The 72,089-nt window shown below is 34.1% G+C and overlaps 3 protein-coding genes and 1 long non-coding RNA gene across 4 annotated transcripts; 2 read left to right on the forward strand and 2 right to left on the reverse strand.

Annotated features, from left to right (window-relative positions):
- Positions 1-3,708: 3,708 nt before the first annotated feature.
- On the reverse strand, positions 3,709-5,831 carry LOC139852761 (metal tolerance protein 10-like). Its single transcript, XM_071842090.1, has 5 exons — positions 5,769-5,831; positions 5,380-5,625; positions 5,141-5,221; positions 4,219-4,449; positions 3,709-4,053 (listed from the first exon to the last, which is right to left on the reverse strand). Exons 1-5 carry the CDS (start codon positions 5,814-5,816, stop codon positions 3,709-3,711), a joined length of 951 nt encoding a protein of 316 aa, XP_071698191.1. The 5' UTR covers positions 5,817-5,831.
- A 19,495-nt stretch (positions 5,832-25,326) lies between these two features.
- Positions 25,327-29,084, forward strand: LOC139853080 (uncharacterized). The gene is made up of 11 exons (XM_071842444.1): positions 25,327-25,640; positions 26,141-26,202; positions 26,365-26,504; positions 26,629-26,687; positions 26,893-26,916; positions 27,152-27,234; positions 27,325-27,389; positions 27,590-27,639; positions 27,953-28,054; positions 28,155-28,214; positions 28,642-29,084. The coding sequence occupies exons 1-11, from the start codon at positions 25,638-25,640 to the stop codon at positions 28,762-28,764; spliced, it is 771 nt and encodes a 256-aa protein (XP_071698545.1). The 5' UTR covers positions 25,327-25,637; the 3' UTR covers positions 28,765-29,084.
- A 371-nt stretch (positions 29,085-29,455) lies between these two features.
- LOC139852515 (uncharacterized) lies at positions 29,456-30,184 on the forward strand. The gene is made up of 2 exons (XR_011761101.1): positions 29,456-29,784; positions 29,849-30,184. It is a non-coding gene; the product is annotated as an uncharacterized lncRNA (long non-coding RNA).
- Positions 30,185-31,066: 882 nt separating this feature from the next.
- LOC139852514 (glyceraldehyde-3-phosphate dehydrogenase GAPCP2, chloroplastic-like) lies at positions 31,067-35,706 on the reverse strand. Its single transcript, XM_071841815.1, has 13 exons — positions 35,292-35,706; positions 35,139-35,212; positions 35,007-35,045; positions 34,789-34,889; positions 33,138-33,250; positions 32,956-33,055; positions 32,710-32,856; positions 32,545-32,605; positions 32,334-32,431; positions 32,108-32,250; positions 31,921-32,004; positions 31,739-31,828; positions 31,067-31,304 (listed from the first exon to the last, which is right to left on the reverse strand). Exons 1-13 carry the CDS (start codon positions 35,450-35,452, stop codon positions 31,250-31,252), a joined length of 1,266 nt encoding a protein of 421 aa, XP_071697916.1. The 5' UTR covers positions 35,453-35,706; the 3' UTR covers positions 31,067-31,249.
- Positions 35,707-72,089: the final 36,383 nt, after the last annotated feature.

Consider the following 72,089-nt stretch of genomic DNA (forward strand, 5'->3'; position numbering starts at 1 on the left):
GTACTCATAAATGATTAATTAATTTAGTGGATGTGAGGAAGTGTGTGATGAGTACGTCATGGTTGTTAGCAGTTAGTCTTTTGTTAGTGATGTGAAGAAGATGCTGATGTGACGCCGCTTTGACAGTCCGTGATACCATGACATAACGTAATGGTTAAGAGTGGTATAAAAGAAAAGTAAAATAAAAACAAATAATGAGGTGTTTTATCCGAATTAAATTAATATATATTAAATTTGGTTAAAAGTTCCTTGAAATAATATAATAAAACTAAAGTACTATTGTATTTGAAGAAACTAAAATAATATAGTATTAGTTGAGAAGCATACGAGTGTTTATGGTATACTACTATATGGTATTTTTCCTGATGACTTTTTAGATAGATATGGTATATGGTATATTGAACAAATAATATGATAAACATTAGTGATGAGTGACTAGAGATATATAATCTCTTTCATTAATGAAATATACTTCTTTGCTGTTAAAAAAAAAATAATCTCTTTCATTAAAATCATGATGCCTTTTACTTCTTCCACGTACTTAGAGTGTGTTTTATAAAATTAGTTAGTAAACTATCAGTTGGTAGTTGGTATTTAGTAGTGGATAATAGTTAGATGATACGGAGTAGATGTTAGATTATAATTTTATACATGTATGTAGGTGTTTGACAAAGTAGTTGAAATTATAAAAAAAATAATAACTATAAACTTTTTCTCAAATATTATTTCTAGTAACTTTTAATTTATAGTTTTTTCTATTCATTTAAAAGCTTCAAGATTTTTTAACCAAAGGAAGTTTATTATTTAAAATGAATTTTTTTCTAAAAGCTAGAAGTTGGTGATCTAAAGTAAATTAGTTATGTATATTTTTTTAGTAATATAGATTATTATTAGCATAAGGATTAGTTATGCATTTTTTTATTCTTTGTATTGATTATAAGGTACGATTTGTGGTCTGTGGAATACGGCATGAATGCATGATAGGAATGTCTAAAATATATTTATGCTTGGGTGATAAATTTGTTTAGGCCACCCGATATGTACGCCACCCACCATCCGCCACCAGCCGCCACCCTCTCACCACCGCTGCTAGCATTTCGCCACAGGTGCCGCCAGTTGCTCCTGCAACGGGAGTAACGGGTGTAAGAGTGGGGCCCATGTCCAATTTTTGAATTTGTATTCGGCCGTTGGCTTTTTTTTTTTTCTTCTCTTTTTCCTTTTTCCAACCCAATTTCTATATAAATACCCCACTACTTAACCAAAAACGTACATCATTTTCAAATTTTAACTCTTTCAAAATTCACTCTCAATTTTTATACACAAAAATGGTTTCCACAAACAATGTTACGTTCGAGATTCACGGAGGCGGGTTGTTTTCCACTGACATGGACCGCTACGACGGTGGGGGTGTCGATTATGTAGATGTGCCGGTTACCGGCCTTCTAGTTGGAGAATTGTTCGATTACTTAAGGCGAAACGCTCATTGCGATGAGATTTCGCATTTTGCATACTGGAATAGCGAAAACAACGTCTTCGAGTGGCTCGAGGATAACGATAAATGGGTGTGGCTACTCGGAACCGCAATAATGAAATCCGCAAATGTCGTGTTATATATGAAACATATTTGAGACGAGCTTCCTCACGAAACCGATGGTAGTGCGGATGATTATTATACCGATTAATCGGTATTTTGTTTATGTAGTAGTGTTTTTTTATGTATTCGTGTTTTTTTTACTCCTTTTTTTTTTTTTTTTTTGTATTCGTGCTTTTTTTTTTTTTTTTTTTTTTTGTACTCGTGCCTTTTTATTTTACTAGTAGTTTAATTTTAATTTTATTATAATCGTATTTTTATTATTTAATGTAATTGCCTTTTTTATTAATTTTATTTGTATTTTATTTTGTTTATAAATGTTATTTATAGTTAAGTTTGAAATAATAATAAAAAATGGGTAAAGTGGGGTGGTGAAATTTATGATAGTGAGTATTTAGTGAAAGGAATGTGAAAGAAATGTTAAATGGTTTGTGCTGATGTGGCAGAGAAAATGTTAGTGAAAGAGCTGAACGATAGCAAGTGGCCTTACAGCTTATATGAAGCTAGTGATCTAAAGTTGACTATTTGAGTATGATGAAATTAAAACACGCAAAATAAGATTAATTTATAAATATTAATAGCTATTTTTAGGGATAATCATTTTCTAGTTAAAACATTCCCTTGCTTTGAACTTTTTGGGTGATATTAAGTGGTTTTTAACATTGCCACCCTACAACCAAATGGTTCTTTCATTTTTCTCTTTTTGGTTTCTTTAATCCGTTTGGCATTTTATGTGATTAATGTTTTTATGGATAAATATGTACCTGTGAAATTGATTCTCATGGACCCATCTCCTTTTGATTTTTTCCACTCAATCAAAAGATATAGTATTATTGAATTTTTACAGACAGGAGGATGTTGAATTTCAGTGAATGCAGAAGCCCTGCAAAAAGAGCAGAGAATGCAAGTTTCCCAAGCCCGTCTTTGTATCTGTTGAAGAGTTTTAGATGATCTATGCTTGTGTAGCTTCACCATTATATTATGTTTTAGTATATGTATAGTTGTTACAACGTCTCCTATACGTTACTGTATCATTGCATTATTTCTTAATGTTCTTCACTTCAACTAGAATTTGTTACACAATTTAGGTTGTGTGGATAAAAATCTCAAGTTGGTTTGTTTATTAATTTTAGCTACAAGGGAATGATTCATGATATTTAGTGGTTCAAATTAGTTGAATGATGCTCAAAGTTAATTATAATACCTACTATCAGGTGATTAACTATATTTTTTTGTTTGGTGGTTATTTTCATATATTGAACATTGCGCCATTCCAGCCACTGCTTGGGGTTTACCTCCGCTCCCCAAGTGAGCAAAATGGATAAAATTCACGGGAAAGAAGAGATACAAAAAGTGAAGATTCCGCTGAGACTCTAGTTAGGAGTTCATTAGAGAGATGCTGAGGTAGGGAATTTTATGATGCAAAAAATTGTTCTTCAATGATATGTTTAATAATCTTCAATGCGGAGGTAGGGAATGTTAGTTCCCCGGACCTACATGGTACATCCTAACTTGTGTAGTTTAAAAGATTTAACTTCTAAAAATGTTAAGCTAATGATTTAACATCTAACCAATGATTTCGTTGTCTTCTCAGGCGGGTCAGATATGTGAATTGCGTGAAATACATACGATACAACAATCGTCAGTGCCATTGTTGGCAATTCATGATTATCTCAACAAGATTAATCCAATTAGTTATTTTCTGTTTCGAACCTGCAAGGTTGCGAGTATTAAACTAGTAATTTAATCAAAACAAGTTCTATAATCTATCTCCAAATAACATCATGATTGGTGTACTCTTTCAAGTTCAACTTCTATTAATACCATATTTTAAGTGACCAGACATAAGATAAAAACAATAACCTGATAACTCAGTTATATTGCGAACATCTGAAAATGAATACTTGTCATCTATGAGTATCGTCAAATCTTTATTCGTTTACCAGTTTTACTAGCAAGTTGTACAAGTCAATTAGTTAATCCGTATTATTACCCAACTAAATCTATGTTTACAATCTTAAGAATGCAATTACTATTATTAGTAACTTTAGAACCAGTACAAGTTCAATCAACATCTCGTTACAAAATCTAATTAAGTGAAGAACAAACATCTAGTTTCAAACCTTTCCTTTGTGCTCAGGTGCATGGGTGAACTCAAAATCAACATGAACAAACGCTCGTTCAACTTCCGCTAATTGCTCTAGTTTTATTTGCAATAGTTCACCAATATTATGTGCCTCGCTTAGAATCATATCTTTGGGCAATACTATATCTACTTCTACAAAGTAATGTGTCCCGATTGTATACGCTCTAACTGTATCAATGTGTTTTATTTCTTCATGATGATTCCATACCAAATATGTCAATTTCGCCAGGAATTCAGGTGGAGCAGTTCTCCCAATTAACGACCATACATTCTCTAAAACCGTCCTTGCCCATGTATTTATAGTATAGAATGCTATCTACAAGTGATAAAAATATTACCAAATTTAGTAATCTTGTGTGCAACTAACATCATTGATGATCTATACACCACTAATTTTGTATGCATTAAGACATTGTACTTTACTACATTTTAATGCATATATGATGTGTATGGTTGTATACAGAGGTGGTTGTATACTTACAATTATAGCTCCAACGGGATCAATCCACCATTTGTAACGTATGGCTAAGACGGTAGCGACTAACCCAACTGAATTTGTGATGACGTCGAAGAAATGATCTTGAGCGTACGCTCTCACTATTTCATTTTCAAATCTTCGACAATAAACCATGAGAATAAACTTGACTACTGTCACAAACACCATGATACCAATCACCCACATTTCATTGTCATGATCCTTGTTTGGGTGAGTCTGCAATTAACACAATTTTAGTTCATTAAATTTCTCACTTTTCGTTATATCATACACATTTTTCAGATAACTGGCAAACGGGTCAGGTTGGGCGGGTTTGAGTAATGGGTAACAACGGTTTTGGGTCGAGGTGGGTCATGGGTCAAACGGGTAAAAAATTTAAACGTGTCAGGTTATGTCGATTTGGGTAACAGGTTGAAACAAGTAATGAGTCAAATACGTCCGAACAGGTCACATACTTTTACATATATTTTTTTACATTTATTATATTGTTTTAGTTATTATTATTTATTATTAATACTTATACCTATTATAGAAATATAAGAAAATATTAATATACATAATAATTAATATAACCATTAATGCTATTATAAATGATTGACGGATGAATCACGTTATGCTCGACCCATTTGACTCATTCACAAGGCCCATTAAACCTGTCTCAATTTATTAAACTTTAGGATTTGATACCCATTCAATCCGTTCTTTTATATTTTGTATAAAACCCAATAGGTTGAAGATAAACTCATTAAACCTTTTCTTAAGTTTTGATTTATATTGCCAGGCCTGATTTTTTTCAAGACCCAATTGACCCGGAAGCTTGACTCATTTGACCCAAATTTGAGAGTATGGGTCTTAATTGCCATAATTTTTTTTGTCGTAGCTAAAAAGTTATAAGGAGTATACATACCCCTGCAAGAAGCTCTCTCACAGACTCTAGCAATATCTGAAAACCAAGTGTTGCCATTACTGATGCGAAAACAATGATCCCCTACATCAACGATAACGAATTTTTATCAACTTTATTTGAGTAGTTTCAACTAAATAACTTAAGATTGATCACTTCAAACTTTCAAGACCTTATGCGATTCTTGAAATTGCTCATGAACTATAAAAACTATGAAAGTTCAAGGGTATATGGTTGCTTACAACAGGTTGCATCCTATTCTTTCCGATCGGATAATGATATTGATTTGGATTTCTCATGACATTTGAAGTAAACCATAGAATAAAGCCAGATAACAAGTCCAAAAATGAATCTAAAGTTGATGCAATAACTGCTAACGATCTACTCTCATAGGACGCGTAAACTTTGGCGATGAACAGAACCAAGTTAGCTACGTTGGATACATAGATCGCCATTCTCTCACTGCGAGCAAGATTCTTCATTTCATCCTGTAAATTGTAACACAATTGTGGTCATAAAATACTTATATCACAGATCATAGATGTATCACAATATGCCAAGTTTTTGGTATTGATTCTTTAGTTTGAAAGAAGTTTTGAAACTATGGCTGAAGTAACCATCAAGGACCAACCTCAGTTAGGACTCCAGGTAAAAAATCTGATTTGCTCATTGTTTCCATCTCATTGAACCCTTCATATAGCTCTTCTTGTTTCTTGTAATAAGCTTCAACTTTTATTTGTTTTTCTAAGAGTATATATACATCAAAACAAGTATTATTTGCAGAACATATATAAACGAGTTTTGGGCTGTTACGGATACCTATATATAAACGAGTAAACGGGATTTTTTCTTTAAGGAGTGGCCGATTGAATTTACTATGCGGTCTAACCAGAATAGTATACCCATTTGTCTACATAAAACCAAAGGGCTTATAGTCTGACCGTATTCAACCAAATAGTTTGAGGGTTCAACCCTCTTGTGAGCATATTTGTGAACTAATTCGTGTTGAATGTCTGAGTTGTCGTTCTAAAAAATAAAATAAAAAGTGAAAAATTGTCTGCATAAAATTTAAGCATGTGCCATCATGTATACTTGTGAGTAGTTTTCTGTTAAAATAACTTTGCCCTTGGGAATTATATTTTCTTTTACAAAATTGATTGCATTAAAACGAAACTCTCTACCAAGGAGTTATAAGAGAAAATTACGAAGACTTATAAAATCAATAATTTACGACCTTTATGTTTTAACAAAGAAAATGATAACATACAAAAAAAAGTTACGTAAGGACATATAATAATGGATGCAATTACTTGGAGTAGGGAGAAGCAAACGTCGAAGAGTGGAAGATTCACGATCGCCCAAAGAAGAAGAAGATTGTGGTAATCGAAAATGACTGATATCAAGTCTCCACGATGAAGAATCGTTTGCATTATAGGCAGAATGAGAACATTTATCAGTACCTCCATCAGCGAAATGCTCCTCGAAATGCTCCTCCATCTATCAAGAGCAGATAAAGTTCAAAACTTAGCGTTCCCTAAGCTCGAAATATATATATTTTTTAAAGGATGTGATGTTACATGGATATGCGCATATATATAGTGATTATTGTTTGAAGTTACAACTCAGCAGCATCAACATATACAACAGGAACAACTAATGGCGATTTAATTTAGAGAGAATATATGATACACTTGATTTTTTTTTTTTTTTTTTTTTTTTTTTTTTTTTTTTTTTTTTTTTTTTTTTTGAAAGGCAAGCCCCCCAAAGTGTAGCAAGTGAGGATTGAACTTGGGTCCCTTTGGAACTTTCCAAGCATCCTACCACCAAGCCAACCCCTTGGGGTTATATGATACACTTGATTGAATTAGTAAACTTCATTGCAGTTGCTGTTATTGATATTCGTTTGATATATATAAGATAAAAATGGAGATACAAGTGAACAAGGCTAGTCTAGGGAATTGTGATGAAAGTTTGGACCCACCATGCCATTTCAATAATAGACACACTATGTACCCTTTCGATCAAATATACTAGCACCTTTGTCATCATATGTGTTTTATTAGTAAGAATGTTTTATCCACGTCGTAATTCATACTCGGTAACGACTTGAATAATGTGTCTGCGATTCGGTCACGTACTGTCTACATTTCTTAGTCACGATTTGATTTTCTTGGCTACGACTGTGACGACCCGGAAATTTTCGATCAAATTTAAACTTAATCTTATTATGATTCGACACTATAAGCAAAGTCTGTAAAGGTGAGTCTCAAAATTTTTAAAATACTTCATATATAAAATTACCCTGTGACTATTTCCGACAATTCACGAACAATGATGTGTAATTAAATATGTAAATATATATATATATATATATATATATATATATATATATATATATATATATATATATATATATATATATATATATATATATATATATATATATATATATATATATAAATATAAGTTTATATATATAAATTTTGAATTAATAAAATACACTTTAATCTATTGGAATTAAAAATGTAAATAAATAAGTTATAATTAAAATGCATATCTATATGATATCAATGTATAATTATTATTATATTATATGTATGAATAATAAATATTCGATATATGATATTATATATTACATAATTAATAATAGGTAATATTAATATGATCAGTTTGATTACAAGTTAAAAATATAATACTAACATTGTTAGTACCTTCATTAACATTATTAATATTAACAATAATATTAACATTAAAATCAGTATTAGATATATTATTGAAAGTAAATACACTTAAGTTGTTTATATTATCATGAATCATGAATAATATTAATATTATTATCATTAGTATTGTTATTATTAATATTATTGTTATTATTAATATTAGCATTATTATAATTAGTATTATTGTTCTTAATAATATTATTGTTAAACATTATTATAATTATAATTTGTAATAATATAATTAGTACTATTATATTATTATAAATTTGTATTACTATCATTAAGTGTATTATTATCATATTTATATTTATATTATTAATAAAGTTAATTACAATCTACAAATATAAATACTACTATAAAAACATATTTGTATGAATATTGATATATGTAAATCTAATTATATATATACAGATAAATACATATATCTACTGATATATTAGGAATCAGAATCCACGAATTTTCCATATGAGTTCATACAAAATCTGTTTCAGGTCCCAATCAAACTTTATTTATTTTTTCTATTTTTCTTCCTGAGCGAATAATCCTTGTACTTCTTGTCTGTAGATTGTTAAACGTCGATCTCTTTGTCAATACCAAACAAAAATTTATCACATCATACTACTGCAATTCAAATAGAGGAAGAGAAAAATCAACAGACAGATACAAATTTAGATATCTATCAATATCTGTAAAGCGTATGATTCCGTTTAGGGTCACCATCTACTTCATTATTTTCTTGTTTGTTACTCCTGGCTCGAATACTTCTGTCGAAAATCATCACCACCTTTCTCCTTATTTATCGATATGCATATATGTTACATGACAGAGCGAGAGAGAGAGAGAGGGAGAGATCACCACCTTTCGTTCTTTGAAAACTCACCACCAAAACCACCAATACAACACTAACATCTTTCTTGATCATCTTCACGACACCACCTTGAAATCCATCTTCGATCACCATCACCAAACCATGTATACAAGTTACCTCATTCGAACCATAACTCAAAACCTATCTACCACTACACAATTGCTACTCCACCTAGTTATGTTGCTCGGTTTTCCAGCCAAAATAGCATACCTACTACAGCCGTTTTCTGTTTCAAAACCATAGTTAAACCGCCACTCAAACCTATGTAAAACTGCTACACCTCGCCTCTTCATTTTTTTTCTCTGTTCACGCCACCACCACAACACTATCGCTATATAATCACCATTTCTCTTTTGGTCCAAGAGCTTCACCGCCACCAATACAAACCACCTTTGATTATCGCCAGAAACTGTTGTACGTTTCTGTTTCTATCAAACCAACTTTAATGAACCATTGAAAAACAAACTGTAAGCTATTATACATATATGCAAGTGTGATTATGGGTCCAAGTGGCCTTTGCTTACATTATTATATATAGATTGAGTGGGTAGCATATTGACCTCATCCCAAATAATTAAAGATCCCACACCCATTACACCACACAAAATTATCGATACAATGTTCCTTTTTGGTTTAATAATGGAGGGTGACATAATGATAATTAAGTAATTACTTTCCCGCTTCTCACTTCTAATTGCCGTTAAAGGTTTTACCAAACCTTCCACTTACAACACCTTTACTACAATTACATGCTTAATTACTACCAAACTGCATCACCTTGGAGTTTCATCTACTATTCGATCACGATCACTACTACCTTTCTGTTTGATATTACCTCCTTCGGTTTTTCATCGCGACTATTCGAAAACTGCACCCTTGTTTCTGTTTTTCTGTGATCCGTAAACAACCAACACCCCAATTATTATTTTGGGTTTGTCAACTTGCAAAAGTGAGCAAGGGTGAATCAATTAATTATCAAATTGGTAGGGTCCTTGTAGTTCCTAGTGTCGACAAAGACAGAATTAAAAGAGATTACTTCCATAATTTTTTTTTTGATTCGGAAGATTTAACACTTTATATAATTACTAGATCAAGAAAGGGGCATGAGTTGTTTATTGGGTTAAAATAAACAAACTAGTGATAATGGTAAAACATGATGATGGTGTTATATATATATATATATATATATATATATATATATATATATATATATATATATATATATATATATAATATATATATCATGATGTATTAAGTTATACATGATGCATGATAAAGATAACGATGGAATGATGATGATGTCGTGTATGTGTGATGACGATGGAGGATACATGATAATGTATGATGATAGATGGATTGATAGATGGAACGATGATGAAGATGTTGATGATCATGTACGCGGGAATGATAGAAAATGATTTGATGATTATATTATGATTTAGGTTTATGATTCGGGTTATGAATATGATGATGATACAGAGTATGATGCAGCGAGAATGAAAATGATGTATGATGAGAAAAGGATTTTAGTGATGTTAGTAAAGAAGATGAAAACATAAAACTTGTTAAAAAAAATTAACATCTTAATTAGATTAGAAAAGAAACATTGGAGCAATGGTCAAAGGTGTTTGTGCTTATTCAGAAGGTCACAGGTTCGAGCCTGGGGAGCTGCAAATTTTTATTTTTTTTAGATAATGAAGCAGAAGGATACAGTCAGACAGGGATTAAAAGAATTTAATCCGAGAAACAAATTAGAAGGGAGCAGATGGTGGTATGACAATTCTTTTTAGAAACCTTATTTTTGAGGTAGAATTATTATTTTTATTATTATTATTATTATTATTATTATTATTGTTGTTGTTGTTGTTATAAGTATTAAGTATTATTATTTTTATTATTATCATTAACACATTATTATTAATAATATTATTATCATTATTATAATTATTAACGTTATTATTATTATTATGATTACCAACAAAAAAATAAAATAAAGATACAAATAATATCATGAAAATGATTAGGTTACAATGAATTATTATTAATATCATTATTTTAGTATTATTATAATTTTAACAAACAAATAATATTTATATAAAAATATTTCTTTACATGTATCATAATTATATTAATATTAGATATTGTTTTAAAATGAAATGTTATTATTATAAAATATTAATTAAATTACATATGATAGATAAACATATGTTAATATAATCATATATATAAATATAAATTAGTTATCTAAAGTATATAAAATAGTTAAAACTAATTTATTTATTAATATCATATATATATTATTAAGTATATTAATATATATATATATATATATATATATATATATATATATATATATATATATATATATATATATATTAAGTATATTAATTCTATATATATATATATATATATATATATATATATATATATATAGAATTAAGAAAGTATATATATATATATATATATATATATATATATATATATATATACTTTCTTAATTCTTATTATAAGTCTTAATATATACACAAATGATATAGGTTCGTGAATCCGAGGCCAACCCTATACTTATTCAATGTCGTCCTATGTATTTTTACTACAAAATACAGTATGGTGAGTTTCATTTGCCTTTTTACCCTTTATATTTTTGGGCTGAGAATACATGCGCAATTTTTATAAATGTTTTACGAAATAGACACAAGTAATTGAAACTACATTATATGGGTGAATGATCGAAGCCGAATATGCCCCTTTTGCTTGGTAACCTAAGAATTAGTAAACCGATCTGCTAATTGACGCGAATCCTAAAGATAGATCTATTGGGCCTAACGAACCCCATCCAAAGTACCGGATGCTTTAGTACTTCGATGTTGTTTTTATCATGTCCGAAGGATTTCCCGGAATGATAGGGGATATTCATATATGCATCTTGTTAATGTCGGTTACCGGGTGTTCACCATATGAATGATTTTTGTCTCTATGCATGGGACGTATATTTATGAGAACTGGAAATGAAATTCTTGTGGTCTATTAAAATGATGAAAATGATCGATTATGATAAACTAATGAACTCACCAACCTTTTGGTTGACACTTTAAAGCATGTTTATTCTCAGGTATTAAAGAAATCTTCCGCTGTGCATTAGCTCATTTTAAGGATATTATTTGGAGTCATTCATGGCATATTTCGAAAGACGTTGCATTTGAATCGTTGAGTTCATTAAGATTATTACTAAGTCAATTATAGTTGGATGTATTATGAAATGGTATGCATACTGTCAACTTTCGATGAAAAGAAAGTTTGTCTTTTAAAAACGAATGCAAAGTTTGTAAAATGTATCATATAGAGGTCAAATACCTCGCGATGTAATCAACTATTGTGAATCGTTTATAATCGATATGGACTTCGTCCGGATGGATTAGGACGGGTCTCCACAACGACCAATCTATGACCGAAATTTCTAAGTCACAACTTGATTTTCTCTGCTATGATCTAGTCATGATCGAGATTACTTAAACAATGTATAAATTAGGTATTGGTGTATCGGTGAGATTTCCCATAAAGGAGGTCAGGGTTCGATCTCCTTGAGCAACAAGATATTTCCCTTGAGGTTACCCGCTCATTTCACGTGCCTCGGAGGTTGTGGACGTCTTGCGTTCGAGCCTCGCATGAGGGAGTTTTACCACACGCGATGACTGTATGGATTCGCTGTAGGGGTTAATCTTCTCTTAATGGACGGTAAGACTGTAATGTTCGTCTATGAAAATGATCGGGTGCGTGTGTTTCGACATCACGTTCGAACCCTATCAGTGATTCATAACTGTCGTTAAAAAAAAAAAAAAAAAAAAAAAAAAACTAAAGGTGTTTTGACATTACCAAAAAGTCAAAATTCACCTGAACAATTTATACATTGATTATTCAATAAATCAATCACGAAGTTGGTGTAGTGTTTAGCATATCTTAAAACAAGATCTTATCTACAAATATTTCTACTAACGTATCTTGAGGTGACCAATGAAAAGGTCAAAATCAGCAACGCGATCATCTCTTGAGGTGACCAATGAAAAGGTCAAAATCAGCAACGCGATAATCTGATTAAAGAGTGTACACCTAAATAAAAATATATTTGTCCTTCACCAAATAATTCTAACATAAAAAAACTTCATCTCTTACAAAAATAATCACCTCTTATTATTTTAACCTTACATTTTATTGCTCATAAGTTTGTGTGCAACTAACAGCATAAACTAAATAGCATATGCCCAAAATAAATTTAGTATGTTTTAGAAAAATTGGTTCTTTTGATATTAAAAGTATATTATATGTATGTTTTATAAAGTTCATTCTTTTGATAATAAAAATATGCATGTAAAATGATATATCCTGGGAAGGTAGCTAGAGAGATTGAGTTGATGTTTAGCAAGTATTCTTCCAACATTGTTTATTAAAGTCCTCTTTATAGGCACTCATCATGCTTTTTCTTGTCCGATACTTTTATATATGTTTGTTTATTAAATTTATAATCTTATTGCTAACACCAATAATTTAAGAGTAAGAATCTACAAAGCAGGCCAACCAAAAACAAAAAGAAAAAATAAACACCAAGGTAAAACTTAGCAAGTTAGCATTGACTTAGCCCATAAACACCCTAAATTAGCGAAGCAAAAGACCCTTAACATCTTGTTTATTCTTAGCCCATTAGTCTAGACATCTTTTGAGATACCCGAGATCGAACTGACCTAAGTTTAAGGTTACCACCTAGGCCTTAGAAACAACTGATAACTTTGCACCACAAAGACCCTTTTCCCACAATTCAATTTTGACAAAATTCCACAATCTTGTACACCTACTCGCTCCCTGTCACAGTTTTCTATTTTTCAAACTTGGCTCTGCACTGCCAGATTTTCCCATTTTCCGAACACCGGGCATCTCGCCGTTCGTTGGAAAACTCTTGGTTTTTCGGTCTCTTTCGTTTCCTTTTCTTCTACCTGCTCTCCCAGCCGTTCTTTCCTTTTTTTTCCTACATGGCTTCGATTTCGAGTTCCGGCCAGTTTTCTAGCCACCAATGCCCATACTTAGGCGATGAGTACAGTGGTGGCACACCTGTACTAAGAGTTTTCGATGGTGGCTGCCCTCGTTTAGTTTGTTGGTGTCTTTACATGCTCTCGTAACCCGGTTTAAGGTCGTCAAAAATTTTTTATGTTTCGCCAACATTGTTTGTTAATGTCACCGGTGGTTTCATGCAACCTTTCCTTGCGCTTTGACATGGTTTATATCGTTATTTTCGGTTGATGTTATCTCTCCCATGTTTTATGTTATTCCTTGGCCGCAGGGGCTGATCAACTAAGGGTCAACTAGGGGCAGTTGACCCCAATGAAAAAATTATATTTAGTGCATCTAGTTACTTTCGAACCTTATAAATTAAGCCCATGAAAAAATACGCCCCCAGTGGACTAAGTAAAGGCAGCAACTTTCTAAGTTTGATAGTTCCATGTGTCTTTATATAGAGATGAAATTGTAGGACAAATGTGTGTATGTATCGATGTGGGACTAGTTCCATCTATATTTGTTTATATATATAAATTAAATAGTGGGAAGAATATGTGTATGAATCGGTGTGGGAGTTAATCTAACTTCAGTGATGTATTATTTATGCTCTTTATTTTTTTTTCTTTTTGAAGTCCAATAAGTAAATGAATTTATTAATTATTAATTTGATTTCAAGCAATCATACCCACACCCACTTTATTGAATTATCAATGAATGAGTAGTCTTTGAACAACTTAAAACGAAAATTGGCATATAATATGGTGCTAAGAGTAATTACGATCTCTTAGTATAGTAATTAGATGTAAATTTTAAAATCAAAGAACAATTTTCTCGATTAATATCTCAACATTTCTTCTATGTAAAATTTAATAATGGATGTCATTTTTTATGGATTCGAGATAACCCAACCCTGTTTTTCATACATAACCGGACCCGTTTCAGTTTTAGCGAATTAATGCCCCCAGTAAAAATATTTTCTGGATCCGCCAGTGCTTGGCCGTGATATGTTATTTCGACGGCCGTTCACCTCGGTCTTAATGTTGTCCTTTGGTTGAGATGGACTATTTGGCCCCCGAATTGTTGCTCATCTTGATTATGGTTTCTTGTTTTTTGGCTCCGACTGTACAAGTTGAAAGTCTTCACATTATTAAGGGTGACTTCTGGTGGTCATGTTGATCATATCGACTTTAAAAGGTCCTTTTCTAGATGTGTTTGGGATTCTGTTTCTCAATTGGTTCACGGTCTAGATAGCCATGATTGGGTGATAGTGGCGAGTGAAATTGCTGGTTCTCCTACGAAAACTGCTAATTCCCTTGTGCAGAAGCTATTGTTCGCAGTGTCGGTGTACTTTATCTGGCATGAAAGAAACTCAAGATTATTTAAGCGAAAAAGACGATCTACTGAGGAGTTGTTTGCTGTGATTTATTCAGCTGTCATATTGAGGCTCTGGTCTGTTCGTTTTAAGGATTCTCATAAGGTTAAACAACTTAAGATCGCTTGGAAGATAGAGTAATGTCTCGGTTTTTTGTTTCTCCTATGGCTTGTGTGATGACCCGAAAAATTTCGACTAATTTAAACCAATTCTCTTTATGATTTAATATTATGTAAATATACATATATGTATGTATATATATATATATATATATATATATATATATATATATATATATATATATATATATATTATAAGATGTACAAGTAAAAACGACTTTCCTACAGTAAAACATTAATTGCTACAGTAAAAATGACTTTCCTACAGTAAAACATTAACTGCTACAGTAAAAATGACTTTGCTACAGTAAAACACTATTTGCTACAGTAAAACCGTATTTTGCTACAGTGCTACAGTGAAAACGACTTTGCTACAGTGATTTGCTACAGTAAAACACTATTTGCTACAGTAACACTATTTGCTACAGTAAAACACTATTTGCTACAGTAAAACACTATTTGCTACAGTAAAATACTATTTGATGTCGACGAACTAGCAAACAGAAACAGAAAAGGCGGCCATGCGATCGCATGGCAAAAACACTGAAAACTCATGCGATCGCATGAGCTACAGTAAATCGAAAAGTAATATAAATACGCAGTTTGTTCGACGATGTTTTTCATATTTAACTTAATATTTATATTTATATTATAATTATAATTTTAAATTTAAGTTTAATAATAATAAGGTATATACGAGGGTGTTTTAATTCGGGTTTCAAACCGCTTTAAGCTAAGGAAATATTAGGTATTATTCGGGGTATTATTCTTGAATCCAAGGCCAACCATACAGTCATCTACCATCATTACGTCTACGCAATTTGCCTACAATATTGAATCGCAATATTGAACTGTGAGTTATAGTCTCCCTTTTTAAATACTTTAAATATTTTTGGGCTGAGAATACATGCAATTTATTTTAAACGCAATAAGACACAAGTACATACAAAATTCTACACTGAGTTAAACCGAAAATCCCTTAGCTTTGGTAACTAGTAGCTGCCAGTACATAGGATATGGACTGGTGGGCGCGAATAATTGTATATGGATCCATAGGGCTTGACATCCCCGTCCGAGCTAGAGCGCTAGCCTTTTAACGGACGTATGTTATTTGAGTTTAAGACACGTTGGTTTGCGCGTATTAAAACGAATGGGGTAATTATCACTATAGCGTTAAGTTTAGTTACCAGGGTGCTCTGTTACGTAGAATCTATTGATAAACTTTTGATGAAATCTTGTGGTCTATCTTTATATATGTTTATGACTCGAGCAATTAAACCTATAACTCACCAACATTCGTGTTGACTTTTTAGCATGTTTTATTCTCAGGTCCTTAGAATGCTTCCGCTGTGATGTGCTTGTTGCCTGCATGGAGTCTCTCATGCTTTGTACAAAGTTTATTGCATTCAAAATAAAACTGCGTTGTGTAATAAATAATTGGACTGTGATGTCAACCCGTAAATTAAAGACTTATGTATTTCGGGGTTTTGCTTATACCTAAGCACTTGCCCACATGTTTATAACTTTCTATGTTTAGAAAGTCACTTATTTTAATGAATGCAATATTTTATCAAAACGTATCATATAGAGGTCAAAACCTCACTGTGGAATCAATGATTAACGTGCCGCGTCAATAGCGATTTTGACGGGTCGTTACAGTTGGTATCCGAGCTTGAGGTCATAGGGAACCAGAAATTACATTAGTGTGTTTAACTGGTAATTGTTAGGATGCATTAGTGAGTCTGGACTATGACCATATCTGTTGTTACTGATTTTTGCTTATTATTTGGTCAAAAACATTATATGTGATATATTTATATGCTAACGTAATTGTTGTTTCAATTATGTGATAGATGACTTCCTCTAATCCTATCATTTTGTACGACTCGGAATCGGACACTGAATCTATTCTATCCACAACTGAAAAGGGCGTTCCAGTACCTATTAAAGAAGAAATTGTGTTAGCCGGGGAATCTCAACTCCCGGTAAACCCAGAGGAGGTTCCAGCTCCACCCAGCTTTAGTTTTCCGGAGCCACAGTATCGTTGGCATGGACCCATGATCCCTGGAGTAAAAGAGGATCGTCCATTTTTAAACAAATATGGACATTGGTCCAGATATACCACCGACGGGCGGGTTGTGCCAATTACGCCTGGCAGATTTCGGTTCATGACCACCGGTACATATTCTTGCAGTTCGTCGTCATATTCTCCTACACATGACTCAGATAGTTCGTCATCAGACGAGATCAGTAAGGAGGAGGATTTCGCTAATGAAATAAAAGAGATCACTAAGGAGAAATTCCAACTTGCTATGGATAATAAAAACAACCACAATAATAAAATGTCCTTAATTATTAAAAAGGAACATGACCATTCGATCCGTAACCACCCTTATTGTATTAAACCCACTGAGGTAACGGGTACCTCAAAACCCCAACTAAAAATAAAATACACTGCCAGAATGTCTGTCGGACCATGTGCACACAAACAATTGGCAGAGAGAACCAAATGGGAAGAAGTTTCTGATAGTTCTGAATAAACGACCTCGCAACCATAAATCTTCCATGCGCTATTTTATTGCTTATGTGTGCTACTCTATCTTGTTATGTAAAATAAGCATATGTAAAATATCAGTATTGTATGGTATTGTATTATTTTGGTTTATTAATAATAAATGCATGGAATGATTATTTGTATTATTACTACTTCTTATTATTATTATTACATAATAATGTAGTAACTCGCTATAATTTTCATAGTGGAATATTATTAGGATTTTAGTAGTTGATTCCTTGTACTAGCTATTATGTATGAACTTAACGGGTAGGTAATACCCTAGAAATAATTATAAAATGCTAATAAGAAGAAAAGGCTTTTATAATAATCGGTTCATATTATTAATATGCTACGATTAACTATTGACAACTCATTTTACCTATAATATTCTATATGATTAAATTATATCTGTTGTGTTTATTGAAGAAACATGTCTCAAATGACGGATGCTGAGTTTGAGCAACTAGTCGAGAAACGTGTGAATGAAAGAATTGCTGCAGCCGAGGCAGCAAAAGCAACAGGCGAAGCAGCAGCCAAAGCAGCAGCCGTAAACACAAACTCACGAAACGGATGCTCATACAAAACTTTTCAAGGATGCAAACCACAGACGTTTAGTGGAACCGAGGGACCAGTCGGTCTAACCCGATGGTTTGAAAAGATGGAGTCCGTTTTCAAAATCAGTAATTGTGCGAACGGAGACAAGTCAAAGTATGCTTCGTGTACGTTGCAAGACGGTGCACTTACTTGGTGGAACAATTATGCTAAAGCAGAAGGAATAGATACGGCATATGATATCTCTTGGGAAGAACTGAAAAAGATGCTAATCGAGGAGTACTGTCCTCGAAACGAGATCAGAAAAATGGAATCTGAGTTACGTAATCTGAAGGTTATCGGCGCGAATCTCAATAACTATGAAAAGCGTTTCATGGAACTAGCCTTGTTGTGTCCCGAATTAGTGCCAAACGAGAAACGAAAGATAGAAATGTATATTGACGGTTTATCGATCAATATCAAAGGAAATGTTACATCGTCCAAACCGAATACGATGCAGGAAGCCATGACAATGGCACACCAACTCATGGACCAGATCACAGAGAGTTCGATTAAGGCACCAATTACCGAAGTCAAGACAACTGAAGGAAAGAGGAAATGGGAAGACTATAAGGGCAAAAGTACTCACCTGAAGAAACAAGAAACTTTTAAAGGTAACCAAGATGGGGCAACTGCAAGTCCAAACTATAAGGGACCTCATCCGTTCTGCAAAAGGTGTTACACACATCATGCAGGCTATTGCCAAGTGGTCTGTGATAAGTGCAACAAGAAAGGACATGTGGCGAAAGATTGTTATGCCACCGTTTCTGAAGTAAAGACAAAATTGACCGATGTCAAGAAATGTTTTGGATGCGGGAAGTCTGGTCACTTTATAAATCAATGCCCTGATAAGGAGAAGAACAAAGAACCCGCACGTGGGAGGGCATTTAATGTTAGTGCCAGTAAAGCACGTGAGGATCCTAATCTTGTCACGGGTACGTTTACCGTTAATAATCAACTAGCTTCTATTATGTTTGATACGGGTGCTGATAGAAGTTATATGTGTAAAGACTTTAGTTTTAAACTAAAATGTGCATCATTACCTCTAGACGATAAATATACTATTGAATTAGCTAATGGTAAACTGATAAAAGCCGATAAAATTTGTCATGGTTGCGAAATGAATCTCGCTGGTGAAACCTTCAAAATTGATTTGATACCCGTAGAATTAGGAAGTTTTGATGTAATCGTTGGCATGGACTGGATGTCCAAAACAAGAGCGGAAGTTGTTTGCGCTGAGAAAGCAATCCGCATCCCTCGTAAGGATGAAACGTCATTAATGATTTATGGGGAGAAGAACAACTCAAAACTGAACTTTATCAGCTGCATGAAGGCCCAGAAACTTATAAGAAAAGGTTGTTATGCTATTCTGGCACACGTAAAGAAGATCGATACTGAAGAAAGAAGCATTGATGACATGCCAGTTGTAAGAGAATATCCCGGAGTATTTCCAAAAGAATTACCGGGGCTACCTCCACTCAGATGTGTAGAATTCCAGATTGATCTCATACCAGGAGCTGCACCTGTAGCCCGATCTCCATATACACTTGCACCTTCAGAAATGCAAGAATTACAAGACCAGTTGCAAGAATTATCGGACCGTGGATTTATTCGTCCTAGTTTTTCACCTTGGGGTGCTCCTATTCTGTTCGTCAAGAAGAAGGATGGATCTATGAGAATGTGCATAGATTACCGAGAATTAAACAAATTAACGATCAAGAATCGGTACCCATTACCGAGGATTGATGATTTGTTTGATCAATTGCAAGGATCAAGTGTTTATTCCAAGATTGATCTACGCTCCGGATATCATCAGCTGAGAGTGAAGGAAGAAGATGTTCCTAAAACCGCGTTCAGAACCCGTTACGGTCACTATGAATTTCTAGTCATGCCTTTTGGATTGACTAATGCTCCAGCAGTATTCATGGATCTAATGAATCGCATCTGTAGACCGTATTTAGACAAATTTGTCATTGTTTTTATCGACGACATATTGATTTACTCGAAGAACAAGGAAGAACATGAGCAACACTTAAGACTGGTACTAGAGATACTCAAGAAAGAAGAATTGTACGCAAAATTTTCGAAGTGTGATTTCTGGTTACAAGAAGTACAATTTTTGGGACATGTTGTCAGTAAACATGGAATTAAAGTTGACCCTGCCAAGATCGAAGCCATTAGTAAATGGGAAACACCGAAGACTCCAACACAAATCCGCCAATTCTTAGGTCTTGCTGGTTACTACCGAAGATTCATTCAAAATTTCTCTAGAATCGCCAAACCCTTAACTTCATTGACTCAAAAGGGAAAGAAGTATGATTGGTCCACAGAACAGGAATCCTCATTCCAGTTGTTAAAGAAGAAGTTAACGTCTGCACCCATTTTGTCATTACCAGAAGGAAATGATGATTTCGTGATCTATTGTGACGCTTCGCGCCAAGGTTTAGGATGTGTATTAATGCAACGCACAAAAGTTATCGCATATGCCTCACGACAACTAAAAATTCATGAAAAGAACTATACAACACACGATTTGGAACTTGGAGCTGTAGTTTTTGCACTCAAAATATGGAGACACTATCTATATGGCACCAAGTGTACAGTGTACACTGACCATAAGAGTCTTCAGCATATTTTTGATCAAAAACAACTCAATATGAGACAACGTCGCTGGGTAGAGTTGTTAAACGATTACGATTGTGAAATCCGTTACCACCCCGGAAAGGCTAATGTTGTAGCTGATGCCCTAAGTCGAAAAGAAAGAGTAAAACCTCTTAGGGTCCGAGCTTTGAATATTACAATTCGTACCGATCTCACAAAGCAAATTCAAGCAGCACAGTTAGAAGCTTTAAAAGAAGAAAATGAAAAAGGCGAAATGAGCAGAGGGTTAGAAAAACAGCTTGAGGTAAAAGCCGATGGAACCCTGTATTTTGCTGATAGGATATGGGTACCAAAATATGGTAATCTAAGGCAACTAGTACTAGATGAAGCACACAAAACGAGGTACTCAATTCACCCAGGAAACGGGAAAATGTACCACGATCTCAAGAAGTTTTATTGGTGGCCTAATATGAAGACAGAAATTGCTACTTATGTAAGCAAATGTTTGACGTGTGCAAAGGTCAAAGCTGAGCACCAAAAGCCGTCAGGATTACTGCAACAACCAGAAATTCCGCAGTGGAAATGGGAAAGAATAACCATGGATTTCATTACGAAATTGCCAAGGACTGCAAGTAGTCATGATACTATTTGGGTGATAGTCGATCGTCTAACTAAATCAGCTCACTTTCTACCAATAAAGGAGACAGACAGTATAGAGAAATTAGCACGCCTATATTTGAAGGAAGTAGTTTCCAGGCATGGTGTACCCATCTCTATCATATCTGATCGCGACACCCGATTCACATCACGTTTCTGGCAGTCATTACAAAAAGCATTGGGAACTCGATTAGATATGAGCACCGCTTATCACCCACAGACAGATGGTCAAAGTGAAAGAACAATACAAACATTGGAAGACATGTTACGGGCATGCGTGATTGACTTTGGAACCAGTTGGGATCGACACTTACCGTTGGCAGAATTTTCATACAATAACAGCTATCATACGAGCATCAACGCAGCGCCATTTGAAGCACTTTACGGTAGAAAGTGCAGATCTCCTATATGTTGGAGTGAAGTAGGAGAAAGACAACTTACTGGACCAGAAATTATTCACGAAACCACCGAAAAGATCATTCAAATACAACAGCGATTGAAAACGGCCATGAGTCGCCAAAAGAGTTATGCTGATGTAAGAAGAAAACCGCTAGAATTTCAAGTGGGCGACAAAGTCATGTTGAAAGTGTCACCCTGGAAAGGCGTTGTACGATTCGGTAAACGAGGAAAGCTAAGTCCTAGGTACGTAGGACCCTTTGAAATCACCGAAAGAATTGGAACAGTTGCTTATCGATTAAAGCTACCGCAAGAACTTAGTAGTGTTCACAACACATTTCACGTGTCAAATTTGAAGAAATGTTTAGCTGAAGAGGATGTCGTAATTCCTCTTGACGAAATACGAATCAATGATAAACTCCATTTTATCGAAGAACCTGTTGAAATCATGGACCGTGAGGTCAAACAATTAAAACAAAGCAAAATACCGATAGTTAGAGTTCGTTGGAACGCAAGACGAGGACCCGAGTTTACTTGGGAACGTGAAGATCAAATGAAGCAAAAGTATCCACATTTGTTCACTGATATCGCTCATGAAACAGGTACTACTCAAAATTTCGGGACGAAATTTTCTTTAACGGGGAGGTACTGTGATGACCCGAAAAATTTCGACTAATTTAAACCAATTCTCTTTATGATTTAATATTATGTAAATATACATATATGTATGTATATATATATATATATATATATATATATATATATATATATATATATATATATATATATATATTATAAGATGTACAAGTAAAAACGACTTTCCTACAGTAAAACATTAATTGCTACAGTAAAAATGACTTTCCTACAGTAAAACATTAACTGCTACAGTAAAAATGACTTTGCTACAGTAAAACACTATTTGCTACAGTAAAACCGTATTTTGCTACAGTGCTACAGTGAAAACGACTTTGCTACAGTGATTTGCTACAGTAAAACACTATTTGCTACAGTAACACTATTTGCTACAGTAAAACACTATTTGCTACAGTAAAACATTATTTGCTACAGTAAAATACTATTTGATGTCGACGAACTAGCAAACAGAAACAGAAAAGGCGGCCATGCGATCGCATGGCAAAAACACTGAAAACTCATGCGATCGCATGAGCTACAGTAAATCGAAAAGTAATATAAATACGCAGTTTGTTCGACGATGTTTTTCATATTTAACTTAATATTTATATTTATATTATAATTATAATTTTAAATTTAAGTTTAATAATAATAAGGTATATACGAGGGTGTTTTAATTCGGGTTTCAAACCGCTTTAAGCTAAGGAAATATTAGGTATTATTCGGGGTATTATTCTTGAATCCAAGGCCAACCATACAGTCATCTACCATCATTACGTCTACGCAATTTGCCTACAATATTGAATCGCAATATTGAACTGTGAGTTATAGTCTCCCTTTTTAAATACTTTAAATATTTTTGGGCTGAGAATACATGCAATTTATTTTAAACGCAATAAGACACAAGTACATACAAAATTCTACACTGAGTTAAACCGAAAATCCCTTAGCTTTGGTAACTAGTAGCTGCCAGTACATAGGATATGGACTGGTGGGCGCGAATAATTGTATATGGATCCATAGGGCTTGACATCCCCGTCCGAGCTAGAGCGCTAGCCTTTTAACGGACGTATGTTATTTGAGTTTAAGACACGTTGGTTTGCGCGTATTAAAACGAATGGGGTAATTATCACTATAGCGTTAAGTTTAGTTACCAGGGTGCTCTGTTACGTAGAATCTATTGATAAACTTTTGATGAAATCTTGTGGTCTATCTTTATATATGTTTATGACTCGAGCAATTAAACCTATAACTCACCAACATTCGTGTTGACTTTTTAGCATGTTTTATTCTCAGGTCCTTAGAATGCTTCCGCTGTGATGTGCTTGTTGCCTGCATGGAGTCTCTCATGCTTTGTACAAAGTTTATTGCATTCAAAATAAAACTGCGTTGTGTAATAAATAATTGGACTGTGATGTCAACCCGTAAATTAAAGACTTATGTATTTCGGGGTTTTGCTTATACCTAAGCACTTGCCCACATGTTTATAACTTTCTATGTTTAGAAAGTCACTTATTTTAATGAATGCAATATTTTATCAAAACGTATCATATAGAGGTCAAAACCTCACTGTGGAATCAATGATTAACGTGCCGCGTCAATAGCGATTTTGACGGGTCGTTACAGCTTGTTTGTTTGCCTCTGCGTAGGCTGTTTTTTTTTTTTTTTTGCTTGGCGTTTGGGCTTTTCATTCGCAGTTGTTCATAATTGCGTTGTATCATTTTCTTTTATTATTTTTAATAAAAGTTCATCGGAGTAATCCTTTCCAAAAAAAAAAAAATGACAATTATTGAAATGTGCAATAATTATATAAACGTTGATAGCATCTTTAAAGATTGTCGTTACAAAAATTTATCATTTACTAGTAAATCTTTATGTACGTCATCTTATACGAAAATACTACAAAAATACATACAACTCAAGTTACAATTACAAATTAGATAGATTTTACAAATTTACAAATATGATATAATAAATAATAAAATAAATTAATTTATTTATCCTATATACTGATTATAGTCCAAAATATGATCGTTTTTGCCATACCAAGTTTATCAAACCACAACCAACACCAACTTGCAAAACTTGCCCCTAAACTATGGTACAATCTATAACTTCTTCGGGGTATAACACGTAAATTATTATTTTATTAAAAAACTTTACTCAAATTTCACCCAAATTTTTAACGGGTCGTATTTTTTCACTCACCGCGAGTTAAATTTTTTCGACACCACCGTTCAACTCGAAATAATTTTACAAATACAACGCAACTAACTATATGCGAAACAGACGCATTTTAAAAAATGCTTAACATTTCAGGCTATCTTTCATATATATATATATATATATATATATATATATATATATATATACACACACACACAAATAATAAACAACCCAAACTAGTTACATTATATCGATGATTTCGTTCCCCTTTTAACGCGGTTTTTCTAGCACCATGCGTATCCAAACATATACCCACATCAACGCGTTTTAAACTCTGTAAATACATAACACTACGTTAAATATGAATATGTAACTCGAAAGGAACCGTCATTGCGGGCCCTATTTTACTAGTATAAATACAAAATGCAAATTAGTAGCAGAAGAAGATAAAAACACAAAACCCCGCTAAAGCAAACAAGTGTCTACGATGAATGAAAACATATGTATGTGAATATCCGGGTTTAGAAGGCATTCGGATCCAAACACCCGCTATCTGTAATCACTTCAAGCAGTGGATGCTTCTTGGGTAGCAGAAAACTTTCATAATTCAAATTAAGGGGAAAATTGGGGTTTCTACCAGCGGGAACCAATCGAGAATTGAGCCAATCGGAAGACCTAGGTTACGAAACCCTAGATTCGGTATATCTATTTCAGTGTATCAGCAGCCTTCTGTAGCTAGCTATTAATAACTAGGGTTTAACCAGCAATTTCAATATGGTAATTTATCGTCTACATATCTAGCATTCAGTTCATACCTTATAATTCTCTACTTGTGTTCGCTTTTTCTTGTTTTTAATTCGATGGCGTAAAGTTGTTCTTCACGATCGATAAATTGATTGTAATTGCAGTTTATGTATGTGTTTTTAGCTTAAATTGGTTTAGATTTAGATAAAGCCTTTAAAAAAAGAACTGGTTTAGATAAAGAGTTAACCTAATTAGGTTAGTTTTCAAGTGTAGAAGTAATTTGTCTGTTATCGAAGTTTATGCATAATGATGATTATGATGATGGAACAAGGTGAGTGTGTTTTAGCATTAGTAAATGGTCAAATGTTCTAATGTAAAATGAGTAAACGGGTAAGGTTTCTCACGTTCAGGCTACTCGGGAATGGGGAGTATTTTACTTGCTTGTGCTAATGTGTAGTTACTTAAGTGGGAAGCCACTTGTGCATATTTTTATAGATACAACGAATTCATTTTATGTTCACTGTTATTGACAGAACAAACTGGGAAGAGGAAACCGTGACAAGATTCAGCAGTTTATGACCATTACTGGAGCAAGGTCATCCACCCTTCTTATTTATCTGTTAACTTTGTTAAAAGCCTAGTAATGATACTTTTATCTGTTCAAAAGCTTGTTATCTTTCATTTGAGAATCTTGATTGCGTTTACAGTTTTTGTTGACTGATTAATTGTAGCTTGTACTTGTTTCATATGAACACAGTGAAAAGGTTGCTCTCCAAACACTGAAGACTAGCGATTGGCATCTTGATGGGGCGTTTGATATCTTCTATAGCCAGCCTGTTCCTAAATCATCATATACGGACACAAAACATATAGAGAAACTCTACAATAAATACAAAGGTAAGATTACTCATTATTATTGTTTTGTTAAGACATTGCTTATCTATGCATTTTGCATTAAATCGTTTTCATTTACAGAACTATATTATTAATGATTATTGAATCTGATTGTGTTGTCTTATAGATCCTTATGCTGATATGATTATGGCTGATGGTATTAGTAATCTCTGCAATGACCTTCAGGTAACTGAAGCACACATATGCTCAAACAAATAATCATTAAGGTTACTTGGGTTTTCTTATTTAATGTATAAACTACTCAGAATCTACACTGAGAACACATTATTTTCTGGTTGGAGATTATGACCATTAAGAAAATAAGGTTTTTGTTGATGTTTGATTGATGACGGAGTCTTTTGTATACTAATACCTGTTCTCTTTCTTGCAGGTGGATCCACAAGATATTGTTATGGTATGTCAAGATGTATATTTACATATTAAGTTTGGTTTTTTTATATTTTAAGTACATCGAAGGTCCAACTTCAAGTTTATTAAGCATTCCATAGATAAAACTAATATTTTGTTTTTGAAAAGAAAAATTATCTTCAAGTCTTCAAGGAATATTATAGTAAAGTTCTACACAGATGAAATCTATTAGCGGGCCTACAGGGTAAGTTTTGTGACAAATTTTGCTAATGCTGTTTCAGTTGGTTGTTTCATGGCACATGAAAGCTGCTACCATGTGTGAATTTTCAAAGCAGGAATTTGTTGGTGGCTTGCAGTCTCTTGGGTAAAGACAATTATTTACACCTTTTTTATGGTAAATATAAACTGATAAATTCTGAAATTTGAAATTTTTTTTAATCACTTTTCGTTACAGGGTAGATTCGCTGGAGAAATTTCGCGAAAAGATACCATTAATGCGGTCTGAGCTGAAAGATGATCGTAAGTATTAAGTATTATACCTTAGCATTTGCTATCATAATTTAAAAACTAGCTTAACTATAGTTGTTACTCTAAAGGTCATCTTTTTATTTGATGCATCTAGTATTCTAGTCCATGAACTTGAACCATTTTGATTCTATGAAAGAGCTGATACTGATTTACTGAAATTGGTTTTGTTGTATTTTATCTTATTTAATCAGAGAAGTTTAAGGAGATTTACATTTTTGCATTTGGCTGGGCAAAAGAAAAGGTACTTATGTGGCACAATTTTTTCTATTTACTTCATTTTCACAGTTGTCGTTACCTGCATCATTATTCATTACTATACTACTTTATTAGGTTTTAATGACAGTTAGTATGGTTAGTCTTATATAGTTATATTTTGTCAAAGCTACAGATGCTTGAGAAAAAACTATGGCTAGATATTTGATTATTTGTGTACTAGTTTATGTAATGAGTCTATCCATTCACATGCACATATGTATGTACATCCGTATGACCGTATGTATGTATTAATTAAGTAACGATTAAGCAGAAACTGTTAATATATTTTATGATTACAGGGTCAGAAATCTTTGGCATTGGATACAGCGATAGGAATGTGGCAATTGTTGTTCGAAGAAAAGCAGTGGCCATTGGTTGAGCATTGGTGCCAATTCTTACAGGTACCTTAAGACTTTCACCTTGATCGTTTTACTTATTTGTCTTGTGTTATAAGTTTCGGTTTATCAATTACTTTTGTTTTTCATTATTTTTCCATTTCAGGCACGGCATAATAAGGCTATTTCTCGAGACACTTGGTCTCAACTACTGGAATTTGCAAGAGTAAGATACAAGCCCTCATTTCAAGCATACTTGCATCAAATTTGTTCACCTAGGTTTTATGCATAAGATATACACTTTAAGCTACTACTTAAACCTGTTTGATCCGTTTTTCTTAAAAAAAAAAAAAAAAAAAAACTTCTTACTCGTTTGACTTGTATCCTTGTAAGTACAAATTTTTTAACTCCGTTTAAGGTCAAATGTAAAACCCAAAATACCTATATACATGTTTGTTCATTTTGTAACTTAAATGTATTTTAATCTGCCATCATGAAATACATGGTATCGTAATGAGGATAACAAACGAGACCATATGCATGATTTTTGGAAACCATAATTTCAATATGTTTGAGGCTTAGGTGGTCTATGCAGAATCTTATCGCTTGTTCGTTCTCCATTAAACTTGATGTTTCTACTAACCTATATGCAGATTGTGGATCCTACCCTATCAAACTACGATGCTGAAGGTGCTTGGCCATATCTTATTGATGAATTTGTAGAGTACCTGACAGAGAACGGCATAATTCAACAAAAGCCCCGTGTGCTTGATTAAGTTGGCTTTATTTAATTGAATATTGGGGTCACAAATTGTAGCAGTCTGCAAAAACAGGTTAAATGATTCGGATGATTTCTATTTCGTCTGGTGTTTTGTTCTATTTGCTTTGACCAATTAAGTTCCACATAGGTCCATCATTTAAGAAACACGATATTATATTATATTTGCTAAATTAAAGAAAAATAGAATGGTTCATTGTTAATGAACGTTAAGCGGTGGTGTCTTATGTGAATTGCATAAGTAACTTATCTGGTACTCTTGTTGGAACACCTGTAATTTACAATGTTTGTGGAATCTGTCTCTTTGGAGTTTTGTTTTGGGATTCTTCTTTTCGATTTTTCTCTTGCACTTTAGTTATCCCTAAATGACAAGGTCTATGGCATTTGTTCATTAGATGAGGATTGGTTAATAATATGAATTTCAAATTTATTTTCAGTTGCATGCACATTTGGGGGTTTATTTGACTGGCAGAAATAATTAAAAAATACTGACCTCTACTCCATTATTACATGTTAAAACCTTATACAACATTAAATAGAAACTTAAATTTTCTAGTTTTTATTTTCAAAAATAAGAAAGTAATTTGGCAAAAAAGTTTTAATTACAAGATAATGTTTAAAACAATTGGAAGAAATCACATTCCTCACAAATGGTCCATTCCTATGGACCACACAAAACAGACAACTCTTTTATCCAATTGAATGTTGCTTATCTAATTGGAAAATTAGATACTACATAGATAGATAGATATACCTGGAATCACCAATGAAATCATCGGAGACAATATCTTCATCAGTGTACCCAAGGATTCCTTGCAGGGAAACCTCGGAAGCATACCTCGAATAACATGAAAAACCATTCATATTAATTACATTACAATCAACTTAAAATGGTTAAAAAGAAGGAAAAATCTTTAGAGGCTTACTTCACTGCAGCTTTTAACATCTTAACACGAAGCTTTCTTCTCAAGTCGACAAGTTAAAATCTCTGTTGGCAGGCACTCTGAAGGCCATATCGGTAAGTTTTTCATTTAGTTCTGGTAACACCTTCCCTAGAGCCTGAATTTTTACATAAGTCATAGCCTCATAGGTGGACATCCTTCAAGTGTAAATGAGCATTAAGCAGTAAAATTTAAGGTCCTGAATTACATAGAAAAGTTTATCTTAAAACCAACCGCAACCGGAGCTCAGACAGATTGATGGGAAGATTGAAGAACAGCGGATGGGTTGGTGGGTTTACGAAGAGATGAAATGGCCATGAATGAATGAGTTGGTTTGTAGTGGTAAAATGGTAGATCACCTTGCCACTGCAATTAGGTTCTCATGTCATTTATTTATTTTTTTTTTTTTTTTCAGTTTTCATGATGGACAATTGTAGTAACCATTTCAACATATAGTCCAGCAGTTAGGTTCTCATATTTTCACAAGAGATCTCAAGTTTAGAATGGTCAAAAAATTATCATAAACGGTAATAATGAACTCAATTAGATGGTATATAGATGATAAAAAATTTCTAAATCCCCAAATAGATTAGAAAAACTTTTCAAAAGAAATGTACAGTTATAGTAACTAGGCAGTCTAGGCTTATTTAATCATATTGAACCATTAGCTTATGGTGTTTCTATTCTTATAATGGTGTTGGTTACATCATCTTCAAATTGGCCAAAAGCCAACCAATTGGAGAAAACTAGTTTTCGAACCCTCGCTTCGCGCTGGGGGTTCGATTTTTAATGTATTTTATTGTGTTTAGTTACGGAGCCTGCGAGTGAAAAATCAACATATATGAAAAGTACCCTAAATATTTAGCGTTTTTTTAAAAGTGTCCGTTTTGCGTGTAGTTAGTGACATTGTGTTCATAAAATTATTTCGAGTTTAAGGATGGTGTCGGAAAAATTTAACTCGTTGCGAGCGAGAAGATATGACCTGTTGAATATTTGAGTGGAGTTTATTTAAGATATTTTATGAAAATTTTGATTTGACTCTTTAACCCCCTGTTTTGGGGGCCAATTTTAACTTTTGAACAAAGTGTAAGGGCTTTTGTGGTGATACTTGAAAGAAAGCAAAAAAAAAAAAAACACAAAAAAGTGAAAAGACAAAAATACCCCTGGTTCTATTCGTAACTGTTGTGTAATAGTTAATATGGTAATACTGAGTACTGACCATATCAAATTCATGATCAAATAACACATCTTAACAGCATTGATGGTGAGAATGATTGTATAGTTTAAGAGTAAGAACATCAAATGCATACCATGAACTTCAAGTTTGGTCAAAAATAGAAAAAAGATGGCACACTGTGCCAAAATAATCATTTGATTCATTATTTCCCAAGCTGGTATCATGTTTTACAAGGCAATAACAACTGACATTGGTTTGGTTCAAACATTAAATCATTGGTTCAATTCTACACTTTCTACAAATATGGCCCAAGAAAAAAACTCAAATTCATGTTGTCCTTCAGACAATCACAGTGACATACTCTTTCAGTTGGTTGCTGCCACCAACGCCATATGCTCTATCAGGTCCAACACCCGGTTGCTGCACACAATCAATTTAACACAATCGTTTAATAACCCACACTAGATGTGCCATAATGGACAGGCCAAGCAGATTGAGGAACGGGTCAAGATAAAAATCATAGCCAAACCCAAATAGGTCATGTTGGGCTTGCCAAGCTACACCTTTAAGTTCATATCGTGTTTTAATTTTTTAAAATAATCAATGTATTGGAGACGATAAAATTGATTTGGTCAAAATAACAACTTTTGTTTTTCTAATATAACGATTTAGGAATGAAAGAAGAAACTTGGCGACTTTCAACTCATTGTACCCACCAGGGCAACCCAGATCGACCCATTTTTAAACAAATGGGGCATAATTGACCCATTTAACCAACCCTATGGCAGCCACAAGGGCTCAAATCAGACACTCTCCAAGAACAGGGGAATAAACAAGAGGGATGTATTATGTACCTGTAACCCCACTCATTGTCGTACCACGATACCAGTTTCACAAATGATGCACTTAGCCCTATCCCGGCTTTTGCATCAAAAATACTTGACCTGGGAAAACCAAGTTACATATCAGGAAAAAAATCACCACATGTTATTTGTAAATAAATTCAAATGTGTATAAAAAAATCAAGTTTAAGGACCTGGAATCGCCAACAAAATCATTGGAGACAACATCCTCATCAGTGTACCCAAGGATTCCCTGCATGGGACCCTCAGAGGCATACCTTCAATGAAATTATAAACCATATTAATCTTCAAATTATATATATGATAATGATAATGATAATGATAATGATAAATAGGATGGATAGATATAAGATAACATACTTTATTGCAGCTTTAACATCTTCATAAGAAGCACTCTTCTCAAGTCGACAAGTTAAATCCACAACAGACACATTTGCTGTTGGGACCCTAAAGGCCATACCAGTGAGTTTCCCATTTAGTTCCGGCAACACCTTCCCGACAGCCTGAGATAGTAACACGAACAATAAATATTTTAGGCAATCTAAGCATGTGTTTAAAAAAATCATAAGTTTGAAGACTCGTGTACCTTGGCAGCACCAGTCGAACTAGGGATAATGTTTTGTGCAGCACCACGACCACCACGCCAATCCTTCATTGATGGTCCATCAACAGTTTTTTGAGTAGCTGAACAATACAGACAAAACAATATAATCATAATCACAATTGAAATGTAAAGAACAGAAAACGAGGTTTAAAGGTTAGACACATTCATATACAAAATATAAAGGTAGACAGACCTGTGGTTGCATGCACCGTTGTCATCAAACCTTCAACAATACCAAACTCCTCATGAACCACCTACATTGATATAGATATATTGCTCTATTTAGCATAAGAAAACGAGACCACTATGTGCAAAAAAAATGATAATAATTATAATAATAAAAAAAAAAATTAGATACCTTGGCCAAAGGAGCCAGGCAGTTAGTGGTACAGCTGGCGTTGGATACAATATCCATGTTTGGCTTGTATGTGGTCTCGTTTACGCCAACAACAAACATGGGTGCATCAGCTGATGGAGCTGAAATAACCACCTTTTTGGTGCCACCCTACATAACATCGCAACCAACTAATAAGATCAATTTAGGACTTTAGAACTATTTTATTTTCAAATAGAACTTTTAGTAAACCTGAAGCATGTGTTGTACCTTTTTGTGTGCTGAAGCTGTATCAAGTGTTGTAAAAACCCCTGAAGATTCAACAACATATTCAGCTCCAGAATCACCCCAAGGAATTGTTGACGGGTCTCTGAGAACAAATGAATTTGATTTTTAGAATAAAATAAACAAAATTGTAAATGCTATTTACTGACAAAAGACCATCTAAATACCTTTGACTAGTCACTTTAATTTGCTTTCCGTTAATTTCCAGAGTGGATTCATCAACAACATTGATGGTTCCTTTAAACAAACCATGAGTAGAATCATACTTCAACATGTAAGCCTGAAAAACAGAAATCGTCTCATATGTTATCTATCAAATACGTTGGTGTAAACTAAACCCATTGATAACAACCCAAACACAATAAAATACATCCACGTAATCCATTTCAGATTACTGCTTGGCCAACTTGAGTCATAAAAAAGTTTTACGGGTTGAAATAGCGTGCCCAGTTATAACTATATAGGTCCAATCAAACAAGTTCAAACGGCTTTGAAATAGACTCAATTGGTTGGTTGTTTAATGAGGATATGGCTGAAGTTGTAGACTATACCTGGCAAACCAACCTAACACGATAAAAAGATCCAAAATAACCCATTTTGTTCAGTTGCTTTGGCCTAGCGGCATGGAAAGTATACTTTAACTAAGAGGTTGTGGGTTCAAGCAGAGTGAAAGAATAAGTGGAGTGAACATGTTCTCAGGATTCAAATTGTTTTTCAAAGGATATTGTTGTTGTTGTTCAATTTTTGAGGGGTAGCATACACGTTTGTTAGTTGTTGTTTAATGTTCACTGTTTCAAGTAGTTGATTCCTCAATGTATAATTGGAAATTTGTACCCTTCATTTCACTGTAATTCCATTAGCTCCGCTAGCTCCAGAACAATATATTTCTATTTTCGCCAAAGAAAAGAAAGAGGTTGTGGGTTCAAGTCTCACTTGAAGTAGCGGGTGTATATATTTATCGAGATTGTATATAGTGTGCGGTTTAGGTTGTAGGCTTGTCGTTCTTAAAAAGAAAGATTGCAATGAAAATGCATATTGTGAGAACGAGTGTGCAATTTATACAACTTTATGACCCACCATTCAAGTATACTCGTCACACCACCATGACAAAAGTTTTTTTAGACATGAAAACCCAATGAAATCCTTTGCTATTTCTATTTCTATATGTATGTTTGTAACCCTTTTTTTTAGAACAGCGAATTTGGGATCACCCGAGGGGACTTAACCACCCGTTGCGATCATCTCCCGTTTCGACTATGCCGATGCAGTGATATTAACCCGCCCCCTATCGCTGCCCGGGAGGAAACCTTGAACCGATCCAAGGGCACGGCCAAGTAAAACCCCCCTCCCCTTTACCCCCCAACACAATGTGGGAAAGGTGCCATGGGTGGATCCTTACGTGGCAGGGATAGAATTGCATTAATTGTTGCCCTGGAGTGGAGTCGAACTCCTGACCTCAAGTGTGTTAGAGGCAGGCCACTGCCACTCAAGTACAACTGCAATCCTTGTATGTTTGTAACCCTAATAAATGGTTAGTACTTACTACTTCAAATTTGCACGTTCCGCAAACCCAATCATGGTCAACAACGAACTTTACTAAACATAATGTACACGCTTCATAACAACCTAAAATTCTAAGTTTCTAACCGTATAATATATCCTATAATTGTGTGTTCAGTTGCATAATATCTAAAAGCCGGAGTTGGTCCCCCATATAAGGTTGACTTAAGAAAAGGTTACAAATTACAACATTAGACTAACCAAAATAGGTCATCAAGCCGACCCAAAACATACTTACAATGGACCTCAAATCCTTACCATATAATCGGAATTAATAAAAGGATCGTTGACCGCAACAACCTCAATATCATCTCTAAATGATGCTATTCTCAACACCAACCTTCCAATTCTTCCAAAACCTACAGAATTCAAAGTTCAACAATTATTCATTTCAATCACAAGACCACCCTAATAATTATATTATAATTATATCATAATCATAATAACATTAACATGATATTAATAAGAACTCATACCATTGATTCCGACCTTGGTCTTCCCTCCAGATCCGGATTCTATTCAAAATTCAAGCAGACCCCATTTAACATAATATTCATAAAGAAAAAAAAGTTGGGGAATTTTATCAAACAGTTGGAAGGCATGTTTACTTGCAATAGTTGGCGGCGTCTGAGTAGCAGTAGCTTTGATTGGATTGATGCATCGTGCGTGCGATTTAGTCGCTCTGCAAGGTTAAAAATATAACTAAACAATACAAAATGATTTTTCAGAATATAAATTTAAAAGAAAAAAAAAAACTCAACTGTAGAGACAAACATTCTCCTGCAGCAGCAGTAGCAAATAAGGTAGATTGGCGCTTTAAGGATGATCGATTAGCAGTGAATGATGAAGGTGATGAGATTGGTTGACGTGATTCAAGAAGAGGTGGTAGGTTTGTTGATCTAAGAATTGAGGAGAAAGCCATGAATAATTATGGTTTTTGGTAGATCAAAAACCCTTGAGAGGATGATAGAAATGTTTATTTTTAGAGATATAAAAATAAAAAGGTGGCCCTATTTTTTGTTTGTTGAGTATTTAAATGATTGAAGATTGAAGTTGGCGGATATTTCAATGGAATAGAAGGTAGGTGGTAGGTAATATGCTGTTTGCGAACGACGGTGGTTTGTGGTGGTGGAAAATGTGGGAATGTCGTTTGCCGGATATGTAGCCGGAAAAGGGTCTTTGTTTCCTATGTGAAATGTGTCGTTTGTTTGAATGCTCTCGACTTAAACCCTCGTAAAGATCGCCCATTGTTTCTTATTTTTTTCAACAATTTAATTTGAAAAATAAAAATAAATAAACACTCCAATTTAGTAAATTAACCGGTTATCGAACCCTCGCTTCGTGCCGGAGGTTCGGTTTTCAATGTATTTTATTGCGTTTAGTAACATTATTTTGTGGCTAACGATGATGTCGTTGAAGCGCAACTCGAGTCGAACTAAAAGGTATAACCCGTGAGAGATTTAAATGTTATTTTAAATTAACAATATATGTGCATCTCCGCGTTTCGCTATGGAATTGTCGACTTTTAAAATTTTAACGCAAAATCAATGTGTATGAAAAGTACCCCAAATATTTAACGTTTTTTAAAAAGCGTCCGTTTTGCGTATAGCTAGTGACAGTGTGTTCCTAAAATTATTTCGAGTTTAACGATGGTGTCGAAAAAATTTAACTCGTTGCGAGCGAGAAGATATGACCCGTTGAATATTTGGGTGGAGTTTATTTAAGATTTTTTATGAAAATGATTATTTGACACTTTTCCCCCTGTTTGGGGGGTCGATTTGAATTTTTCAAAAAAGTGTGAGGGGCTTTGTTGGTAAAATAAAATTTAGTTAAAATTTAAAAAAAGGTGAAAAGTCGAAAATGCCCCTGATTACTATTCATAACTTTTGTCTATTAGTTAATTTGTGAATTTAGTATTTGCGCTAAAATCATACAATAAAAGCCTTATTATATTTAAGATTACTAGTTAAAGACCCGCGATTTCGCGGATTTTATGAAATAATGATACTTAAGACAACATTCAACCATGATAACGCAAATAACTATAGAATATTTAAAAAGTTCGAAATTGTAAAAATATAAGCAAAAAATACTTGTTTAAACTTCAAAGTGTGTATTTGTGACAATATATTATTATTATTATTATTATTATTATTATTATTATTATTATTATTATTATTATTATTATTATTAAACCAATCACATAATTCTTCACTTTATTATTGTTTAACTTTTTTCTTATTATAAATTAACTACGTAACTCATTTTTTAATAACTGTTTTATTTCCAAGCTTCACAAATGCACACCAAACTTTTTATTTTTTTATAATTCAACCACAACCTTTATAATAGTTAACTTTATAGCTTTTATAAACTTATCACAAACTTTTCACACACTTCTCATTCATTATAAATCGACCATATAATTTTTACTATCTAATAACTATTCATTATTTTTGTTACTATTATTTATTATCATTGTTATTATTACTATTATTATTATTATTATTATTAAATCAATCACATAATTTTTCACTTTATTATTGTTTAACTTTTTTTTCTTATATATATATATATATATATATATATATATATATATATATATATATATATATATATATATATATATATATATAACCACCCCACACTTTATCCAAAAAATCAAATTCACCCCCAAACAGGGGGGTAAAGTGTCAATTAACCATTCTCATAAAAAATCTTAAACAAACTCCACCCAAATATTCAACGGGCCATATCTTCGCAATCGCAACGAGTTAAATTTTTTCGCCACCATCGTTAAACTCGAAATAATTTTAGGAACACAATGTCACTAGCTATACGCAAAACGGTCGCTTTTTAAAAAATGCTAAATATTTGGGGTACTTTTCATACACGTTAATTCCCCGTTAAATTTTTAAAAGTCGACAATTCCATAGCGAAACGCGGAGATGCACATATATTGTTAATTTTAAATAACATTTACATCTTTCACGGGTTATACATTTTAGTTCGACTCGAGTTGCGTTTCAACAACATTATCGTTAGACACAATAAAATTTTACAAACTAAACGCAATAAAATACATTAAAAACCGAACTCCCGGCGCGAAGCGAGGGTTCGAACACTAGTTATATGTAAAACTCATCAAATTTAAAGGTAGAAAGGTGCTTGTGTTATGGCGAACCTGACCCAAACCCATTGTGACCCTTACACCAATCCGTCCAATCTTTCATTATAGTGTAAACTAGTTGTGGAGCCCTCGCTTCGCGCCGGGGGCTCCGTTTTGAATGCGAGTTAAAAAAAGAAGTCTTGATCTATTTTGTAAAAAAGAATTTTTTTCGACATCTAGCATTGAAGGGTTGTTCCTTTTGTGAAAGTTGCTTCTTTTAGCGTTCGTTGTTTTTTTTTTAAAGTTAGTTGATCTATTTTGTAAAAAAAAATGTTTTTCGACATTTTTTGGTAGCATTGAAGGATTGTTCATTTATGAAAGTTGCGTCTTTTATCGTTGAGGAAGAAAAGAGAGAAGAAAAAAAAAGTTAGTTGCTTTTTTTGTAAAAAATAATTTTTTTTCGACATCTTTTAGTAACATTGAAGGGTTGGTTCTTTTACGAAAGTTGCTTATTTTATCGGTGGGGGCAAAAAAAAAGTGAAATGACGAAAAAACCCCTGGTTACTGTTGGTGAATAGTGAAATAGTGTTGTCTATTAGTATATACTAGGTTTCGAACCCTCGCTTCGCGCCGGGGGTTCGATTTTCAATGTATTTAATTGCGTTTAGTTTGTAAAATTATTTCGTGGCTAACGATGATGTCGTTGAAGCGCAACTCGAATCGAACTAAAAGGTATGGCTCGTGAAAGATTTAAATGTTATGTTAAATTAACAATATGTGTACATCTCCGCGTTTCGCTATGGAATTGTCGACTTTTAAAAATGTAACGCAAAATCAACGTGTATGAAAAGTACTCCAAATATTTAGCGTTTTTAAAAAGCGTTCGTTTTGCGTATAGTTAGTAACATTGTGTTCCTAAAATTATTTCGAGTTTAACGATGGTGTCGAAAAAATTTAACTCGTTGCGAGCGAGAAGATATGACCCGTTGAAAGATTTGGGGGAGTTTATTTAAGACTATATATATATATATATATATATATATATATATATATATATATATATATATATATATATATATATATATATATATATATATATATATATGTATGTATGGTATTCTCAACTTAATTAGGTTTTAAAAATTATATGTATATTTGATTTGAATACAATAGAGAAAATATGAAAAGTCTGGATAAATATTAACAGATAAGCTCAAAAGTAAAAGAAGTATAAAAACTTAAATAGTGTTCAAAAATAGATATGATAAACAGTTAAACAACGTAGTTAATTTAAACAACGTAGTTAATTTGATGTGTAGCCTCTTGTAAATGACTAAATGATAATAATCTTAATGTATGCATAAAATATATATAATGCAAAATTTGTTTAATTTATTTTGAGTGTGTTTTGAATAACCTTAAAAGTGCGCTTAGTAGCCTATCACCAAAAAAAGATGTTATGTTATTGAAAAATACTTTACACATAAATTGAAAAAAAAAAAAATTAAGTGAACAACTGTTCATTTAGAATGAGGAAGATAATTGTTTAAAGAATGTGTATAAATACAATTGAGAAATAAATAATAAATATAAATAATGAATGATTATAATGGAACTATAATGAATATTACAAATACAAATGTTACATCAAGACAGTTTAACTGCATCCAAATAACAACCAATTTGAAAGGCTGTTTAATTGCATACATCTACAACGAAAAATCTCAATTTCTATATGTAAACTACCTCCAGACTACTGATGTTAAAGATTTGATTGTTTTGATGTATCTCTAAACTTTAAACTTGACGATATTGAGTGGACTCTTCCTCACCTTTATGTTTCATAGATGCGGAAACAATCGATAAACAGTAAGTAATAATTGTAAGAAGTTTACCTATTTGAGATTGGTTTGGGTTGTGTATTTTTGCCTGGAAAGTCAACGGGTGCAGTACAAAAATTTAGTTAAATTAGAAATGAACCAAATACATGCATTTAAGGTGTTACCGTTAGGGATGGCAATGGATACCTGATCTAGTGGATATCCATCCGATCCACCCGATTATTCGTGGATATGGACGATCTAAATGGATATGGATATGGATGTGGATGGAAAAAATTCATCCATGGATGAACCCGCTTTCACCCAAAATAACTAAATATATAAATTTATTACTCAAATTAGTATCATTTATGTAGTGATATTTCATTAATTATATTCATATTCATCTTTCTTTATATTTTCTCTAAAAATATAACTTTCTTCTTATATTTTGTTTTGTTTAAATAATCAAATGTATTTATCGTACTTTGGTGGTTTAAATGTGATTCCATGTAACTAAAAGTAAGCAACTTACATGTCGATATCTTTACACGTTTAATAGGTTATCTATTGAATATTTGTTATATTGATTAGTAAAATGTGACTTTCGGAAGCATAAACTATTAAAAATATTACTTTTGATCGTATATAGTGAACCACCGCTTATAATTGTTAAAAATAAAATAAATTTAAACGGATATGGATAATTATCCATTAACCCGCTTCACCCGACGGATATGGATATGGATGGATGAAAAGTAAAAAAAATAAATGGATATGGATATGGATACGGCCTCACCCGATCCATATCCGATTCATTGCCATCCCTAGTTACCGTGTGCATTTAATTCAAGTTAATCAGTTACCCCAATTTCTTAATCTATACATTTATATTTGGGATAAGCAAATTTTTTAGGTAAAACAATATTAGTGTTACCTGACTTATAGTTAATGTAGGTTTTTTGAACCTAAAAATAATACATATATAATAAAATAGAAAGTCTAATACCGTAAAAAAGGCTAACATCCTTGTCGTTCTATAAAAAATAAAAAAAATAAAAAAGGCTTACATCCATTTCACCAGGCTAAGACACATGAATTTGCGAAATTGGTTAAATAAAAATTGTTGTCAGATCACATATGATAATATTATGTAATCCTAACCTAAACACTAAACACTATAATTTAAATCATAAAATCTAAACCTTACATCCTAAAATCTAAACCATAAACCTTAAATCCTAAACTCTTATAAATTCTTTAATTTAAGAACTAAATTTAAACCCTAAACCCTAAGGCCTAAAATCTAAACCCTAAACCTTAACCTAAACCTTAAATCTAAACCCAAAACCATAAACCTAAACTTTAAATCCTAAACCCTAAATCTAAACTCTAAGACCTAAACCCTAACCTAACCCCTAAAAACTCTAAACCCTAACCATAAACCCTAAGCCCTAAGATATAAACCCCAAATCTAAACCCAAAACCCTACACACTAGAATCTAAACCCTAACCTAAACCCTAAACTCAAAACCTAAACTCTAAACCCTAAAATCTAAACCTAAACCTTAACCTAAACCCTAAATTTAAACCCAAACCTAAATTCTAAACCCTAACTTAAACCCTAAATCTAAACCCAAAACCCTAAACCTAAACTCTAAACCATACACCCTAAATCTAAACCCTAAACCCTAACATAACCCCTAAAAACTCTAAACCCTAACCATAAACCCTAAGCCCTAAAATATAAACCGTAAACCCTAGAATTTAAACCCTAAACTCTAAATCTAAGCCCAAAATCCTACACCCTAGAATCTAAACCCTAATCTAAACCCCAAACCCTAAATCTAAACCCTAAACCTAAACTCTAAACTCTAAAATCTAAACGCTAAATCTAAACCCTAAATCTAAACCCTAAACACTAACCTAACCCTAGACGCTAACTCTAAACCCTAATCTAAACCCTAAACCATGAACCCTAACCTAAACCATAAACCCTGAACCCTAACCTAAACCCTAAAAACTTTAAACTCTAACCCTAAACCCTAAGCCCTAAAATATAAACCCTAAAATCTAAACTCTAAACCCTAAACCTAAACTCTAAACCCTAAACCTAAACTCAAAATCCTACATATTGTAATAAATTACTTTTAATGATAACACAAATAAATAATATAACATTTCAAATGTTTAAAAATATAAATAAAAAAAAACCACCCATATTGACACATATAATAAGAATTTTAACGTAATATATTACCCATTTGACTAATTATAAAAGCCGCCCATATTGACACCTATAATGAGAATTTTAACGTAATCCTTGAATGCATATAAAATCTCCGAAACCAAATTACAGAGCGTTTTTTTCCTCTTTAGAGCTTGTTTCCTCAAAAGCAGCCATTCTTTATTGGACAAAAGGGAAGATCTACGTGGTTCTGTTTGACCGTTGACTCCAAGTCTGTGAACCGGTAAAAATGTCACCTCACTTCTCATGCCATTTAGAGAAGGCTCGGTGGTTCATGATTCTTCTAGCTGGAATAGACAGAACAATACCAAATCAAAATCAAGATAAAGAGAAAAAAAGTACTAACTCATCAAAAACATATAATGAAAAAAGAATTTTAAGGATTCTCCATCAGTATTTTAAAATTGTGATATCGAATATTAGCAAGAATAAAATGTAACGTACAATCAAAGAGGTCAAAGCCTTTGCACCGGATTTTGTGAGGTCGCATTCATATTTGTTACTTGTAATGTTTATGTCTACTTTACAGACACCAAACTCAGCACGATCCTTGTTCGTGAACTCCATAGAATGCACTCTTGATTGATCTTCACAAGTGGTTTCTGGGCTTACTTGATTGCACCATTTTAAGATAAGAGACAACTCAATAAGTAAATGGGGCAACATTGCCACCTCTAAATTATAATATCATTGAACATGTACGCTTGGCTTATTATATAACCGCTTTTACTTGTAGTAATTATAATATCATTAAACATGTACACCTGGCTTATTTTATATGCATCAAGGTGTGTCAAAAGGTTGAAAGGTGTCTCTTTAAAATGAATACATTATCATCTACTTATTAACAAGCTTAGATTGTGCATTAAGATTAAAATATTTATAGAAAATAACTCAGTTCAATGTATAGTCAAAGATCGTAAATGCAAATATTATTAAATCATGAAAAATAAAAGTTCAAAAGACGCTAACCGTCAATGACTACAGCATCTAATTTATTACTTTTAGTCATTCACTTGATGAAGATGTACCTTTAAAAGTTTCATACTCACCGTTGGTGTTTCTCCGTCCAGCAGCTTCCATTAGTTCTATTGTATTCGTTAAAAATTGTTATTATGCCCTACACCGATAATCATGGTTATATCATTTCCAATGCTTTTAAGGCACACATTAAGTAGAAGTTACTAATCATTTTACAAACTTATAACTTGGCAATTGTGTTATAATTTTAGTTGTTCAGTCTTCTATATATTAAAATGACTACAATAATCATAACAATCACATATCAATTTTTAAATATTACTCCGTATTAGTAAAACCATTTTGACAGTCTCTGAAATGCCCCGTTCATATACAATATAAACTATTCACAATAGTTGATTACATCGCGAGGTAATTGACCTCTATATGATACATTTTACAAACATTGCATTCGTTTTTAAAAGTCATACTTTCTTTACATCGAAAGTTGACGGCAATCATACTATTTCAAAATACCTCCAACTATAATTGACTTAATAATAATCTTGATGAACTCGACGACTCAAATACAATGTCTTTTGAAATATGTCATGAATGACTCCAAGTAATATCTCTAATATGAGCAAATGCACAGCGGAAGATTTCTTTCATACCTGAGAATAAACATGCTTTCAAGTGTCAACCAAAAGATTGGTGAGTTCATAGGTTTATCATAAAACAATAAAATTCATCATTTTGATAGACCACAAGATTTAAATCCTGCATGGTACAAATGGGCCCAAATCCTATACCCACCTGTAATGTACATACGATATCTTTTAAATACAGTACACCTTTCTCGTGTACGAAATCATCTTTCATAAATCTTAGTAACCGTACACATATCGTGTGCACAAAAATAACATACACATAACCTGTGTATAAAATCATTCTTTCGATACATAACATTCACTTTTCATTGCTTTCATAGCTTGGCTTGGTAACCGACCTTAACATATAATGCGCATAATAATATCCCCAAAACAGAACATCTCGTCTGTATAATAATCATATAAACTTCGAAGTACTAAACACCACGCCCACTAGCCCTTCCGTCTAGTGAACATTCTGGGTGGGGCTGTTAAACCCGGTGTCGATTAGGCGTGCACTAATTCTCAAAATTAGTGATGTTCCCTAATTCTTAGGTTACCAAGCAATAATAATCAGGGGAGAAATATTCATATCAATTGTGACAATTATCACGTCCTCATAATTCAATGGTGGCAATTATAACGTCTACATAATTCATTCGAGGAATGTTTTGCTTGTGTCTATCTCGTCAAACATTTATAAAAGCATTTCATGTATTCGTAGTTCAAAATGTATTTCAAAAGCATTTAATAAAGCAGTTGTAAAAACAGCGCATGTATTCTCAGTCCCAAAAATGTAAAGAGTAAAAGGGAATCAAATGAACTCACATTACTGTATTTTATAGTAAAAATACATATGACGAAACTGAACAATGTAGGGTTGACCTCAGATTCACGAACCTATATCATTTGTATATATATTAACACACATAATCGTAATCGAATAAATACATATATTTTTTTTTTATAATATGCTTGTTAAATTATTTGTTATATAGATATATTTAATTTATATATTTTATTTAACTAGTGTTTATCTTTCATTATAACATTTTAATAATAATAATTTATGTTAGGGTTTATATATAAAAAAAATATTTATATATTAATTGGTATATCTTATATATAGCTTAGTTAATACCATTTTAATAACAAAAAAATATGGTGTTAAGTATTATTAATATTATTGTAATGTATTTTCATAAAAAAAAAAAAATATATGTTCGTAATACTACTAACATGATAAGAATGGTGATATTTATGATAGTAATAACAATAATAGTGTTAAATTTTATTAATGAAAAGATAATAACTTTACAAATTATCAATTATAATGATACTTCATTTTAATTATAAAATGATAATAATAATAATAATAATAACATTGTTAATAATTATAAATTTTATCATAATTTCGAATTGAATTTTCTAGACTTTTAACTACAGTTTCCATAGCTTAAATTCCTAATCATATTCATAATAATAATAATAATAATCATACTTATATCAATAATAATAATAATACTGTTAAAACTTGATGATATTACATAATAATAACTAAAATGATAATAATAAAAATCATATTATTAATATTAACATAACAATAATAATAATTACTAATGATCATAATATCAATAGTAATACTAATAAAGGTTATGATACTTATATACATGATGATATTAATAATAATTATAATACTAGTTACAATTATAATACTAGTTGTAATATTGATAACTAATGATAATAACAATAATAACAATAATCATAATAATAATTATAAATGATAAATAATAATAATAATAATAATAATAATAATAATAATAATAATAATAATAATAATAATAATAATAATAATAATAATAATAATAATAATAATAATAATAATAATAATAATAAGAGTGTATACCCTTGGAAGGTTTTCTAAAAAAGAATTGTCCCATTGGAGACTCGAACCCGTGACCTCTTGAACTCCCGAATCAACTCAAGACCACTGCTCTGTTTTTATTTTCCTGATAATTCTCATCTTAATTTAATTTAAACTGTTTTCATCTGTTTCTCTTCACCTCTCCTTCTTCTCAGAATCGAAATCAACCAGACAGTTTTTAAATTGCCCCAACGAAGATTAAGATATTTTAAAATAGTTATAAATAATAGAAATTAGATGTTTGCATTAAAAGGAAAAAAAATTATAAGTATAAACTGCTACTGCAGTCGTGACCCAAAAACAAAAAAAAAATAATAATAATAAAATAAAAAATAAATCGTGACTTCGAATTAGAGGTTGTTTTAGATAATATTTACAACATGAATTGTGTTTAGAATCACCTTTATAAACTTCCTGAATCAGCAATTTATCAAGAAACATCAACACTGATTCGAATTTTCACTTAGAACATTCGATTGACTTTTAAAATCAAAAGTTTGACTTCAAAATTTGACTTCGTTAATAAGAATTGAATGTTAAGATTTTGCAGATAGTTTGGTTGGAGGAAACCTAACAAAATTTCACTTTTATGTTTTCAAAATTCATTCAATTTTGAGCTATCCCATGTTACAGGTCGAAACAGGGATGTTAACGGGTTGCAGTTTCTTTTTCTGATTTAATTCAATAAATTGAATAAGTTATAATTGATATTGAATGATGATGATGAGAAATTGAATAATTCCTTCCAGAAAAAAAAGTCGAGTGATTTTATATATGCCATATTGATCGACAGACATTGGTTCAATTAGGCAGAAAAAAATAAATAAAAAAATAAAACAAAAGCAGATTGAGACCTACAACGGAATTTGTTTGGTTTTGGAAAAATGTATTCATTCGTACCAATTAGTTACAGTTTGAAAGGGATCTAAAGCTGAATTGGATCCTAATTTGTACATATGACTTATCTAGTTATTATTATTAATTAATAATTATAATTATTTTAACAATAATCTAAATACATATAATAATAATAATAATAATATTAATGATAATAATAATATTGATAAGAGTAATAATAATATTAAGCCACAATAATAATAATTTTAGTGAAGTTGATAATAACAATAATATTATTGATAATAATAATAATAATAATAATAATAATAATAATAATAATAATAATAATAATAATAATAATAATAATAATAATAATAATAATAATAATAATTTGTATTATTTTTATAATAATATTATTAATGATAGCTAAAATAATGATTCTTTTTATGATAAAATAATAATATTAATAATTATATTTTAACTTGTAATTACTACTAATATGTAAATGTTACAATCTATTATTTATGTAGTGTTTACTTATTATGTAATATATAGTTAAATATTATACACTATATATATTATAATATACATTTAATATGCATTATTTATATATATAGATATGTTTTAAATAATATTTATTTTATTTTATTTTACATATTTAGTTTCTAATAATTACATCATAAATTATATTTTAAAGTATATATATATTTATATTTGAATATATACATATCTATTTACAATTAGTGGTTCGTGAATCGTCGAAAGTAATCGAAGTTACATGAATGTATAAAACAGTTCAAAATTTTTGAGACGCAACATAACAGACTTTACTTATCGTGTCGAAATCATATTAAGTTTAGGTTTAAATTTGGTCAGAAATTTCCGGGTCGTCACAGTACCTACCCGTTAAAGAAATTTCGTCCCGAAATTTGAGTGAGGTGGTCATGGTTAACAATAAAAATATTTTCATGACGAACATGAGTTGATAATTAGAGTTTTATTACCATTGAGTAGTAAGGATAAATTAATTCGATTATTCGAAGAGTACGAGTGAAGCTATCATTAAATAGTGAAATGAGATAGATAAGTTTCATCATGACTTTTCACTAGTCATGGTTGAATTTCGGAATTCAAGAGATTTACAGAAAATTTTCGTGATTTGATTAAGATCTGATTTCCTCGGGATTAAGGAAATTAAAATCTCTTTAATTTAATGTGATCATCTGTCTCGATTGCTTTGTCTGGTATCTCCACTATAAATGAACTTCTTCCGTTCTATTATTTTCACCACTCCTATACTAAATTCCTAAATTCAAAAGATTGTGAAAATGCTTAATCCAGTTCTAATTCTTGTCCTTATCCTTACTATCGCAACAATCATTCTCCTTTTCCAACTTCTACCGGAGGAATCTGTTTTCTTCTACTTCGCCCCGGAGGTTATAGTGTTTTTAATTCTCCCGTGTCTTTATGTTGCGATAAACATTGATATACACGGTTTGTAATTTCCGTGTTGTTATTGGGCTTTATATTTTCTCTTATACTTTGGAGCTCTTTGCCTTTTTATTATCTTCTCGACCTCTATTAAGGTGAGTAACGGTCCAGAATTCGTAAGTATGGAGTTTTGAATGAACGTAATGTTCTAAACAAGAATAAACGTAATAGCACGATTTGATTTGTTAATTTATCAGAATCACTAAGGATAGAACTATCAAGAATATACTTTCTTGATATGTTCAGAAGTTAAGTAGAATGAAAGAGTTATGTAACATGGCACACGATGACGTTATGGCCTGTGAATCATCATGTTCCATTAGAAACTCAGCATGACTTACTGTAATATAATCACGTTGATCAAGTGTCATTATATTATACTAACTCATGCATCAGTTCCCAACACTACTTCAAAATCATTCATAATTCAATTTCAAATTTTTCAGAATTTTAGAAACTAAAACAGTTTCCTTTCTGATGTAACACTGATAACGCGAGAAGATAATTAATATCGAACAAGAATATTTATGAAGATATGATGTGTAAAATCGCGTCTATAAATTTATAATGGGAAATACCGGTTAAAAGGATTACTACACACTAACGGGCAGTGTACCCGATCGTGCAATAGTATTAAGTTGGTAAATCCAAGATCGTTCCAAGGACAGTTTAGACGTGAAAATTAAGATTGTAACTAATGAAACAAAACTAAGTTAATCTAGAAAATGGAAATTACGAGATAATTTGTTTTGTTGGCTATTTAACGATTAGCCAAATCAGGATAGATTCAATTAAAAACAAGAAATAACAATATTTTTGGTGTTTTCAGTTTAAGCTTTAAAGCAAACAAAAGAGTAAATAAAGATAGTTGTAAACAATTAGAGAAACGAATGCTTGTCTAGACCTTTTTCACCTAGTATTGGATGCATTTAAATTAAGCCCCAGTTATTATCTAACTTATGCGAATTATCTAGTCGGTTCACCTGGAATTCCCCAGCGCAAACTCTTCAATCAAGATTACACGACACGGAATTCCCCGTAGCCTAAGACCTCCTAATTATGACTAAACAGCTCAACTGATATGAAGACTTAAATCACAATCACACCAACTCTCGTTGCGAGTAATTCACCCCTATCTCGTCTAGCCTTTTGAATTCAATTTACCCTCGTCTCCGAGTAGGCAAACAATCAATTAAGACAAACCAATTATAAATTAATGCACTAAATTAATGAACTCTCGTCCTATCAAACAAGTACACAATCAATTGAATCGAAAAGTCTAGCTTCAACAAGAATGGTTCTTTAGTTCAAACATCAAATCATCATAAATCAAACAATAAACTGATAAGTAGCATCCAATACATAGGTTTATAAGTCTAAACAAGCATTAAATACTTAGCCAATAACCATGGCAACAATAGAAATCAAAGTAATAAATAATAGAGAAAACATCTTTGGATAATTAAGAATCAACCTAACACGATGAATCTTGAAGAATGGTTGGATCGATCCTTGAAATCGTAATGATTGGAGCGTTATAAGAACCTTGGAATTCCCCAAAAGTTGCAGAAAATCGCACCTCAAAACTCCCAAAATCGGCTGCCAAAAGATAACCCTTGAAAATAAAATCTGCAACCTTTTATACCTGAAAAATAGCTGGGCGGCCGCTTTTGCGCGGTGCGCAAAAATCTGCGCGGCGCGCGGATCACAAAACAACAATGCTTCGCCAAATTACAAAAGCCCTGTTCTGAATTTGCACTAATTGCGCGGTGCGCAAGTGATTGCGCGGCGCGCACTCTGATATCCAGCAATTCTTCGCCTTGTTTACTTGTAACTTGATAAAAACACAACCAAAATCACCCACTATCATATGAACAGCTGTAAACGCGCAATAAACACCATAAAACCCTCAATTTATCGCTTCTCGGCTCTCAAACCATAATCTTCCAAATACTCGTGAATAATAGCTAAAAACCGTATCCGAAGGACCAAAAATGAAGGATATTGCCCTAATAAATATATGAAAGATGGGCAATATCAAATCACCCCACACTAGAGTCTTTCTTGTCCTCAAGCAAAGTCGACTCGAAAATAATCTTCAACTCAATAATAACGTCTTCACAAGTGTAAGAAGAACCAACGAACATGAACCAAAAAGACAACTAGCGTGGGCACGGTTTAATAAGAACATAATAACAACATGACTTCCACTTGTAATTCCCAAAATCTCCAAAAATCCCCAAATAAAGCAATCGGCTCAATAATGATAACTTGAACAAATGTACCAAAAATATAATCCAAGTAAATGTAGAGGATCTCGAACCTGATAATGTCTTCAAATATGTGAAACAAGGGATACAAATGGAAGTCATGAGCCGAGAAGGCGAAACCAACGAACCAAAGAACCGTACGGGCTACCCCGCGATTGGTCAAGCCAATGCCTCCCACAGTACCTAACATCGCGAGATGTCGGTAGAAAATAATGTGCTTAGGAGGATACACATTACGTCCGGATATCATCGATGGTTATGAGGTAACCGTCTAATCCGTTAAGTCAACCATAAAGATTGAGGTTCATCAGGCTTAAAAGCTGATATCTTACCTTTCCGGAGGTTATCCACTGGGAATCTGATCAATCACTGACATTTTGTGTATCATGGTGCGCTTCCCATTAAGCTAGCAAATCTCCCTCATTGAGATAAGCTTCGACTACCAGTTTCCCTGTTTGATGTTGAGGCCTGGTAGAATTCCAGTCGATTTTAGCAATGACTTTTCAAGATTTTTCGTCACCCTACAACTGGTCTGGACTACAACTTCTGAAATGAATCAGCAAGTGTGTCGTTCGGGAGACTTGACTCCCTTTAGGATGGAGTGGATTCATCCTGTATGGTCATAAAAGGTGGTCGAGCGCATACATTGTCCTTGTTAGGAGAAACAATGAAGACCGCCCTATAAAGTTTTCGATCTAGCGTATGGCCCGGCTTCGACCACACGATCCAATCACCGTTCATACGGTTGACACCCGTTTTTGTACAAGTGACCTACGTATGAACTGAATGTTCATGTAGGATTTCACATTCAAGATAATGAACGTGTTTTGAAAGTTCAAGACTTTCTCCTCTAACAGTACCTCATCGTGAAATGATGGGTAATGAAATGGCACGCTTAAGAGGTATACGTACCAAGTAAGACAATCGGAAGACTTTACTTCCTTAATGAGTGGATCTGAGTCACTCGGAAGTGCCAATCTGTTTCACTTGACACCGGTTTTGTAAAATCCCGAAAACCTTCGGGTTCCATAGCTTTTGGCTATGGTTTGTGTTGTCTAAGCAAACACAAGCACGTAGCTATTGCTCCTGAAAAGGACAGCACTGGTGAAGCTCAAGGCTCCTCTTCCCACAGTATCACATCATTAAATGATGTAATAATAAAATGATATAGTTTCGGAAGTCTGCTATACCAAGTAACCAAAAGTTTTTGATCTGGCACGTGATTCGGTCACAATCACGCTATGCAATCACCGCTCTCTCACGGTTTACACCCGTTTTGGTACAGGTGACCTACTATTGAGTTCTTTGGACTCGTAGGATTTCATGTCCAAGAAAATGAATATGTGGAGCACTTTTGGCTTCTTTAAATTCACAAAATAAAAATACCAAGCCATATCTTAAACAAGGGTTTTGGTCGAATTTTCACTTGTTTTTTCTATTTTTTTTTTCTTTTTCTCTAACTTTTCTCATTTTTTATTTTACCCTAAATTTTTCAATTTTTTTTTTTACGACCAAAACCCCGTGAAACGTTAAATCTTTTAGATGTCAAAACCAAAATAATGATGATTCTATTAATAACCAACCCAAGAGATTTTACATCCCCCACCCCACACTTGAGATCAAGTAATGTCCCCATCACTTGAGATCAAAAATGGATTAAAATCAAAAGGGTAAGAAAAATAAAAACTTATCGAGCATAACCACAGATCGTGGAATGACAGTGACAGATGGCGCTGAACTGACTGCCAGCATAAGAACATCGTCCATTCCCGATCCTCACACCAATATCATCACTCAAGTAGTTTTGCTGAACTTAATGCCAGACTTGAAAAACCGTTTCACCAACAACCTATGAAAAACAAAAACACACCAAATACATAAATGGGCAAGGTGGTACCACCCGGTACGGAAACGCCTTGCCCCTAATAGGTCTCAAAGTACATCATACGAAAAATAAAAATAGTCAAGTACAACCAAATCGAAATAGAAATAGTCTAAGACAAATACAACAAGATCTACGGGCACGCAGGCCCTCATCACTGAAACCCATCATACGGCCAGCTGCCGTATGGGTACTGCTGCTCATATCTGCGCTGAGCATCCTGCAATCTCTCCCTCTCATCATAAATCGGAGCCTCAACTCGAGGCCTAACCTCACTCCGATAGTAAACTGGCTGCTGAGCAATGGTACCAAAATAGTTCTCTGGATCGTGGTAGTAGAGGCGATCGTTGTGGCGTTGCCAGTCATTACCATATGCTATCCACCGCTGATCGTGGACCGACTCATTCATCCTATCCTCTATGCGTTGCTGACTTTGCCACATTCGATCATTATGCACACTAACGTCGGTATTATGTCGCTCAACCGCTGAATGATGCCTACGCACCTCTTCCTGAAAGTCTATGTTATCTGAACGATCAATACCATACTGAACCACATGGTTCTCCAACTGTCCTGAAAGATCACCATAATCCAACCGTATTTGACTCACCCCGCCAACCAAACTATCCCAACTTTGCTGACTTGGGTGCCAAGAACCCGCAACATATGCACCTGCCGACGAACCCGCACTCGGGCCCGGCACTGAACCCCCTGCGGCCCCAGCTGCACTTGTACCTGCTGCACTAGTACCCACGGGCTCCCGATACAAAACCAAATGATTATTAAAACCCGGCATCAAAATCTTCCCATTCGTGTAGAACAACGACCCAAAAACAGGCATACTCTGATCCGTAGGAACCAACAAACTCAAATCAACATTCAAAGCTCTTGCGAACTTCGTAATGTAATGACACCCAAGAAGCTTCTTACCACTCGCCGTCTCATTTGCACACTTACTCAAATAGGAACCGATAGAACCAACTATATCGGTATGTTTTCCTCGCTTAATTTGATCCATGAACCAAAGATCCTTTTTATTCGGCTTCTCGTTACCATTCACCCGAGCGTTAAAGGTAGTTGCAATCAACCTTTGTAACAACCTATCAAACGGAAGCTTGATTCTTTCATATCCGACTCGTCCCGCATTGAATTGTTCACCCCCGGTTATACTTCCCCAAAACGCATTATCATCAAATGGTTCTTGCTTGTAGTACTCGGTTATTGCCAAATAATTTTTAAGTCGTATATCATTTAACTCCGGATATAAATCCAAAGCTTTTGCCACTTGAGCTCGACTTAACGAGTGATTGTTACCTCCAAGACGAAACTGCATATAAGTACTGGCAAGTGGGTTTCGTGTACCCGAAACCGCTAACGAAGAAAAGAATTCTTTAACCAAAACCGGATAAATATCGTCATAAAGCGAAAACACTCTCTCCCATGGGCGAAGAATCGTGTTGTTGTAGGACACCATCTGTAGTGACCCGAACTTTTCCATGTTTATATATATTAATTGAGATTGATGTTTACATGATTAAATATTTCCAACATGTTAAGCAATCAAACTTGTTAAGACTTGATTAATTGAAATAGGTTTCATATAGACAATTGACCACCCAAGTTGACCGGTGATTCACGAACGTTAAAACTTGTAAAAAAACTATATGATGACATATATATGGTTATATATATAGTTAACATGATATTATGATAAGTAAACATATCATTAATTATATTAACAATGAACTACATATGTAAAAACAAGACTACTAACTTAATGATTTTGAAACGAGACATATATGTAACGTTTATCGTTGTAACGACATTTAATGTATATATATCATATTAAGAGATATTCGTACATCATAATATCATGATAATATAATAATTTAAAATCTCTTTTGTTATTATAAACATTGGGTTAACAACATTTAACAAGATCGTTAACCTAAAGGTTTCAAAACAACACTTACATGTAACGACTAACGATGACTTAACGACTCAGTTAAAATGTATATACATGTAGTGTTTTAATATGTATTTATATACTTTTGAAAGACTTCAATACACTTATCAAAATACTTCTACTTAACAAAAATGCTTACAATTACATTCTCGTTCAGTTTCATCAACAATTCTACTCGTATGCACCCGTATTCGTACTCGTACAATACACAGCTTTTAGATGTATGTACTATTGGTATATACACTCCAATGATCAGCTCTTAGCAGCCCATGTGAGTCACCTAACACATGTGGGAACCATCATTTGGCAACTAGCATGAAATATCTCATAAGATTACAAAAATATGAGTAATCATTCATGACTTATTTACATGAAAACAAAATTACATATCCTTTATATCTAATCCATACACCAACGACCAAAAACACCTACAAACACTTTCATTCTTCAATTTTCTTCATCTAATTGAACTCTCTCAAGTTCTATCTTCAAGTTCTAAGTGTTCTTCATAAATTCCAAAAGTTCTAGTTTCATAAAATCAAGAATACTTTCAAGTTTGCTAGCTCACTTCCAATCTTGTAAGGTGATCATCCAACCTCAAGAAATCTTTGTTTCTTACAGTAGGTTATCATTCTAATACAAGGTAATAATCATATTCAAACTTTGGTTCAATTTCTATAACTATAACAATCTTATTTCAAGTGATGATCTTACTTGAACTTGTTTTCGTGTCATGATTTTGCTTCAAGAACTTTGAGCCATCCAAGGATCCATTGAAGCTAGATCCATTTTTCTCTTTTCCAGTAGGTTCATCCAAGGAACTTAAGGTAGTAATGATGTTCATAACATCATTCGATTCATACATATAAAGCTATCTTATTCGAAGGTTTAAACTTGTAATCACTAGAACATAGTTTAGTTAATTCTAAACTTGTTCGCAAACAAAAGTTAATCCTTCTAACTTGACTTTTAAAATCAACTAAACACATGTTCTATATCTATATGATATGCTAACTTAATGATTTAAAACCTGGAAACACGAAAAACACCGTAAAATCGGATTTACGCCGTCGTAGTAACACCGCGGGCTGTTTTGGGTTAGTTAATTAAAAACTATGATAAACTTTGATTTAAAAGTTGTTATTCTGAGAAAATGATTTTTATTATGAACATGAAACTATATCCAAAAATTATGGTTAAACTCAAAGTGGAAGTATGTTTTCTAAAATGGTCATCTAGACGTCGTTCTTTCGACTGAAATGACTACCTTTACAAAAACGACTTGTAACTTATTTTTCCGACTAGAAACCTATACTTTTTTTGTTTAGATTCATAAAATAGAGTTCAATATGAAACCATAGCAATTTGATTCACTCAAAACGGATTTAAAATGAAGAAGTTATGGGTAAAACAAGATTGGATAATTTTTCTCATTTTAGCTACGTGAAAATTGGTAACAAATCTATTCCAACCATAACTTAATCAACTTGTATTATATATTATGTAATCTTGAGATACCATAGACACGTATACAATGTTTCGACCTATCATGTCGACACATCTATATATATTTCGGAACAACCATAGACACTCTATATGTGAATGTTGGAGTTAGCTATACAGGGTTGAGGTTGATTCCAAAATATATATAGTTTGAGTTGTGATCAATACTGAGATACGTATACACTGGGTCGTGGATTGATTCAAGATAATATTTATCGATTTATTTCTGTACATCTAACTGTGGACAACTAGTTGTAGGTTACTAACGAGGACAGCTGACTTAATAAACTTAAAACATCAAAATATATTAAAAGTGTTGTAAATATATTTTGAACATACTTTGATATATATGCATATATTGTTATAGGTTCGTGAATCAACCAGTGGCCAAGTCTTACTTCCCGACGAAGTAAAAATCTGTGAAAGTGAGTTATAGTCCCACTTTTAAAATCTAATATTTTTGGGATGAGAATACATGCAGGTTTTATAAATGATTTACAAAATAGACACAAGTACGTGAAACTACATTCTATGGTTGAATTATCGAAATCGAATATGCCCCTTTTTATTAAGTCTGGTAATCTAAGAATTAGGGAACAGACACCCTAATTGACGCGAATCCTAAAGATAGATCTATTGGGCCTAACAAACCCCATCCAAAGTACCGGATGCTTTAGTACTTCGAAATTTATATCATATCCGAAGGGTGTCCCGGAATGATGGGGATATTCTTATATATGCATCTTGTTATTGTCGGTTACCAGGTGTTCACCATATGAATGATTTTTATCTCTATGTATGGGATGTGTATTGAAATATGAAATCTTGTGGTCTATTGTTACGATTTGATATATATAGGTTAAACCTATAACTCACCAACATTTTTGTTGACGTTTTAAGCATGTTTATTCTCAGGTGATTATTAAGAGCTTCCGCTGTCGCATACTTAAATAAGGACAAGATTTGGAGTCCATGCTTGTATGATATTGTGTAAAAACTGCATTCAAGAAACTTATTTTGTTGTAACATATTTGTATTGTAAACCATTATGTAAAGGTCGTGTGTAAACAGGATATATTAGATTATCATTATTTGATAATCTACGTAAAGCTTTTTAAACCTTTATTGATGAAATAAAGGTTATGGTTTGTTTAAAAATGAATGCAGTCTTTGAAAAACGTCTCATATAGAGGTCAAAACCTCGCAACGAAATCAATTAATATGGAACGTTTTTAATCAATAAGAACGGGACATTTCAGTTGGTATCAGAGCGAGGTTCTTAGAGAACCAGAATTTTTCATTAGTGTGTCTTATCGAGTTTGTTAGGATGCATTAGTGAGTCTGGACTTCGACCGTGTTTACTTGAAAAATGATTGCTTAACAAATTTTGTTGGAAACTATATATTTTTAACATGTGAATATTATGTGATATATTAATCTCTTAACGCGTTTGATATTATGTGATAGATGTCTACCTCTAGAACAAGTCCCATTGACTCACCTAATAATAATGAAGAGTCAAATGTAAATTGGAATGATTCGTGGACTGATTCACAAGTTCCCGAAGAGGAACCGGAAGAAGAGTCGGAACCGGAAGAAGAATCAGAACCGGAAGAAGAATCGGAACCGGATGAAGAAATAGAACCGGTGGGGGAAATAATAAAACGGTTAAGTAAAAGAAAATCCTCAACCAACCGACCAAGGTTAATTATGGTCAATGGTGTTTCCGCCAAGGAAGCAAAATATTGGGAGGATTACCAATTCTCCGATGAATCGGATTCCGACGAGAATTCCGATGATGTTATAGAAATTACCCCAACTGAATTTAAAAAGGTAAAAGAAAATAATAAGGGAAAGGGCATAAAAATAGAGAAATCTAATTCCAACCCCGATGAACTTTATATGTATCGTCAACCCCCGAAGTCCTTAAGTTGTAACAATGACCCGGGAACCTCTAAACCACCAGGTTTTTCTAAACCAATGTGGATAACGACGGCTCATATTAGGGGAAAATCATATATCCCTAGAAACTTGGCAAAACGAACCAAAACCGAAGAAGAAGAAACAAGCGAGTCGGAATAAGATAGTTGTATTCATGTGGTGTAATATATGTAATATAGTGTGCTTATGCTTTATGATATATGTAAAAATTGCTTGTATTAATAAGTATTTTTTTTTATGAATCTAACTCTTGTCTATTTTACAGTATAAAAACGCAAAATGGATAGACAACCCAATATTTTAAGAGACCTACCCGGAGACATGATTGATGAAATCTTGTCTAGAGTCGGTCAGAATTCCTCGGCACAACTATTTAAGGCGAGATCAGTTTGTAAGACATTCGAAGAACGTTCCAAGAATGTCTTGGTTTATAAGAGACTTTCGTTTGAAAGATGGGGGATATCACATTGGGAAACCCATAAGTTACGATGTGTTTACTTTGACGCATATATTGCGGGGAACCCAAATGCTATTTTACGCAACGGGTTAAGAAATTATTTTGACTCAATATATCCGAATATTGGACTTCGTGATTTAGAAAAAGCGGCTAACATGCAACATAAAGAAGCATGTTATGCTTACGGATTAGTAATGTTCGCTTCTCACCAAAGTGAGAACAAGAACATCGGGCTACAGCTATTAAACAAAACGTTCCCACAAGTGACGGAGTCGGTAATTGGGGTAAGAAATGAGGTTTTTAGATTGTTACGGGACTGTTGGACATTACGTAACCCTCGTCCCTTTGACGACGTTACAACACGCTGTCTTATCAACGACCATAAAGGTTATGTTGCACAAGACCAAGGATGGGAAGTAGTCCTAGTAAAACCAGAATGCATGACTTGTTTCTGGACGTATGAATTACGTGTCTTTATTGCCTTTGCTGAACGACTTGTGTACTAGCTAGAATTATCTTCACAACTATCTTGTATCAAAGTTATTGTGTGCTATATTTCATGCTTTATGTAAAATAAGCGGTATTGTAAGTTTGTAAAATATTGTATAAAAGTTTGAACGCGAAATATTATTATAATCAGTTTTTCATATAGAATTGTAGTAGTTGAATTGTATATTAGCTACTAAGTATGAACTTAACGGGTAGGTACTACCCGAATTTAAACTTATAAAACGCTAATATGAAGAAAAAGCTTTTATAAATGAGTTCATATTATGCTACGAAATACTATTAACTACTCTTAATATTCTGTATGATTAACTTGTTCCATTTAACTATTTTGAAGGAAATGGCACCGACTACTCGACACACCGTGAATATGAATGAAGAGGAATTCCGTACTTTTCTAGCTTCAAACATAGCCGCAGTACAGGCTGCGCTACATACCAACAATAACCTTGGATCTAGCAGTACAGGAAATCGTGTAGGATGCACCTACAAAGAATTCACTGCCTGCAAACCTTTGGAATTTGATGGAACCGAAGGACCGATCGGATTGAAACGGTGGACCGAGAAGGTCGAATCGGTGTTTGCCATAAGTAAGTGTACTGAAGAGGATAAAGTGAAGTACGCTACGCATACCTTCACAGGTTCTGCGTTAACATGGTGGAATACCTATCTAGAGCAAGTGGGACAAGACGATGCGTACGCACTACCGTGGTCAGCATTCAAGCACTTGATGAACGAGAAGTACCGTCCCAGAACCGAGGTCAATAAGCTCAAGACAGAACTTAGAGGGTTACGAACCCAAGGATTTGATATTACCACGTACGAAAGACGATTCACAGAATTGTGCCTATTGTGTCCGGGAGCATTCGAAGATGAGGAAGAGAAGATCGACGCGTTTGTGAAAGGATTACCGGAAAGAATCCAAGAAGATATAAGTTCACACGAGCCCGCCTCCATACAACAGGCATGTAGAATGGCTCACAAACTAGTGAACCAGATTGAAGAAAGAATTAAAGAACAGACTGCTGAAGAGGCCAATGTGAAGCAAGTCAAAAGAAAGTGGGAGGAAAACGGTGATAAGAATCACCAATACAACAACAACAGCAATTACAACAATAATCGCAACAATTATCCCAACAATCGCAACATCAATCGCAACTACAACAAACGGCCCAACAACAACAACAACAACAACAACAACAACAGCAACTACAACAATCATCCCAACAACAATAATAACCGCAACAACAACAACAATCAGAAGCAACTATGCCAAAGGTGTGAAAAGAATCACTCGGGGTTCTGCACCAAATTTTGCAACAAGTGTAAAAGAAATGGTCATAGCGCGGCGAAGTGTGAGGTCTACGGACCAGGGGTTAATAGAACGAAAGGAACAAATGGTGTCGGAACGAGTAATGGCAGAGCAAGTAGTGTCGGAGCAAGTTATGCCAATGTAGTTTGTTATAAATGTGGAAAACCAGGCCACATTATTAGAAATTGCCCGAACCAGGAGAACACGAATGGACAAGGCCGTGGAAGAGTTTTCAATATTAATGCGGTAGAGGCACAGGAAGACCCGGAGCTTGTTACGGGTACGTTTCTTATTGACAATAAATCTGCTTACATTTTATTTGATTCGGGTGCGGATAGAAGCTATATGAGTAGAGATTTTTGTGCTAAATTAAGTTGTCCATTGACGCCTTTGGATAGTAAATTTTTACTCGAATTAGCAAATGGTAAATTAATTTCAGCAGATAATATTTGTCGGAATCGAGAAATTAAACTGGTTAGCGAAACATTTAAGATTGATTTGATACCAGTAGAGTTAGGGAGTTTTGATGTGATAATCGGTATGGACTGGTTGAAAGAAGTGAAAGCGGAGATCGTTTGTTACAAAAATGCAATTCGCATTATACGAGAAAAAGGAAAACCCTTAATGGTGTACGGAGAAAAGAGCAACACGAAGCTACATCTTATTAGTAATTTGAAGGCACAAAAACTAATAAGAAAAGGTTGCTATGCTGTTCTAGCACACGTCGAGAAAGTACAAACTGAAGAAAAGAGCATCAATGATGTTCCCATTGCAAAAGAATTTCCCGATGTATTTCCGAAAGAATTACCGGGATTACCCCCACATCGATCCGTTGAATTTCAAATAGATCTTGTACCAGGAGCTGCACCAATAGCTCGTGCTCCTTACAGACTCGCACCCAGCGAGATGAAAGAACTGCAAAGCCAATTACAAGAACTTTTAGAGCGTGGTTTCATTCGACCAAGCACATCACCGTGGGGAGCTCCTGTTTTGTTTGTCAAGAAGAAAGATGGTACATTCAGGTTGTGTATCGACTACCGAGAGTTGAACAAACTTACCATCAAGAACCGCTACCCACTACCGAGAATCGACGACTTATTTGATCAACTACAAGGCTCGTCTGTTTATTCAAAGATTGACTTACGTTCCGGGTATCATCAAATGCGGGTGAAAGAAGATGATATTCCAAAGACTGCTTTTAGAACACGTTACGGTCATTACGAGTTTATGGTCATGCCGTTTGGTTTAACTAATGCACCAGCTGTGTTCATGGACCTTATGAACCGAGTGTGTGGACCATACCTTGACAAGTTTGTCATTGTTTTCATTGATGACATACTTATTTACTCAAAGAATGACCAAGAACACGGTGAACATTTGAGAAAAGTGTTAGAAGTATTGAGGAAGGAAGAATTGTACGCTAAGTTTTCAAAGTGTGCATTTTGGTTGGAAGAAGTTCAATTCCTCGGTCACATAGTGAACAAAGAAGGTATTAAGGTGGATCCGGCAAAGATAGAAACTGTTGAAAACTGGGAAACCCCGAAAACTCCGAAACACATACGCCAGTTTTTAGGACTAGCTGGTTACTACAGAAGGTTCATCCAAGACTTTTCCAGAATAGCAAAACCCTTGACTGCATTAACGCATAAAGGGAAGAAATTTGAATGGAATGATGAACAAGAGAAAGCGTTTCAGTTATTGAAGAAAAAGCTAACTACGGCACCTATATTGTCATTGCCTGAAGGGAATGATGATTTTGTGATTTATTGTGACGCATCAAAGCAAGGTCTCGGTTGTGTATTAATGCAACGAACGAAGGTGATTGCTTATGCGTCTAGACAATTGAAGATTCACGAACAAAATTATACGACGCATGATTTGGAATTAGGCGCGGTTGTTTTTGCATTAAAGACTTGGAGGCACTACTTATATGGGGTCAAAAGTATTATATATACCGACCACAAAAGTCTTCAACACATATTTAATCAGAAACAACTGAATATGAGGCAGCGTAGGTGGATTGAATTATTGAATGATTACGATTTTGAGATTCGTTACCACCCGGGGAAGGCAAATGTGGTAGCCGATGCCTTGAGCAGGAAGGATAGAGAACCCATTCGAGTAAAATCTATGAATATAATGATTCATAATAACATTACTACTCAAATAAAGGAGGCGCAACAAGGAGTTTTAAAAGAGGGAAATTTAAAGGATGAAATACCCAAAGGATCGGAGAAACATCTTAATATTCGGGAAGACGGAACCCGGTATAGGGCTGAAAGGATTTGGGTACCAAAATTTGGAGATATGAGAGAAATGGTACTTAGAGAAGCTCATAAAACCAGATACTCAATACATCCTGGAACGGGGAAGATGTACAAGGATCTCAAGAAACATTTTTGGTGGCCGGGTATGAAAGCTGATGTTGCTAAATACGTAGGAGAATGTTTGACGTGTTCTAAGGTCAAAGCTGAGCATCAGAAACCATCAGGTCTACTTCAACAACCCGAAATCCCGGAATGGAAATGGGAAAACATTACCATGGATTTCATCACTAAATTGCCAAGGACTGCAAGTGGTTTTGATACTATTTGGGTAATAGTTGATCGTCTCACCAAATCAGCACACTTCCTACCAATAAGAGAAGATGACAAGATGGAGAAGTTAGCACGACTGTATTTGAAGGAAGTCGTCTCCAGACATGGAATACCAATCTCTATTATCTCTGATAGGGATGGCAGATTTATTTCAAGATTCTGGCAGACATTACAGCAATCATTACGAACTCGTCTAGACATGAGTACTGCCTATCATCCACAAACTGATGGGCAGAGCGAAAGGACGATACAAACGCTTGAAGACATGCTACGAGCATGTGTTATTGATTTCGGAAACAGTTGGGATCGACATCTACCGTTAGCAGAATTTTCCTACAACAACAGCTACCATTCAAGCATTGAGATGGTGCCGTTTGAAGCACTTTATGGTAGAAAGTGCAGGTCTCCGATTTGTTGGAGTGAGGTGGGGGATAGACAGATTACGGGTCCAGAGATTATACAAGAAACTACCGAGAAGATCATCCAAATTCAACAACGGTTGAAAACCGCCCAAAGTCGACAAAAGAGCTACGCTGACATTAAAAGAAAAGATATAGAATTTGAAATTGGAGAGATGGTCATGCTTAAAGTTTCACCTTGGAAAGGCGTTGTTCGATTTGGTAAACGAGGGAAATTAAATCCAAGGTATATTGGACCATTCAAGATTATTGATCGTGTCGGACCAGTAGCTTACCGACTTGAGTTACCTCAACAACTCGCGGCTGTACATAACACTTTCCACGTCTCGAATTTGAAGAAATGTTTTGCTAAAGAAGATCTCACTATTCCGTTAGATGAAATCCAAATCAACGAAAAACTCCAATTCATCGAAGAACCCGTCGAAATAATGGATCGTGAGGTTAAAAGACTTAAGCAAAACAAGATACCAATTGTTAAGGTTCGATGGAATGCTCGTAGAGGACCCGAGTTCACCTGGGAGCGTGAAGATCAGATGAAGAAGAAATACCCGCATCTATTTCCAGAAGATTCGTCAACACCTTCAACAGCTTAAAATTTCGGGACGAAATTTATTTAACGGGTAGGTACTGTAGTGACCCGAACTTTTCCATGTTTATATATATTAATTGAGATTGATGTTTACATGATTAAATATTTCCAACATGTTAAGCAATCAAACTTGTTAAGACTTGATTAATTGAAATAGGTTTCATATAGACAATTGACCACCCAAGTTGACCGGTGATTCACGAACGTTAAAACTTGTAAAAAAACTATATGATGACATATATATGGTTATATATATAGTTAACATGATATTATGATAAGTAAACATATCATTAATTATATTAACAATGAACTACATATGTAAAAACAAGACTACTAACTTAATGATTTTGAAACGAGACATATATGTAACGTTTATCGTTGTAACGACATTTAATGTATATATATCATATTAAGAGATATTCGTACATCATAATATCATGATAATATAATAATTTAAAATCTCTTTTGTTATTATAAACATTGGGTTAACAACATTTAACAAGATCGTTAACCTAAAAGTTTCAAAACAACACTTACATGTAACGACTAACGATGACTTAACGACTCAGTTAAAATGTATATACATGTAGTGTTTTAATATGTATTTATATACTTTTGAAAGACTTCAATACACTTATCAAAATACTTCTACTTAACAAAAATGCTTACAATTACATTCTCGTTCAGTTTCATCAACAATTCTACTCGTATGCACCCGTATTCGTACTCGTACAATACACAGCTTTTAGATGTATGTACTATTGGTATATACACTCCAATGATCAGCTCTTAGCAGCCCATGTGAGTCACCTAACACATGTGGGAACCATCATTTGGCAACTAGCATGAAATATCTCATAAGATTACAAAAATATGAGTAATCATTCATGACTTATTTACATGAAAACAAAATTACATATCCTTTATATCTAATCCATACACCAACGACCAAAAACACCTACAAACACTTTCATTCTTCAATTTTCTTCATCTAATTGAACTCTCTCAAGTTCTATCTTCAAGTTCTAAGTGTTCTTCATAAATTCCAAAAGTTCTAGTTTCATAAAATCAAGAATACTTTCAAGTTTGCTAGCTCACTTCCAATCTTGTAAGGTGATCATCCAACCTCAAGAAATCTTTGTTTCTTACAGTAGGTTATCATTCTAATACAAGGTAATAATCATATTCAAACTTTGGTTCAATTTCTATAACTATAACAATCTTATTTCAAGTGATGATCTTACTTGAACTTGTTTTCGTGTCATGATTTTGCTTCAAGAACTTTGAGCCATCCAAGGATCCATTGAAGCTAGATCCATTTTTCTCTTTTCCAGTAGGTTCATCCAAGGAACTTAAGGTAGTAATGATGTTCATAACATCATTCGATTCATACATATAAAGCTATCTTATTCGAAGGTTTAAACTTGTAATCACTAGAACATAGTTTAGTTAATTCTAAACTTGTTCGCAAACAAAAGTTAATCCTTCTAACTTGACTTTTAAAATCAACTAAACACATGTTCTATATCTATATGATATGCTAACTTAATGATTTAAAACCTGGAAACACGAAAAACACCGTAAAATCGGATTTACGCCGTCGTAGTAACACCGCGGGCTGTTTTGGGTTAGTTAATTAAAAACTATGATAAACTTTGATTTAAAAGTTGTTATTCTGAGAAAATGATTTTTATTATGAACATGAAACTATATCCAAAAATTATGGTTAAACTCAAAGTGGAAGTATGTTTTCTAAAATGGTCATCTAGACGTCGTTCTTTCGACTGAAATGACTACCTTTACAAAAACGACTTGTAACTTATTTTTCCGACTAGAAACCTATACTTTTTTTGTTTAGATTCATAAAATAGAGTTCAATATGAAACCATAGCAATTTGATTCACTCAAAACGGATTTAAAATGAAGAAGTTATGGGTAAAACAAGATTGGATAATTTTTCTCATTTTAGCTACGTGAAAATTGGTAACAAATCTATTCCAACCATAACTTAATCAACTTGTATTATATATTATGTAATCTTGAGATACCATAGACACGTATACAATGTTTCGACCTATCATGTCGACACATCTATATATATTTCGGAACAACCATAGACACTCTATATGTGAATGTTGGAGTTAGCTATACAGGGTTGAGGTTGATTCCAAAATATATATAGTTTGAGTTGTGATCAATACTGAGATACGTATACACTGGGTCGTGGATTGATTCAAGATAATATTTATCGATTTATTTCTGTACATCTAACTGTGGACAACTAGTTGTAGGTTACTAACGAGGACAGCTGACTTAATAAACTTAAAACATCAAAATATATTAAAAGTGTTGTAAATATATTTTGAACATACTTTGATATATATGCATATATTGTTATAGGTTCGTGAATCAACCAGTGGCCAAGTCTTACTTCCCGACGAAGTAAAAATCTGTGAAAGTGAGTTATAGTCCCACTTTTAAAATCTAATATTTTTGGGATGAGAATACATGCAGGTTTTATAAATGATTTACAAAATAGACACAAGTACGTGAAACTACATTCTATGGTTGAATTATCGAAATCGAATATGCCCCTTTTTATTAAGTCTGGTAATCTAAGAATTAGGGAACAGACACCCTAATTGACGCGAATCCTAAAGATAGATCTATTGGGCCTAACAAACCCCATCCAAAGTACCGGATGCTTTAGTACTTCGAAATTTATATCATATCCGAAGGGTGTCCCGGAATGATGGGGATATTCTTATATATGCATCTTGTTATTGTCGGTTACCAGGTGTTCACCATATGAATGATTTTTATCTCTATGTATGGGATGTGTATTGAAATATGAAATCTTGTGGTCTATTGTTACGATTTGATATATATAGGTTAAACCTATAACTCACCAACATTTTTGTTGACGTTTTAAGCATGTTTATTCTCAGGTGATTATTAAGAGCTTCCGCTGTCGCATACTTAAATAAGGACAAGATTTGGAGTCCATGCTTGTATGATATTGTGTAAAAACTGCATTCAAGAAACTTATTTTGTTGTAACATATTTGTATTGTAAACCATTATGTAATGGTCGTGTGTAAACAGGATATATTAGATTATCATTATTTGATAATCTACGTAAAGCTTTTTAAACCTTTATTGATGAAATAAAGGTTATGGTTTGTTTAAAAATGAATGCAGTCTTTGAAAAACGTCTCATATAGAGGTCAAAACCTCGCAACGAAATCAATTAATATGGAACGTTTTTAATCAATAAGAACGGGACATTTCACCATCAATAACTGCTCAAATTCCCTACGACATTCGGCTTGCTCAAGGAAGCTCCACTCAAAATACCAAGTCAACCCAATAACTCTTCTATCAACCCTTGAAAACTCGGTTGGATACTCATTCCTAACAAACTCGATCCAATCCCTTGGATCCTCTTGTTGTGGTATTTCTGAGGTACTTGGACCCGTTCTAGAACGCTTAGGTTGTCCCTGCATTCATAATTTTAAACCACAAAACAACCACAAAAACTCAAAAGTTAGCGTTAGCTAAATAAAATCTCGCAAACATCCCCTTATTTAATATTGCATCTTTTCCAATTAAACAACATATAAGAGTATGTTTTCCAATTAGCACTAACTTTCATTTCAAACAAAACCAACTAATCCCACAAAATCAATAACAACTCATATGACATGGAAAGCTAGCATAAAGATTAACAATGAATTTCACTTTTCCAAATTAACTAGACTTAACCATTCATAAACATAATACTTAACCAACGCAAAAACATCTCTGAAAACAACTTTAACACATGAACAACTCTTAACATACTCCAACAAACTCAAAACTATCAATTTATTAAGCAAATTCAACTCACAACATCCAAAATCAAGAAACTTTATACTTGACCCGCCCAAATTACCCCACACTATCATGAACTACTTCCAATAAATCAATTAATCACCTCACACACAAAATTCCCAAAATTAAAGATCAAAATTCGGATTTAATCTTGACACAAACCCTAGCAACAATGATATGCACTAATCATATGCAAACAACTCACAAATTAAGCATATTAAGCATTATCAACACTAATCATGTGAACAATTAAGCATTAAGCAACTTAGGGTTAACCCCACACTTGAATTTCAATTAATCATCAATTTAAAGCATAACTATCACAATTAAAGATGAAATTAAGTGGAAAAGTAAGAGAAACGGACCCTAGGAGGCATGATTCACAAGTTGTTTGAGATAAAATCACAAGAAAAACTTTTGAAAAATTGAAAACCCTAGCTTGGAGATCGTTGTTTGTGTTTGTGTGTGTTAGAGTAGGTGAAAAGTGGGATAAAATAGGTTTTAAAACCCCCTAAATACGACAGAGCCCATGTGAAATTCGGGTTATAAAATTCGGTTCGGGTTAATAAAAAAAAAGCGATCAGCTGCAGATGGCCCATATGCGCGGTGCGCAAAAATCGCGCGGCGCGCAATCACGTTTTGAAATACTGCACGGTGCGCAAACGGTTGCGTGGTGCGCGTTTAGTGTAAATTCTTATCAGAAAATTGCCAGTTCTGGAACGTGACATTTTGCGCGGTGCGCACAATCTGCGCGGCGCGCGGATCCTGGAACTCGTATTTTTCCTCTTTTTTCACATAAAACTCATTTTTACTCATTTTAATCCATTCTCCATGAGCCAAAACATTACCGTAGATCATTTTGTACCTGTTTCAAACATGAAAACGCAAACTACAAAAATAATATACAAAATTTACAACAACAATTTTACCAAAATTTATCACGCATCGTTCGAGGTAAAGATGAGTTTGATCTCATCATCCACCTCTTGCGGTCCATCGACATAGTGTTTCAATCGATGACCGTTAACCTTGAACTCTTCTCCCTTCGAATTTACCAAATCAACCGTTCCATGAGAATAAACCTTTCGAACAACAAAAGGTCCCGACCATTTTGATTTCAACTTTCCGGGAAACAACTTAAACCTCGAATTGAAAAGAAGCACACGATCCCCTTCCTTAAATTCTTTAGGATCTTTCAAACGACTATCGTGCCACTTTTTTGACCTTTCCTTACTAATCAACGAGTTCTCATACGCATCGAGCCTTAGCTCTTCTAACTCGTTCAATTGACTCAACCGAAGGCGACCCGCCTCCTTTAGATCAAGATTGCTCGTCTTTAGAGCCCAAAAAGCTTTGTGTTCAATCTCCACCGGGAGATGACACGCTTTACCATAAAGTAACCTAAAAGGAGTGGTTCCGGTTGGCGTTTTGTACGCCGTTCTAAACGCCCATAAGGCATCATCGAGTTTAAACGACCACTCCTTAGGATTAGAACCAATAGTTTTCTCAAGAATTCTCTTCAAAGCTCGGTTGGTATTTTCGACTTGCCCGTTCGTTTGAGGATGGTAAGATGTCGAAACTTTATGGGTTACCCCATATCGCTTCAACACCTTTTCAAGTTGGGCGTTACAAAAGTGAGTTCCCCGATCACTAATCAGAGCTTTCGGGGCACCAAACCGAGAAAAGAGTTGCTTTAAGAACGAAACTACAACCCTTGCATCATTAGTGGGCAAAGCTTGTGCTTCAACCCATTTTGAAACATAATCGATAGCGACAAGAATGTAGAGCTTATTATTCGATTTCGGGAACGGGCCCATGAAATCAATCCCCCAAATATCAAAGACCTCACAAACTTGGATGACATTTTGAGGCATCTCGTCTCGTTGGGTGATTTGGCCCGCCCGTTGACACGCATCGCACGATTGACAAATCCGGTGGGCATCCTTGAAGATAGTAGGCCAATAAAAACCGGCCTCAAAAACTTTTCGCCCCGTAACTTGGGGACCATAATGCCCACCTGTCGGACCAGAATGACATTGGATAAGAATGCGTTCACATTCTTCTCCAGAAACACACCGGCGGATCATTCCATCGGAACACCGCCTAAAGAGATAAGGGTCCTCCCAAAAATAATACTTAAGGTCACTAAAGAACTTCTTACGTTTATGATGTGACCAACCCTTCTCTAAGAATCCACCAACCAAGTAATTCGCAAAATCAACGAACCAAGGGTCTTCACACTCTTCCACCTTCATGAGATATTCATCAGGAAAATCATCATGAATAGTAGTCTCATCGAGAACCTCACGGGAGGGGTTCTCAAGACGTGAAAGGTGATCGGCCGCTAAGTTCTCGGCACCCTTTTTGTCCCGGATCTCAACATCAAATTCTTGCAAAAGCAAGATCCATCTAAGAAGTCGGGGTTTTGCATCCGGTTTGGTAAAAAGGTACTTTAAAGCAGAATGGTCCGTAAAAACAATAGTCTTAGACAAGACTAAGTAAGACCGGAACTTATCAAACGAAAAGACCACCGCAAGGAGCTCTTTTTCAGTGGTAGTATAATTCAATTTCGCTCCTTGCAAGGTCTTGCTTGCATAGTAGATGGGTCGGAAATGCTTCTCGACCCTTTGACCCAACACTGAGCCAACAGCGAAATCAGATGCATCGCACATAAGCTCGAATGGAAGAGACCAATTCGGAGCAATTATGATTGGTGCATTGATGAGTTTCTCCTTCAAAAGCTCGAATGCCTTTTGACACTCGTCGGAGAAGTTCCACGGGGTGTCCTTTTCAAGGAGTTTATTCATCGGGTTGGCAATCTTAGAAAAATCTTTAATGAATCGCCGGTAAAAACCGGCGTGCCCGAGAAAACTCCTAACACCCTTAACATCGGTAGGGGGTGGAAGGTTCTTAATAGCGGTAACCTTTGCGGGATCCACCTCTATACCGTTTTTAGAAATCTTGTGCCCGAGAATGATGCCCCCTTGAACCATGAAATGGCACTTCTCCCAGTTGAGCACAAGATTAGATTTTTCGCACCTGACCAACATCCGTTCTAAATTAAGAAGGCATGAATCGAAAGTGTCACCGAAGACCGAGAAGTCATCCATGAACACCTCCATGCAATCTTCTATCATGTCATGGAATATGGCCATCATGCACCTTTGAAAAGTGGCCGGAGCATTGCAAAGGCCAAAGGGCATGCGTCGATAAGAGAACGTGCCATACGGGCACGTGAAAGTAGTCTTCTCGTGGTCCTCGGGCGAGATAGGAATTTGAAAATAGCCCGAGAAACCATCGAGAAAGCAATAGAAGCTGTTTCCCGCCAACCTCTCTAGCATTTGATCCATGAAAGGTAGCGGGAAGTGGTCTTTGCGTGTGGCGTCGTTCAACTTACGGTAGTCGATACAAACACGCCACCCCGTGACAGTCCGGGTGGAAATTAACTCATTTTTATCATTGGTGGTAACAGTCATACCACCTTTCTTAGGTACACAGTGTACCGGGCTAATCCATGGACTGTTAGAAATCGGGTAAATCAGACCTGCATCAAGGAGCTTTATTATCTCTTTCTTCACGACATCTTGCATGTGCGGGTTCAACCTCCTTTGGCGTTGCACCACAGGTTTGGAGTTATCCTCCATTAAAATTTTGTGGGTGCAATAGGAGGGACTAATACCCTTAATGTCGTGAATCTTCCATGCAATGGCCGGTTTATGGGCCTTTAGCATGGTTACAAGCTCAGTTTTCTGACCTGCTGAAAGAGAAGAAGAAATAATTACCGGAAGCTTAGATTCCTCATGCAAGTAAGCGTATTCCAAATGATCTGGAAGTGGCTTCAATTCAAGCTCGGGAGGTTCTTCAATTGAAGACTTGCTCCGGTAATTTGAATCACGTTCGAGTTCTTTGAACTCCTCTTCAGTCGGCTCATAGCCGTTTTCCATCAAGGTGGTTAAAATATCCACCTCCGCAACCTGCACATCCTCATCAATCTCAACCAATGAGCATTCTCCAGAACCCTGTAACTCTGGGAATTCCTGCAAAAACTCAGACTGGACATTCACAGTGTTAAGAAAATAACATGTATCATCAGTGTAGCCAGGGTATTTCAAAGCATGGTCGATTGAGAATGTTGCACTCAAATCATCTATCCTAAGGGTCAGCTTTTGGCCATACACATCAATCATACACCTAGCAGTATTTAAGAATGGCCGACCCAAAATTAGTGGAATCCTTTCATCCACTTCCATATCCAAAACCACAAAATCCGCCGGAAAAACTAACGACCCGGTCTTCACTAGCATATTCTCTATGATTCCACGAGGGAATTTAATAGAGCGGTCGGCTAGCTGCACAGCCATACGCGTGGGTTTTAACTCCCCGGGGTCTAGCTTTAAGTAAATAGAATAAGGCATTAAATTAATGCTAGCCCCCAAATCCGCCAAAGCCCTCATACAGTCTAGATTACCAAGTAAACAAGGAATTGTAAAACTTCCAGGATCCTCAAGCTTCTCGGGAAGCTTGTTTGCAACTACCGCTGAGCATGCGGCATTCAACCTGACTGAAGACACGTTCTCCAGTTTCTGCCTGTTAGTCAGCAAATCCTTAAGAAACCTCGCATACTTAGGTATACCTGCAATAACATCAATAAAAGGCATATTTATGTTAACTTTTTTAATCAAGTCCATGAACTTGGACTTTTCGGCCTCTAGCTTCTCCAAACGCTGTTTCCTCGGGAATGGGAGCGGTGGTTGATACTCTCTAACTACCGGTTTAGCAGCAGCAGTAACCAGTTCCTTAACAACTTTTTCAACCACCTGTTCCGGCTCCTTTTCCCTTGCCGGTTCACTTTCAACAACCGGCTCACTATCATTAACTAACGGTACCCTCAAATCATACTCGTCGGGCTTCCTCGGTGGATAATATGCTAAACCACTTCGGGTGGTGATAGCATTAACATGCCCGTTTTTCGGGTTAGTATCCGTCTTGCTCGGTAACTCTCCCGGCTTCCTCTCACTACTCTTATTAGCAAGTTGACCAATCTGCTGTTCAAGATTATGAATAGCTGCTTGCTGATTTCGAAACATTTGGTCATTCTTTTCATTATTCTGAGTAACGGTAGTGACAAGTTGAGTCTGATATATCACTAACTTCTCGATCATAGCCTCAAGGTTGGACTTTTTCTCTTCGACCTGTGGTTTCTGA

Source organism: Rutidosis leptorrhynchoides, chromosome 6, assembly GCF_046630445.1.
Source record: "Rutidosis leptorrhynchoides isolate AG116_Rl617_1_P2 chromosome 6, CSIRO_AGI_Rlap_v1, whole genome shotgun sequence".
Lineage (NCBI taxonomy): Eukaryota > Viridiplantae > Streptophyta > Magnoliopsida > Asterales > Asteraceae > Rutidosis > Rutidosis leptorrhynchoides.

Coding starts and splice junctions, on each gene's coding strand:
- LOC139852761 (XM_071842090.1), bottom strand. CDS start 5,816: ATGGAAACAATGAGCAAATCAGATTTTTTACCTGGAGTCCTAACTGAG. Junction 5,222..5,379: donor AGAATAGGATGCAACCTGTT/GTAAGCAACCAT, acceptor TCGTTGATGTAG/GGGATCATTGTTTTCGCATC. Junction 4,450..5,140: donor TGAGAGAGCTTCTTGCAGGG/GTATGTATACTC, acceptor TGTTAATTGCAG/ACTCACCCAAACAAGGATCA.
- LOC139853080 (XM_071842444.1), top strand. Junction 27,235..27,324: donor GGTGGCTTGCAGTCTCTTGG/GTAAAGACAATT, acceptor TTTTCGTTACAG/GGTAGATTCGCTGGAGAAAT. Junction 28,055..28,154: donor ATTGGTGCCAATTCTTACAG/GTACCTTAAGAC, acceptor TTTCCATTTCAG/GCACGGCATAATAAGGCTAT.
- LOC139852514 (XM_071841815.1), bottom strand. CDS start 35,452: ATGGCTTTCTCCTCAATTCTTAGATCAACAAACCTACCACCTCTTCTT. Junction 32,606..32,709: donor GCCTGGCTCCTTTGGCCAAG/GTATCTAATTTT, acceptor ATATCAATGTAG/GTGGTTCATGAGGAGTTTGG. Junction 32,432..32,544: donor AACGGTGCATGCAACCACAG/GTCTGTCTACCT, acceptor TGTATTGTTCAG/CTACTCAAAAAACTGTTGAT.